This window comes from Miscanthus floridulus, chromosome 5, assembly GCF_019320115.1.
Source record: "Miscanthus floridulus cultivar M001 chromosome 5, ASM1932011v1, whole genome shotgun sequence".
Classification (NCBI taxonomy): domain Eukaryota; kingdom Viridiplantae; phylum Streptophyta; class Magnoliopsida; order Poales; family Poaceae; genus Miscanthus; species Miscanthus floridulus.
Genome location: NC_089584.1, coordinates 132,892,604 through 132,964,446, shown reverse-complemented (window position 1 = coordinate 132,964,446; position 71,843 = coordinate 132,892,604). Strand labels below are relative to the sequence as shown.

Sequence of the window (71,843 nt, the reverse complement as noted above, 5' to 3'; positions counted from 1 at the left end):
CCTGAGGAGGTGCCGAACCAGCTTAAAAGCCTGAGCCTGGGAGGGAATTAACTCCGGTTCGAACCTTTTGCGCTAAGCGAGGACGAAAGCGCAAGAGAGTTAATTAGCAGGTGTGGTCTATTCAATGTGTAGAGTGGATCTTAGCCGTCTCTCCGGGCTGGGATGTTACATGTATGCCAACTTCATGAAGCACTGTCGTGGAGATGTGTTCACTGATCACTTGTACCTAGCTGCAAGAAGTTACACTTTGGGTTTGTTCAAGTGGCACATGCAGAAGATCTATGAGTTTGCTCCAGATGCCATACAATACCTAGAGGACCACCACAATAGGGTTTGGTATAGATGTGGATTTTCATAGAATAGTAAATGTGATTATTTGACTAATAATGTTTCTGAGAGTTTCAATGCTCAGATTAGGCACTTGAAAGGTGTTTTGTTGCATGAACTAGTTGATGGGACAAGGGAGTTGACAATGGAAAAGAGACGTTTAAGGAGGCAGATTGGTAGGAATCTGCAAGATGGTATACTCCCTAGTGTTATCAAGGACCTAAACACTGTAAGCAAGAACCTGAAAGTTGTTAAGGTTGTCCAGACTCATTTGGATATAGCAGAAGTGACATTGCTTGATGACTGGAACAACCAGAAGAGGCACACTGTGGACTTGCAGCATCATTCTTGCTCATGCAGAGAGTGGCAAGTCACCGGCAAGCCATGCAAACATGTGTTGGTATGGATACTATCACAAAGGGGAATAAAAATTGCAGACTTTGCGCATGAGTAATCATTTGTTCAGAGATTCAGGGCTGCATATGCTAAGAGAGTTGAACCAATGCCAGACAGATCACAGTGCCCAGAGGTTGACCTTGGGTTCAAAGTTTGGCCACCTCTACTAGGAAGAGCGGCTGGTAGGCCCAGAGTAGTAAGAATCAGAGGAAGTAATGAGAACAATGCTACTAAGAAGAAGGTGAGGTGCAAAAGGTGTGGTGAATTGGACCACTTTGCCAAGACTTGTAAGAAGCCAGAGTTAGGGGAAGATGGAGAGGTTGGGTTGAATTCAAAAGCAAAAAGGCAAGTTTTTTTTACTACAGGTCTCTTTCCAATTGTAACACAATTTAGTAATTATTTCCTAACAATATTGTGACATTTACAGAAAAAAGCAACTAGAAGAAGTAGAAGAAGATGAGGACACTGCTGGATCATCACAAGTCAAGAAGAGGACACCTAAGAAGAAGAAAACATCTAAGAAGAAGAAAACACCTAAGAAGAAGAAGACCCTAGCAAAAAAGGAGAAGAAGGCGGCGGCGGCTCTAGAAACTAGTGTTGTTCATAGCCTCAAGGACTTTTTAAACAACATGGAAGCTTAAAGTTCAAGTTCTACTTGTGTGCATGTGAACAGGCCATGTCTTTTGAAGATGATGTTCTGCCTGTTGTGCCATGTAATCTCTTGAACCTGTAGTTGTGCCTATGTGCCTATGAACTGGATGAGGCGCGACCATGTATTTGTGCCTATGTGCATGTGAACTGGATATTAGGTAGTCTGGTGCATGCTTCTGAACCTTTATGTGTGTTATGGTCAGAAGTGGATCTGCATTAAGCCTGTCAATGTTAACTGCTTGTACTGGTGAACCCATTTATGTGTTCTGATCATATTGATGAGCTTGTGTTGATGAACCTATTTCTGTGAAAGTTGGTGTTTCTCACCACAGATTAAATAAAAATATATGTTGTTCCTTCCTGACATGTGCACAGGAGAGAAATAGCAACGGATAAGTGTTGGCAGAACTGAATGGCCTCTGTACGTGGCCACAAACTGATCATCTGGATGCTTAAAATAGTGGGCTTCTAATGGAAATGGCATCCACCTATAGTCCCATTCCAAACTTTTTATTTTGTCCTGACACTGTCAAAAAATTTATTTGCTAGAAGACACTTGGAAGTGTCCTACAATAAAGAAATTTTAATGTTCTATAACAAGCTTCACATAAGCTTAGGGTCCAGTACCAAAATTATCCAAAAAAAATATAGTCACATAAACACTGAAAAAATATTTATATAACCATGACTAAAACAGAGTCACATACATATTCAGATTAACACTGCTAACACACATGATACTTCCTCTTTGCCTTCCAAAAATGCTCCAACACTACTAACACTGCTAACTAATAGGGTATGCAACTAACATGCTCCTAACCTATAGACTACTTCACTTCCAAATTGTTGCAACTAAGATTGTTACAAATAGGTTCAGCATCACCAAAGCAACTAATGCATCACCTACGTCAAAAGGCTTGCCCAATTCTCCATTCTTCAAATCTTTGATCTCTAGCTTCAAATTGGCAATGTCAACCTTCAAGTCAGCTATCTGAACCTTCATGTCCAGCATCTCCACCATCATGTCGCTATTCTGTTATGTGCCAACAGGAGCATCAAGAACAGCAGGGGCAACAGATGTGGGCTGTACAAAATCCACTTCGACACCCTCAAGCAGGTTTGGATGATTGGCACGTAAATACTCAAGGTACTGGTCCTCGAACCAGTATTCCTTACAAGTATCATCATTCTGCAAATCACAAACAAATCAAAACCCGGCTCGTCGGTAGCCGTTCGGTGCCCGAGTTCCAACTCCAGGTGAGCTATCCCACTTTCACCTACTCATTGTCGAGGTCGTTTGAGACATTGTTTGGTTCGCGAAAAGTTTTTCTAAAAAATGCTACAGTACCTATCACATCGAATCTTGTGATACGTGCATGGAGAATTAAATGTAGACGAAAAAAAAACTAATTGCACAGTTTGGTTGGAAATTGCGAGACGAACGTTTTAAGCCTAATTAGTCCATGATTGAACACTAATTGCTAAATAAAAACGAAATTGCTACAGTAGCTAAATTTCTAACTTTTCACCAACTAAACACGGGCTGAAGCCAGTGATTTCTACACACTGTCGAGATTGACTGCTTCCATTGGACATGCATTGCATCCCCATGCGGCCATGCCTTCCCTTTCGGACCACAAACGCAATCTGCCTCTAAGGCCCTCCACAATGTGAGCTGTGTCTGGTACTGTTCACACATGCCAGTCCACAGTGATGCTGGATTGACTTTCGAGCTGTAGCGTGTAAAAGTGACGCTCGAAAAAGTAACATATTCTTTATCGTTTGTCCGTAGTCTTACAGCAACAGTACGATACTAGTTTTTTATTATTTTGTTTGGAGCATCGGCGCAACTACTTTCTCCTCTCCCAGTTTTCATGGCATCGCTTCAAATTGGCATTGCCTACCACAGCGTGTGAAGTGAAGCCTGAATGCTCTCTCCTCTTTTGGCACCACTCAAGCACAACATTGTGGAAGGCCTAACATGGTTCTTAACTGTTTGTTACAAGATCTCCAAGCGAATCGAAGAACGTTTCGGTTGGTTTTTCTCCTTCGACGAGGATTCTGAGAGCTATCACGACTCCAGTAGGATTAAACTGGTGCTGTACTGTGGTTCTATTTTCGTTATCGCTCCATCGTTACCTGCTCTAAATGCTATTTCACTGAATGGTATATCACCACATCATTGGATTTCTTTTCCCTGGACCATGCGGACAGTGAGGATATATCACTGGATGAGTTGGAAAAGGAACTTGAGGAGCACAAGGACTACGATGTGAGTCAAGGGCCATTGATATTTCTATTTCTAAATCACACATCTCTATCATTATATCAAATAATCTAAAGTAACCCCTAAATCTATATCTAAATTATCCATCTCTGTCATTAATAAAATAATCACGGCGATGGCGAGGGAGAAGATATATATATATATATATATATATATATATATATATATATATATATATATATATATATATATATATATATACACACACCAGCGTATTTAATTGGAGCGCTTCTATTATTCGGTGTAATAAATCACCAGCGTAATTAAATTCCCGCTGACCATCCGTATTAGCACCCCCAATCCACGCTGATAGGTCTACGACCGTAAATATCGCAGGTCCAAAATTTACATACTCCGTATATAAATAACCCCAAACGGCGCTACCGGCGGCCCTTCCCCGTCCTGGAGGCGGCCGCTGCGGCCCTTCCCCCCTCCCGTCGGCGGCGCCCTCTCCCTCCCACCGGCCGGCGGCGCTCCCTCCCCTCCACCGCAGCGGCCGACGGCCTTCCTCTGCTCCCATGCCGACTGATCCCGCGGATCCATTGGGGAGGCAGCGGATGGTGGCGCGTGGTGGCTTACCCACCCTCCTGGATGTGACCGCGGCGGCCCCGATCCTCCCGGCTGCGACGGCGGCGGCGCGGCCATCCCTGCACGGATGGCGCCTGTCGTAGATTTCCTGACCTGTCCTGCATCTCTGTGGTCTGCGTATTGGTTGCTCTCTCATTTTGTCCCTTCTTTTTTCTGTTTCAATCCTCACTTCGGGCTACGTGCTTCGCTGGGCCAGGGCGGCGGCGGATCCTCGGTGATGTGCATTCCGCGCACGTGCTTCGCTGGCGCCCCCGGCGGTTGAACCAGGCGGGATTTGGACGGCGCCGTGGATCCAGGCGGCATTCCGCGCACGTGCGCTCGCGTCCTGGGAGCTCGTCTTCCTCGCCGCCGCCGTCGTGCGTGTCATCCTCGGCGCACACCCACGGCAAGCAGCGACCCCGTGCGGATCCAGTGCCTCATCGATGGTGGCATGGTGCGTCCCTCTGACAAATAGCGTCTTCGGCACGGGCAGCACCACCATTGGATCCGAACCAGAGGTCTCCGCGCCACCCCTCCATGCTCGTGGCAGATCTGGTCTGGTGAGTGGGGGATTGGGAGAGCAACTTCAGGCTCCTGCCGATCTGATGGGGATTAGCAACTCGTAATCACAGTCAAGTCGACTTTGCGTGCAGCAGCGACATCCTCTCCTCCCCTGCCTTTGGCGGTTCCGATCAGGCGGCACCTCACGCGGTTCATGTTCACATGCCTCTCAAGAGCAACTAGTACTAGATTGATTGATGATTGTTTGCGTTTGTTCAAAGAAGGTGCCGCCATTGTGCTGGATGCCTGGAGGCCTGGATCGTTCTGCAGCTGTAGCGGTTAATTTTGTACAAATGTTTTTTTTTTAATTTCTAGGGACCCGATCCCATATACAATGTACGAATCAGATATGGTGTGTGAATCTAAAAACCATTTTAATGAATTTGGAAGCGCAAGAGAGTTAATTAGCAGGTGTGGTCTATTCAATGTGTAGAGTGGATCTTAGCCGTCTCTCCGGGCTGGGATGTTACATGTATGCCAACTTCATGAAGCACTGTCGTGGAGATGTGTTCACTGATCACTTGTACCTAGCTGCAAGAAGTTACACTTTGGGTTTGTTCAAGTGGCACATGCAGAAGATCTATGAGTTTGCTCCAGATGCCATACAATACCTAGAGGACCACCACAATAGGGTTTGGTATAGATGTGGATTTTCATAGAATAGTAAATGTGATTATTTGACTAATAATGTTTCTGAGAGTTTCAATGCTCAGATTAGGCACTTGAAAGGTGTTTTGTTGCATGAACTAGTTGATGGGACAAGGGAGTTGACAATGGAAAAGAGACGTTTAAGGAGGCAGATTGGTAGGAATCTGCAAGATGGTATACTCCCTAGTGTTATCAAGGACCTAAACACTGTAAGCAAGAACCTGAAAGTTGTTAAGGTTGTCCAGACTCATTTGGATATAGCAGAAGTGACATTGCTTGATGACTGGAACAACCAGAAGAGGCACACTGTGGACTTGCAGCATCATTCTTGCTCATGCAGAGAGTGGCAAGTCACCGGCAAGCCATGCAAACATGTGTTGGTATGGATACTATCACAAAGGGGAATAAAAATTGCAGACTTTGCGCATGAGTAATCATTTGTTCAGAGATTCAGGGCTGCATATGCTAAGAGAGTTGAACCAATGCCAGACAGATCACAGTGCCCAGAGGTTGACCTTGGGTTCAAAGTTTGGCCACCTCTACTAGGAAGAGCGGCTGGTAGGCCCAGAGTAGTAAGAATCAGAGGAAGTAATGAGAACAATGCTACTAAGAAGAAGGTGAGGTGCAAAAGGTGTGGTGAATTGGACCACTTTGCCAAGACTTGTAAGAAGCCAGAGTTAGGGGAAGATGGAGAGGTTGGGTTGAATTCAAAAGCAAAAAGGCAAGTTTTTTTTACTACAGGTCTCTTTCCAATTGTAACACAATTTAGTAATTATTTCCTAACAATATTGTGACATTTACAGAAAAAAGCAACTAGAAGAAGTAGAAGAAGATGAGGACACTGCTGGATCATCACAAGTCAAGAAGAGGACACCTAAGAAGAAGAAAACATCTAAGAAGAAGAAAACACCTAAGAAGAAGAAGACCCTAGCAAAAAAGGAGAAGAAGGCGGCGGCGGCTCTAGAAACTAGTGTTGTTCATAGCCTCAAGGACTTTTTAAACAACATGGAAGCTTAAAGTTCAAGTTCTACTTGTGTGCATGTGAACAGGCCATGTCTTTTGAAGATGATGTTCTGCCTGTTGTGCCATGTAATCTCTTGAACCTGTAGTTGTGCCTATGTGCCTATGAACTGGATGAGGCGCGACCATGTATTTGTGCCTATGTGCATGTGAACTGGATATTAGGTAGTCTGGTGCATGCTTCTGAACCTTTATGTGTGTTATGGTCAGAAGTGGATCTGCATTAAGCCTGTCAATGTTAACTGCTTGTACTGGTGAACCCATTTATGTGTTCTGATCATATTGATGAGCTTGTGTTGATGAACCTATTTCTGTGAAAGTTGGTGTTTCTCACCACAGATTAAATAAAAATATATGTTGTTCCTTCCTGACATGTGCACAGGAGAGAAATAGCAACGGATAAGTGTTGGCAGAACTGAATGGCCTCTGTACGTGGCCACAAACTGATCATCTGGATGCTTAAAATAGTGGGCTTCTAATGGAAATGGCATCCACCTATAGTCCCATTCCAAACTTTTTATTTTGTCCTGACACTGTCAAAAAATTTATTTGCTAGAAGACACTTGGAAGTGTCCTACAATAAAGAAATTTTAATGTTCTATAACAAGCTTCACATAAGCTTAGGGTCCAGTACCAAAATTATCCAAAAAAAATATAGTCACATAAACACTGAAAAAATATTTATATAACCATGACTAAAACAGAGTCACATACATATTCAGATTAACACTGCTAACACACATGATACTTCCTCTTTGCCTTCCAAAAATGCTCCAACACTACTAACACTGCTAACTAATAGGGTATGCAACTAACATGCTCCTAACCTATAGACTACTTCACTTCCAAATTGTTGCAACTAAGATTGTTACAAATAGGTTCAGCATCACCAAAGCAACTAATGCATCACCTACGTCAAAAGGCTTGCCCAATTCTCCATTCTTCAAATCTTTGATCTCTAGCTTCAAATTGGCAATGTCAACCTTCAAGTCAGCTATCTGAACCTTCATGTCCAGCATCTCCACCATCATGTCGCTATTCTGTTATGTGCCAACAGGAGCATCAAGAACAGCAGGGGCAACAGATGTGGGCTGTACAAAATCCACTTCGACACCCTCAAGCAGGTTTGGATGATTGGCACGTAAATACTCAAGGTACTGGTCCTCGAACCAGTATTCCTTACAAGTATCATCATTCTGCAAATCACAAACAAATCAAAACCCGGCTCGTCGGTAGCCGTTCGGTGCCCGAGTTCCAACTCCAGGTGAGCTATCCCACTTTCACCTACTCATTGTCGAGGTCGTTTGAGACATTGTTTGGTTCGCGAAAAGTTTTTCTAAAAAATGCTACAGTACCTATCACATCGAATCTTGTGATACGTGCATGGAGAATTAAATGTAGACGAAAAAAAAACTAATTGCACAGTTTGGTTGGAAATTGCGAGACGAACGTTTTAAGCCTAATTAGTCCATGATTGAACACTAATTGCTAAATAAAAACGAAATTGCTACAGTAGCTAAATTTCTAACTTTTCACCAACTAAACACGGGCTGAAGCCAGTGATTTCTACACACTGTCGAGATTGACTGCTTCCATTGGACATGCATTGCATCCCCATGCGGCCATGCCTTCCCTTTCGGACCACAAACGCAATCTGCCTCTAAGGCCCTCCACAATGTGAGCTGTGTCTGGTACTGTTCACACATGCCAGTCCACAGTGATGCTGGATTGACTTTCGAGCTGTAGCGTGTAAAAGTGACGCTCGAAAAAGTAACATATTCTTTATCGTTTGTCCGTAGTCTTACAGCAACAGTACGATACTAGTTTTTTATTATTTTGTTTGGAGCATCGGCGCAACTACTTTCTCCTCTCCCAGTTTTCATGGCATCGCTTCAAATTGGCATTGCCTACCACAGCGTGTGAAGTGAAGCCTGAATGCTCTCTCCTCTTTTGGCACCACTCAAGCACAACATTGTGGAAGGCCTAACATGGTTCTTAACTGTTTGTTACAAGATCTCCAAGCGAATCGAAGAACGTTTCGGTTGGTTTTTCTCCTTCGACGAGGATTCTGAGAGCTATCACGACTCCAGTAGGATTAAACTGGTGCTGTACTGTGGTTCTATTTTCGTTATCGCTCCATCGTTACCTGCTCTAAATGCTATTTCACTGAATGGTATATCACCACATCATTGGATTTCTTTTCCCTGGACCATGCGGACAGTGAGGATATATCACTGGATGAGTTGGAAAAGGAACTTGAGGAGCACAAGGACTACGATGTGAGTCAAGGGCCATTGATATTTCTATTTCTAAATCACACATCTCTATCATTATATCAAATAATCTAAAGTAACCCCTAAATCTATATCTAAATTATCCATCTCTGTCATTAATAAAATAATCACGGCGATGGCGAGGGAGAAGATATATATATATATATATATATATATATATATATATATATATATATATATATATATATATATATATATATACACACACCAGCGTATTTAATTGGAGCGCTTCTATTATTCGGTGTAATAAATCACCAGCGTAATTAAATTCCCGCTGACCATCCGTATTAGCACCCCCAATCCACGCTGATAGGTCTACGACCGTAAATATCGCAGGTCCAAAATTTACATACTCCGTATATAAATAACCCCAAACGGCGCTACCGGCGGCCCTTCCCCGTCCTGGAGGCGGCCGCTGCGGCCCTTCCCCCCTCCCGTCGGCGGCGCCCTCTCCCTCCCACCGGCCGGCGGCGCTCCCTCCCCTCCACCGCAGCGGCCGACGGCCTTCCTCTGCTCCCATGCCGACTGATCCCGCGGATCCATTGGGGAGGCAGCGGATGGTGGCGCGTGGTGGCTTACCCACCCTCCTGGATGTGACCGCGGCGGCCCCGATCCTCCCGGCTGCGACGGCGGCGGCGCGGCCATCCCTGCACGGATGGCGCCTGTCGTAGATTTCCTGACCTGTCCTGCATCTCTGTGGTCTGCGTATTGGTTGCTCTCTCATTTTGTCCCTTCTTTTTTCTGTTTCAATCCTCACTTCGGGCTACGTGCTTCGCTGGGCCAGGGCGGCGGCGGATCCTCGGTGATGTGCATTCCGCGCACGTGCTTCGCTGGCGCCCCCGGCGGTTGAACCAGGCGGGATTTGGACGGCGCCGTGGATCCAGGCGGCATTCCGCGCACGTGCGCTCGCGTCCTGGGAGCTCGTCTTCCTCGCCGCCGCCGTCGTGCGTGTCATCCTCGGCGCACACCCACGGCAAGCAGCGACCCCGTGCGGATCCAGTGCCTCATCGATGGTGGCATGGTGCGTCCCTCTGACAAATAGCGTCTTCGGCACGGGCAGCACCACCATTGGATCCGAACCAGAGGTCTCCGCGCCACCCCTCCATGCTCGTGGCAGATCTGGTCTGGTGAGTGGGGGATTGGGAGAGCAACTTCAGGCTCCTGCCGATCTGATGGGGATTAGCAACTCGTAATCACAGTCAAGTCGACTTTGCGTGCAGCAGCGACATCCTCTCCTCCCCTGCCTTTGGCGGTTCCGATCAGGCGGCACCTCACGCGGTTCATGTTCACATGCCTCTCAAGAGCAACTAGTACTAGATTGATTGATGATTGTTTGCGTTTGTTCAAAGAAGGTGCCGCCATTGTGCTGGATGCCTGGAGGCCTGGATCGTTCTGCAGCTGTAGCGGTTAATTTTGTACAAATGTTTTTTTTTTAATTTCTAGGGACCCGATCCCATATACAATGTACGAATCAGATATGGTGTGTGAATCTAAAAACCATTTTAATGAATTTGGTTTGAATCGATACTACGAATCTTTGGCTTATGAATTTCTGCTTCTACTCACTATTTATTTACATGTTTTGTCTTGTGAATTCTTCGGTTCTTCCCATGACATGTGTGTTGCTGCCCGCGATTGTCACGGATCATGCAGGCACAGGTGTGGATCCTTGCGTGATGAATTCCGATGGACATCCGTGTGGTTCAAATGACTTGCTTATTTACTTGTAATGTGGTCATCAAGAATAATTTATTTACTCAGGGATAATTTATTTACTTGTACGAGAGTGACTATTACAACAAATTTAATTATGCACAGGTCCGGACAGAATTATTTTCTTAACAAAATCATACTATCAGTAATAAAAAAAATCAAATCCGAACGGTGACTGGATGTCCTGGCGATTAGCACAAACGAATTTACCGCTCACGGAACATGATGGAATTATTTTATTAACAAAATAATACTATCAGTAATAAAAAAAAGTCAAAACGGTGACGAGATGCTCCGGTGATTAGCGCATGCGAATTTACTGCTCACGGGACATGACGGAATTATTTTCTTAACAAATTGGTACTATCAGTAATAAAAAAAAGTTAGAGCGGTGACCGGAGTGATTAGCACATGCGAATTTACCGCTCAAGGGACATAACAGAATTATTTTCTTAACAAAATGATACTATCAGTAATAAAAAAAATATGAACGATGATCGGACGGCCCGGTGCTTAGCACTGACGAATTTTCCTCTCACGTGACAAGACGGAATTATTTTCATAACAAAATGATACGGAGTACTACCAGTAATAAAAAAAGTCTGAACGTGAACGGATGCCCCAACGATTACCACAATCGAATTTACCGCTCACAGGCCAGGATAGAAGTATTTTTTTAACAAAATGATACTATCAGTAATAAAAAGTTAGTCCGAACGGTGATCGGACGTCCCGGTGATTAGCTCAGGAGAATTTATCTCTTACAGGACATGATGGAATTATTTTCTTAACAAAAATATAGTATCAGTAATAAAAAAATCCGAACAATGACAGGACATGATGGAATTATTTTCTTAACAAAAAGATAGTATCAGTAATAAAAAAAATCCGAACAATGACCGGACACCCGGTGACTAGCACAGGAGAATTTACCTCTTACGAGACATGATGGAATGTTTTTCTTAACAAAATGATACTATCAGTAATAAAAAATAATAGTCCGAATGTGACCGGACGCCCGGACGATTACCCCAGTCGAATTTACCGCTCACAGACCAGGATAGAATTATTTTCTTAACAGAATGGTACTATCAGTAATAAAAATAGTCTGAACGGTGATCGGACGCCCAGTGATTAGCCCAGGAGAATTTACCTCTCACGGGACATGATGGAATTATTTTCTTAACAGATAGTATCAGTAATAAAAAAATCCGAACGGTGACCGGACGCCTCGGTGACTACCGCAGGAAAATTTACCTCTCATAGGACATGATGGAATTTTTTCTTAAGAAAAAGATAGTATCTGTCGGGTTCATAAACTCAGGGTCCTTCGTGGACTGGCTTTCCCGCAAAGACTCGGTCCAAACAGACAACGCGTAACTCATGGGTTGGCCCAAGAGTCTAAAACAACATGTAGAAGGGCGGTCCAGTCATCGACCGGAAGGTCTGGGCGAGGAAGAACAGCGCCCGCTTGTCGACTCCGGCCCACCTCTCCGGCCGGAGCGCTCACTTCGGTCTCCCACCGCCTCCGGACGGTCTCTCCGACCGCAAGGCCTGGCAAAGCACTACCTCCGACTCCGACCCCACGTCTCCGACCGTGGTATGCAGAGACCCTGCTCACCGCTCTTCTCCAACTGGCGCAACCAGAGCCGACTGGAACCAACCGACCGGGGACGCCCGCTCGAAAAGGACCAAGGAACGAACAAAGAAAACAAGGCAAGGCACTCAAGTCAAACCATGATACCAGGGTCCGTACCCTGTTACCTGCAGGAACAGTACTCTGCAACCGTCCTGACACAAACAGTATTGTAGGCGCCGATATTTTCCTCTACAGTATTGTAGGCGCCGTTAACTCCCATACGGTAAGGCCCCCCACATGCCTCTGGGTATCGACAGTGTTGTGGGCGCCGGGATTTACCGTACCGAGTGAACATGGTGAAACTCCTCACATGCCCCTGGGCATCAACAGTATATGCAGGTGCCGACATCTACCATACCCGAAACAAGACGACGTAACCTCCCACATACAACCGACATCCAACAGTGTTGTGGGCGCCTACCATCCTCCTGTATCCGTCAGCGTGGGCAACAAGACTTAGAAGCATACGAATTCTCTCCCTCTCACTTGTAAGGCCAAACCGCTAGGTTCGGACCTTAAGCACACGATTGAACACTTAGCTCATAGAGAAGCTCCCGTCGCTCTCGGCCCTTCCGACCGGAGCCGACTGGACCTCTCGTGCACCCCATCTTTCTCATTCTCGTTTGTAACATCACTGCAAAATTCGAGCACCTGGGCTCAGGAATAAAGTCACCGACCGACTCAAACTGAACGTATGGCACATTGCCGAACCAGTATAAACTCTGTGTCATTGAGTGTTAGACCACCTTCGATCACAACGTACGACAAAACTATAAATATTTACTCGTTGGTCATTTTCTGCACCTGACACTGTCAGTAGTAAAAAAAGTAAGAACGGTGGCCGAACGTCCTGGTGATTAGCATAGGCGAATTTACCGCTCGCTGGCCAGAACGGAATTATTTTTTTAACAAAATGATACTATCAGTAATAAAAAATAGTCCAAACGTGACCGAACGCCCCGATGATTGCCACAGTCGAATTTACCGTACTAATTACACATGAGTCCGGATAATGGCCAAAGTAATTAGCACAGACAAATTTACTGCACACGGACTCAATGGAATTATTAATAGACTTAAATGATAATAATAGTAATAAAAAAACTTCTTCAGAGATTTCTATGGTAATTAGCTCAGCCAACTTTACTACGCACTTGTCCATCCGGAATTATTTGCAGACTCAAATGAGAATAGTACTGATAAAAAACCAAATTATTTATTTCAATTAAATCACCAATCGAGAAAAGTCTTGAACGTCTCCGCTGATTATGCTCTCCGTGCATTTATGACGTGTCAATGCATGTGATAGCCGTCTCCTTTTTAGGCCTCGTTCCTCCCTAGAGTGTACTTCTTATCTCATCGAATATTTAGTATTAAATATAGACTAAAAATAATTAATTACACAGTTTGCGACTAATTTACGAGACGAATCTTTTAAGCCTAATTAGTCCATAATCTGACAGTGTGGTGCTACAGTAACACATGTGTTAATCATGAATTAATTAGACTTAATAAATTCGTCTCACGTATTACTGACGAATTCTATAATTTATTTTTTATTAGTATCCGAACACCCTATGCGATATTTCCATTTGACACTCAATGTGACATCAAAACTTTACACCTAAATTTAAACACGGCCTTACTACTAGTCGGTCATGCATGTGACAGCCAAAGAAAATTTTATTTTGATTCCGTACATGGCGTTAGCAATTCTTTGACCGTACACGGCCTTACTACTAGCGGGTCTTATTAGTCAGCTTATTCGCTGGCTTATAAGTTATGGTATAGTATTTTCTCTTTTGAAAAATTAGCCATACAAATTAACGCAAACAGCTTTACAGCCAGCCGAACGAGCCCCAATGTTCTTATGTTAATGCTCTGCCGCGGACACCAGGCCGCTCAGTTGGACATCAATGCTTATAGTTAAGTGTGTAGTAATAATCCGCCACATGCATTGACAACTCGCCGGACTTGCCATCTTCTTGTTAAAAAAATCTCATATATTGGAGGTCACATGCTAAAAGCAAGTTCAGAAAGGATTATCAGTAAACAGGGCCAGAGTACAGCCTTTTTGTTTTGAAAACGCAGGCCCGTTCGCTGGTCTGAAACTTAGCTGAAATTGACTGAAAACACTGTTCCGGCTGAATTGTTGTGAGAGAAAAACACTGTTCCGGCTAAACAAAGAAGCCGAACAAACCATTTTCAAGACAAGCGAACGGGGCCAGGAGAGCTGCATTTCATTGCATTAAAGAGAAAGCAGAGTACAGCCTAATACAAGTCTGATACATGCAAAAAGGATTGTTAAGTTATATCATCTCAACATATATGAACTACCACACATTGTATATGAAGAAGCAACTACCATCAGTAAAAGCTAAAAACAGTGTTCTGCCACCAGTAAAAGCATTTTGAAGCTACTCAGATAAATAGTTGTAGCCTTTAGGATTTAGGTAATAATAAAATTGAAAGATAAATACAGGAAACTAGTATAGACATTCAGCTAAAACCACATGTTACTGAAACCACAAAGATAATATAGTGTGATTAGCTTATGCAGTATGTATTTGGATTCAGTAGCTGACTGTTGGATTAGCTGATCGGGCTGCAACAAGCCTAGGGTGCAAGCTCTCTTCCGCACATTTACATACATATGTAGCCATATTTATTCCCCAGAACAGGCCCTACTACCAGAAGATAAAAATCAATAAAAGCTGAAATTCACTTCAAGCTACAATCTTGCTTTCCAATTGTGTCCTTGCAAATCTTTAGAACTACCAAACAAAAGTATCCAGAATTGCATATCAATGAAACCACCCAGAACTGCCAAACAACAGTGATAATGCATGAGGTGTATCTTTATTTCAAAAGAATGTATTAATTCAACAATGAAAGGTTCATTTCTAACAGAACAAAATTATCTAGGAAATCATACAATGTCTAGATATTGTTCTGTAACGAGCATAAAAATACCAGTGCATTTTGAGCAGTACATCATCATTATCAGCATCAACTAGATATACGCATGGCATAAAAAACACTAAGTTTGGCATTTCAAAAGATAAGTTATGAGACACAAACTTTTTGGCTTCAGAACGAGAATAATTTAGAGAGGCATAAAATGTACTATTAGCAAGATGCATGTAACCAGCAGGATGCATGTAACCCTGTGGTGATGCTCCAGGTTGACTATTATACATGACAGGCTGGATGCCATATGGTGGTGGGAACTGCAATTGAATTATGCAAATGCAGTGACTATAATGTATTGCTCATTTAAAATTAAAGTGTCGGTGCAGAAAGTGACCAACAAATAAATATTTATAGTTTTATCGTACGTTGTGATCGGAGGTGGCCTATCACTCAATGACACATGGTTTATACTGGTTCAGGCAACGTGCCCTACGTCCAGTTTGAGTCGGTCGGTGACTTTATTCCTGAGCCCAGGTGCTCGAAGTTTACAGTGGGGTTACAAACGAGAAGGAGAAAGATAGGGTGTACAAGAGGTCCAGTTGGAAGGGCCGAGAGCGACAGGAACTCCGCTATGAACTAAATGATCAAGCGTGTACTTGAGGTCCAAACCTGGCGGTTCTGTGGTTGTGAACTAGTAAACTTGGTCGATCTAATGAATCTGGAATTCCCTTTGGATTAACTGAGTTTCTTGGGAGAGAGTGCATCCCCTTTTATAGATGAAGGAAATGACCTTACAAGTGAGATGGAGGGAATACATATGCTTCTAAGTCTTGCTGCCCACGCCGGCGGGTACAAGATGATGGTAGGCACCCACAACACTGTTGGATGTCAGATGCACGTGGGAGGTTATGTCGCCTTGTTCGGGTATGGCAGATGTCGATACCTGCATATACTGTTGATGCCCAGAGGCATGTGAGGAGTTTCACCATGTTCGCTCGGTACGGTAAATCCCGACGCCCACAACACTGTTGATGCCCAGAGACATGTGGGGGGGGCTTCCGTATGGGAGTTAACGGCACCCATAATACTGTAGAGAAAAATATCGGCGCCTACAACACTGTTTGTCAGGGCGGTTGCAGAGTACTGTTCCTGCAGGTGTACAGGGTACGGTCCCTGGTATCGTGGTTTGACTTGAGCGCCTTGCCTTGCTTTCTCCGTTCGTTCCCTGGTCCTTTCCGGCGGGCATCCCTGGTCGGTTGGTCACAGTCGGCTCTGGTTGCGCCAGTCGGAGAAGAGCGGTGAGCAGGGCTTCTACGTACCCCGGTCGGAGACGCGGGGTCGGAGTCGAAAGTAGTGCTTTGGCCAAGCCTTTTGGTTGGAGAGGCTGTCCGAAGGCGGCTAGAGTCGGAGCGAGCGCTCCGGTCGGTGAGGTGGGCCGGAGTCGAAAAACGGGTGCCGCTCCTCCTTGGCCAGACCTTCCGGTCGGTGATTGGATCGCCCTTCTGGCCTGTTTGTTCAGATACTTGGGCCGGCCCATGAGTTGCTCACTGTTTGCTTGAGCCGAGCTTTTTGTTGGAAAGCTGGTCTGCGAGGGACCCCGGGTTTATAAACCCGACACAAAGTTTGATTAATGAAGTACAACCTTCTGAAAAGAATGACTCAAAACAGTTACACTTTATTAATGCTCAAACAATTAAATGGCACAAATATATCATGAGAAGCCCTTTCAGAGAAAAAAAAATAGATGCAAGTCTGCTCGTTTCATGGAATACTGTATATCTGTCTGTAAAATCATCATCTTACAGATATAACTACTGTTCACAAAACTTTCTGTTCTACTTAATATTGTAATCAATTCAGAAAACAAGAGAGACCAATTCAGAAATCTTAGATTGGAGGGAAAAATAACAATAGCTCTTAATGGCAAAATTATTTTTGTCAGCAAACTAGTGCTCTCTTCGGTGATGTTTACTGAGAAAACTAATTCATATCTGATACCAGTATTTTTTTACCTGCATTTAGTTCAAAATCATGTTCTACAGATGATGAAAAAACATGTAGCAGTAGTACACCTACAAATCAAAGATTAATTTATCTTGCAGTTCACTAAACATTTATCGATCTCGAGTCCAGACTTAGCAGCCGGTCATAAACACACACGAGATGACGAGATCAAACCATAATTGTATTTACACAAGCAGATAAATTACACAAGGGGAGATGGAGGGTTGTCTCACATTGTAGTGACGTCAGGAGCGCGCGTCGTCGTGGGTAGTGGTGGCTGCCGCCACTGTGGCCTCGTCCTCCTCAGAGCTCGAACCACCAGCTCCTCCCAGAGTGCCGCCTGATGGGGGTGCGCCGCCACATCCCACGCCGCTGCTGCCTCCTTGGCCCTCATGGAAACTACAGCCGCCGCATCATGGACCTACATCGGCTGCCGCTGCTCGGATCTGCGCCACTGCCGCATCTCGAGCCCACGCCTCCGCATCCCAAGCCTGTCCATGGCCGCCTCTTAGACCCGAGCCGAATCCGAGACCTCCTCACCGGATCGAGATCTTCCTTGTAGAATCGAGCTCCTCCATGAGGAAGAGAGCACCGGGTGGGAGAGCTGCGGAGAGGGAGCAGGAGAGAGCGAACAGAAGAGGGGGTGCGGAGGGAGCGGCGGCTCGATAGATAGGCTATGTCCGTGTGTGTTATGACCTAGGGTTGGGTGGGAGGGATAGATGGGCCAACTGTGGGCTTGGAGGCCGCACGTGAAAGGTTCATCTTTATTAAATATTTTTCCCTCAAAAAATTAATTATTTTATTATTTTAACTAATTAAGACAGGTGAATATTCTAATCAAAATAGTACTTGTAACTAAAATATTTTTACTTGAAATAGACTGCATATATGTTGTTGCGTAAAAGTACAAAAAATTTTGAAAATCATTTACGGTTTTCTATAGTTTAAATAAATTTCTACATGTATATATTACGTTTCAAATAAAAGTACGTGTTTCAAAATTTACGTGCTTATATTAAATTTTGGTCCATGATCATTTCATAAATATTTCGAACATTTTTAAGAAAGTGGGACTACATGTTCACAAATAAATACTAAAAAAAACTGAATCCAAGCACATTCAACAAAAAAACTTATTTTTTTTGTGAGATGAACTTATTTGTGCTTAGTCATGAACTCATTTGTAGTCATGAACTTAGTCATGGAAGCTCGGCCGCACCTCCATCGTGCTCTTCCGGTCCTGCCGCGTCCGCGGGAAGTCCACGTACCCGAACCGCTCGCCGCCGTAGAGCGCTACGGCGTCCAGGCGCCGGTACAGCACGGCCTGCTTCCGGTTCGGGTTGCGGATGCAGGATGCTGACGCCCACGGTGAGGTTGTAGCGCAGCAGCTGGGTGCCGTTATTGGCGTTGGCGTTGGCGAGGTCGAAGCGGGTGAGCTGCGCGGAGTCCACGGACGCCCTGAGGCTGCTGGGCTGGTAGATGAGCCAGAGCACCAGCGCCACGACGCCGAGCGCGATGAGCACGAGCGTCAGCACGCGGAAGGCGTGGCAGAAGAGCGCGTACGCGTCACGGCTGCGCGCCGGCGGGCGGACGCCGGCACCGGCGGCCGTCGGTGCTGCGGGAGGGATGGGCGGGCCGTAGTAGGGCTGGTCGAGGTGGTGGATCTTGTGCTCGTGGCTGGCCATTGCCTTCTGCAACTTCTGATCCACGAACAAGTGTTGCTGATGAGATTATCAGCTACATATATCCATGGACACGTCTATGTACACAGCACAGGCCGTACGTTGTGGCGATTTCTGAGGATCTCACGGGACTTTTACTGGCTTACGGCCGTTGTAATGTTTGGGAAAGTGGCGCAGGCGTCCTTGACTCACAGGAATGTTCATCAGTTCAAGCAAGGATCGGACTGCGACTGGAACTTGGAAAAGGCAGGCGGGCAACGAACGAGGAGGTGAATTATAGCGTCTGCCCGTTGAAAAGCGAAGTCCCAGAAGAATTGGCATTTTATGAGTGGGTGTAACTGTCTTCATATTTTTGGTGAGTACCAAATGGCGGTGTTTGGTTTCCCTGAGTCATGTCATATCGGATATTTAACACTAATTTAAAGTATTAAATATAGACTAATTACAAACTAATTGCATAGATAGAAACTAATTTGCAAGACGAATCTATTAAGCCTAATTAGTCCATGATTTGACAATGTTGTGTTACAGTAAACATGTGCTAATGATGGATTAATTAGGCTCAATAGATCCGTCTCGCGAATTAGTCATGTCTTCTGTAATTTATTTTATAATTAGTATCCGAACATCCGATGTGAGACCTCATGTGACACCCGATGTGACACCTCCTAAACTTTACTCCCGGCGTGTGAAAGGGCCTCGGGTTTGGTGGCAGGATAAGACGCGGCCCATCAGTGTTTGAACATGGCCGCACAATATTTTTGTTCTATATTAAGATCGAGAAATAGTGAAAGGTACAACTAAGCGCCACAAATAGCACACTAGGGGATATTGTTATACAATCGGCTCTGCCCTCCCTAGCAGAAGGAGATCATGAGCCATTACTCGCTAATCATGCTACCTAGCCATCACCGGCGATTAGACGCGCTTACGTGCGTGGCGCCTCGGTCGCTCTCCCTGTGGTTCCGGAAAGAGTTGTCACATTGCCTCAGCCTGCGAGGGATTGAGCTGGTCGACGAAGATGCTGTCGTAGACGTTCTTGGCTGTCATGTGGAAGGCGGCCTCGTCTGCCCGTCAATGAATTCCATTTCATTCATCATCAGCACCTCTCCCGCTTAGAAACCGGAACGCGGGAGAGTGGCTGTGCAGCGATCCCCCTGCTGCGGGTCAGCAACCTTGGTTGTGCCTCCACAGTCGGCAACAACAGCGGTAGCGATGGCGATGGCGCCTTACGCAGGAACTTGTCGGTGAATCGCCTGAGCCTCTGGGCGGCGGAGTCAGCTGATCTAGGAGGGGTGGCCACATTCGTGCCTATGGGGGTGGTGTCGGGGCTTTGTGCACACGCCTTGGCATCCACAATGTTGTGGTGGCCTCCTCGAGGTGGCAATAGGAATGCTTCGGAATCCACGGTGCCAGGTTGTCCCTCTCGCGGTGGTGTGACGTGTGGCTGCCCCTGCACAGGCGACAGCGTAGGTGAGCCCGTCACCCACTGAGCTGCCTTTGTTGGCGAACTGGTGTCTGCCAGCGATGCTTCCACTTCCTAAGGGCCAGTCGCCCCTGCTGGTCGGCTGACAGCGAGCGAAGCGGTGAGCTCCTCCAGCATTAGGTTGACCCATGCGGGAGGTCCCGCACGCGCGCACTCCAACAACTCCAACGGATCTGGCTCGTGGAGGTGTGCATCACCCGAAGTAGCGGTGTTGTCACCGTAGTCAGTAGGCGCGTCCGTGCTGGTGTCCCTTGCCGGCTTACTCTGGCGTCGCCTGCGTCATCGTCGGGTACCATCAGCGCCCCCCGTGGCATCCAACACAGCGATGGGCTGCCATGGGGCACGTGCTGGGAGGCTGATGGGTCGCTGCCACGAGCAGCGTTCCATGATAGGTCGTCGCCCTTCGCCTTCGTCGTCGAAGCAGACCTGAGCCACTTGCAATCCTTGGCGAGGTGGCGGAAGCCATGGCAGCGCAGGCAACGCCGAGGCAATCGACAAGTTGCTACTCCGTGCGAGTAGGAGAGGCAGTTGAAGCGTCTGCTGTGAAGCTCTATGGGAATCTTCTGGGCCTGCGAAAGCTGCATTGGACCACGGTGAGGCTCAACCTAGGCAGCCGCAGAAATCTGTCTCCTGCCATGGAAGGATTTCACTCCACCCATCGGCGTTGGGGTGGATACCTGTCCACGACGGCCAAGGCATTGGCCAGCAGGGACGCGGACATCCATAGGCCGAGCAGGCATGCCGCACAATAGCTATGGGTGTGGACGGCTGCGTCTCCTCTGTCTTCGTCGAGATCCCTGTCGTCTGGTGTCCGCTCCACCATGGCCCCCGCCCACGACTGGGCGAGTCTGAGCACGTGGCGGGGATGGAGATACCGGTTTCACCGGGCGACGAAGGGCATCAAGGTAGGATGTGGGGTGGTTGTCGTCGCACTCGCCGTCGTCGTCCTCCCATCGACGTCGCTTCGAGCGCCCTCCGACGAAGCAACCTGGGTAGAACGGGGCTGCACCCGGAGAGAGGGAGGAGGAGCGGGTGGTGTCCGGCGTCACCACGTTGGGTCCCAAAGGTTCGGATGTGGCCACGGTGGCGGCGGCATCCAGACCCACCGGTAGACAGTGCGGGGACATGCCGGACACGTCCATCTCGCCTTGCCTCCGCGCTGGCCGTGGCGGCGTCACCTTCTGAAAGGATCAAGATGCCCAAGAGGGGGGTGAATTGGGCTAATTCTAAATTTCTTTGTAATAATTAAGTTCTATGGTTAGCCCAATTAACCCCTTGTGCCTAGAAAGTGTGTCTATTGATCTACTGCATAAAAGTTTAGCAACCTGTGTTCCAATCCTACTCTAGCATGACAATTCTATGAATGTAAATGACAAGAATTGAATTACTCAAAGTAAATGCTCAAAGTAAATAGAGAAGGAGGAACCCGGTGATGTTTTGCTGAGGTATCGGAGAGTTGCCACTCCCCACTAGTCATCGTTGGAGCACCCACGCAAGGGTGTAGCCCCCCTTGATCCGCGCAAGGATCAAGTGCTCTCTACGGGTTGATTCTTTGACACTCTGTCATGGTGAATCACCCAAAACCACTCACAACTTGAGTTGGGTCATCCACAAGCTCCGCCGAATGATCACCAAACTCCCAATCATCACCAAGCCGTCTAGGTGATGGCGATCACCAAGAGTAACAAGCACGAACTCTCACTTGACCATGACAAGCCTAATGAGAAGGGTGGATGCACACTTTGCTACTCTTCATCTCACTAATGAGGGCTCTCTTTAGAATTCTCAAATCCCAATCACCTCACTAGGACCTTGCTCTTCTTGGCACTCTCAAAGGTGTTTCTCAGCTGTTGGAATGAGCAAAAGTACCCCCACACACGAATGGTGAAAGTATTTATAACCATGGCTGAAAAATGAACCGTTATGTGCTTCTGCGGGGTGACCGGACGCTCTGGTCATGTTAACCAGACGCTCCGGTTAGTTCTCCCCGAACTCCAGTGTTTAAAAAGTGGCCGGACACGTCCGGTCATGATTTTCCCTCTCTGGAACCTTACTGTAGTTGACCGGACGCTGAGACTCAGCATCCGATCACTTCACCTCTCAGCGTCCGGTCGCACCAGACGATTTCACCTTAATCAAATGAACTGACCGGACTCTGCGCCAGCGTACAGTCACCCCGTAGCCAGCATAGGTCTATAGGGGCTTGATACCTTGCGATCACCCTTGGCCATAAGGCATAGGTGTGTAGGGGATGATGGCGGTGGTGGCAGTGAAGATGATGAAGAGTCAATAACAATGTCGGCCACCTTCTCGTTGTCACTATCATCATCGGATGAGCCACTAGATGAATCAATGTCCATGAGCCAATCACCGACGATGTATGCCTTTCCACTTTTTTCTTCTTGTGGAAGTCCTTCTTCTTGCCATCTCTCTTCTTGTATGGCTTGTTTTTCTTCTTCTTCATTGCTTGAGTCATCTTTCTTGCCCTTGTACTTGTTCTTGTACTTATCTTTCTTGGGCTTTGTGCATTGATGTGCTAGATGACCAAGTTCTCCACAATTGTAGCAATCCATCTCAGAGATTGGCTTCCTTCTTGAGCTTGTGAAGAACTTTTTCTTCTTGCCATCGAACTTGATGCCACTCTTGTTGAGCTTCTTTAGCATCTTGGCGGTTCTTTTCACCATGAGAGCAAGGCTTGCATCATCAACTTCATCATCACTTAAGCTCTCATACTCAAGCCTTGCTTTGCTCTTCTCTTGGCTAGCTTTGAATGCTAAGTCTTTTTCTTTCTTCTTAGTAGAGTATGAGCCATCTTGTGGTGTGATGTGCATGTATATCTCATGAGCATTGATCTTTCCCAAGATTTGTGTTGGTGTAGCGGTGAAAAGATCACCTTGATGAAGCACGGTCATAATATGCCCGTATTTGTCAATGGGGAGGACACTCAAGATCTTTCTTACAACATCGGATGGTTGCATTTGAGTGAGTCTAAGCCCATTGACTTCATCTACAAGAACATTCAAGCGTGAATACATTTTATTAGCACATTCTTTGGGAAGTATCTCAAAAGAGTTAAGCTTTTCCATGACAAGATGATAGCGTTTCTCACGCTCACTCTTTGTTCCCTTATAGAGCGCACAAACGTCCGACCATAGTGCATGGGCGTCTTTGTGGTTCCTCACCTGGTTGAACACATCTTTGCAAAGGCCTCTAAAGATGGTGTTTCGAGCCTTTGCATTCCATTTTTCATAATTCACCTCATCGCCTTGTAGGTGTGTAGCATCCTAAGGTTTTGGGAAGCCTTGTGAGGCGGCTCTAAGTATTCCAACATCTAGAGCTTCTAAATACGCCTCCAAGTGGATTTTCCAATATGGAACATCGCCCCCCTCAAAGATAGGAGGAGGTCCATCCCCGTGAGACGTCTTTCTCTAGGCGGTAAAGCCTAAATACGTGAGCACGAGGCTCCGATACCAATTGAAAGGATCAAGATGCCCAAGTGGGGGGTGAATTATGCTAATTCTAAATTTCTTTGCAATAATTAAGTTCTATGGTTAGCCCAATTAACCACTTATGCCTAGAAAATGTTTCTATTGATCTACCACACAAAAGTTTAGCAACCTATGTTCCAATCCTACTCTAACATGGCAATTCTATGAATGTAAATGACAAGAATTGAATTACTCAAAGTAAATGCTCAAAGTAAATAGAGAAGGAGGAACACGGCGATGTTTTGCCGAGGTATCGGAGAGTCGCCACTCCCCACTAGTCCTCGTTGGAGCACCCGCACAAGGGTGTAGCTCCCCCTTAATCTGCGCAAGGATCAAGTCCTCTCTACGGGTTGATTCTTTGACACTCCATCGCGGTGAATCACCCACAACCGCTCACAACTTGAGTTGTGTCATCCACAAGCTCCGCCGGATGATCACCAAACTTCTAATCACCACCAAGCCGTCTAGGTGATGGCGATCACCAAGAGTAACAAGCACAAACTCTCACTTGACCACGATAAGCCTAATGAGAAGGGTGGATGCACACTTTGCTACTCTTGATCTCACTAATGAGGGCTCTCTTTGGGATTCTCAAATCTCAATCACCTCACTAGGACCTTGCTCTTCTTGGCACTCTCAAAGGTGTTTCTCAGCTGTTGGAATGAGTAAAAGTACCACCACACACGAATGGAGGAAGTATTTATAACCATGGCTAAAAAACGAACCGTTATGTGCTTCTGCGGGGTGATCAGATGCTCCGGTCATGTTAACCGGACGCTCCGGTCAGTTTTCCCCGAACTCCAGTGTTTAAAATGTGACCGGACGTTGGATAGTGTCCGTTCAACACTGACCAGACGCGTCTGGTCGTGATTTTCCTTCTCTAGAACCTTACTGTAGTTGACCGGACGCTGGGACTCAGCGCCCGATCACTTCACCTCTCAGCGTCCGGTCGCACCAGACGATTTCACCTTGATCAAATGAACTGACCGGACTCTACGCCAGCATCCGGTCACCCTAGAGCCAGCGTCCGGTCAGTATTTGACCCTCCATTCACTTTCAACTCTCGATCATATGTGAATGAAGTTTACTCCAATGGATCTAAAGGCATTTTGGGAGCTACCTAGTGCTAGGTTTAGCAAGTGTGCCACACACCTAACCCACTAGACTTACCTAGGTCAAGCTACCCATCCATACCCCCTTAATAGTATGGCCAAAGGAAAAACAAAGTCCTAAACTACTCTAAGTGTCTCTTCAACTCCAATCAACACTTTGAACTAGTCCATCCTTTGAAAACCGAAATGATTTCCATCGTAGGGGCATGACCACCATGATAGCCCAATCGATCTCCATTACCATGACCTAACTTAATTACCTCTATAAAACACATGTTAGTCATAGTAATCACGTATTATCAATAATCCCCGAAACCCAACTAGGGGCCTAGATGCTTTCAATCTCCCCCTTTTTGGTGATTGATGACAATACCACCTCGAGTATGTGAAAGAGTTGGGGTTTTTAACATGCTTGGTTCATATAAGCTTTTGACAATAAGAACAAAAGAGTTAGGCAAGCTTATATGACCCAAGTCAACATGATGTACTCAAAAGATATGAAATAAGCATGAGTACAAGTAATAAAGCTCATTTGCATCAGAGTAAAACGCGGAAGCAAAGCAAATGAGCATAACACTAGTGATATGACATATAAAAGATTCAAAGTAGAGAGCACACATGTCACATATCACAATCACGTAGATATCACTATCACATAAATATAGTTTGATGCATAAAAGTAAACTCTCGAATGCATAATAGTGTATCACACATAAAAACCAAATATAATAGATAAACTAAGCTTCCCCTAAGTTGCTCCCCCTAGGTCTAACATACTCGATCCCTCTCCCCCTTTAGCATCAAACACCAAAACCTAAGGGTTGATCGGTGAGGCTGCAGCGGATGAGTCAGGCGCTGAGGTACAAGGAGCGAGCTAGAACTATGTGCCATCATCATCTGACCTTGAGCTCTGAGTTGTCTGACCCTATGTAGCTGGAAGTGACGCTGAAGCGGTCTGGGTTGGATAAGAGACTGGAGCGGCCGTAGACTATGCAGGTATCACTGAAGCAGGCGGCTCTGATGATGCAATAGAAGAAGGGAGCATCTCTGTAGTCCTGGTAATAGGTGCAACTGTAGAAGGACCTGGGACATGTAAATATGACAGAGTAGGCTGCCCTATCAAGTCACTAAAAGTCGCTCCAAGGCTCCTAGAGACTGAGGTATCTGGCACTAGCAGCGAGGAAGTCTGAGCCGGTGTGAAGCTTGTCTGAAGAGGTGTGAACTGCGGGGCTAACACTAGCGAGGCAAACCACTGGGACACCTGCTCTATAGGTGACGCAAACTATGCTGGTGGTTGTCCCTGACTCTGAAGCCCACTAGGCTGTAATGCTAGAGTCATAGAAGTGGTGGCAGGCTGACTAAGCTGGGGTGAAGGCTATGGCGGTGGAGCCCCAATAGCTGTCACAACATGCTGCATAAACACCAGTAGCTGCTGCTGCATGAGAAGCTGCTGCTAATGCATGGCCTGCTGCTGCTGCTGTATAGCCTGCTGCTACTGCTGGATTGCCTGCTGCTGTCGCTAGAACTCATCCTGCCTAGTCTGAACCTGAGCAAAAGTGGTAGCTGTCTCCTAAGCCTGGCGAGCCTGATCCTGCCTCATCCGCTCAAGTATGGCAAGTAGAGCGGGGTCTATCTATGGTGCGGGTGGAGCTGAACTGGAACTACCGGCCTCATGGTCATGTTGATGTGAAGGCATCTGAGGAATAGGCTGGTAGTCATCATCTGAGCTATCACTAGGGTCGCTCACGACAATCCCCTCCTACTGAGCATCAAGCTCCTCCTCCTCTATAGCTGCTATGCTCCTGATGTTCTCATCCTGCTAAGCTACAGTCTCTGGCACCTCTGGCCGTTGGCTCGGCTGGCTAGGTGTCCTCACTGCACTATGATGAATCATTTGAGTCATGTTGTATGCAGAGAACTCTGTAGTAGCACCACTATACTCTGCCAGCATCTCTGGTGGCCTTATAGTAACTGCCCTGTGGATCAGGAATGTAATCTAGTGAGCATATGGCAGCTGCCTGTGACCCCTAAACCCCTCTGCAATAGTATCCTCCATCTCTGATAGGAGGAGATCCCAAATATCAAACACTGTTTGCTGCATCAAAGTGTTTAGTAACCATAACTGTATGCAAGTCAAGCCCTCATGATACTCCATCCTCGAAAGCAGTGTCCTCCTCATAATGGCATCAATCACTCTAGCAGTCGGAGTGAGATCACTGGGTGTCCTGCTCGACCCCTCGCCGAAAGGCTCTGTGAAGCAATGGTGGACTAGATCTGTAGGGGGCACCATACCGCCATGAGGGCGTCTAGGGGGCGCTATCTATCCATAGCAAACCTCATGTAGCCAGACAGGTTGCTCTTGAAGCCTGAGTATCTCTCTGACCCTAGTGCTTGTCAGCCTGTAATATCTATCTCTGAATGCAAAGTGTATAAATCTGTGCTGCGGGTCAATCCAAAGTGTAGCATAGAACTGACGGACCCAAGATGGAATATATAAGCCTATCCGTCCAAGTAAATCTGTGAGCCCTGGCAGGTAAGCTAGGTAAGGGCGAATATGATCTCCAGCTAATGCTACAATGGTCTCAATGTTGCACACCCTCTGAGATTTGAATACTGCCCCACTGTTAAGATATGCATTATAAAAATCTTCCTACAGAGGTGTGTAGAAACCCTCTGAAGCACGCTCATCTCGCCTCGGCGGGAACCACTGCTCAAAGTCAACAAATCTAAGCTGTTGAACCTGCTTGGCCGTGGCGGCCCTCAAATTCAAGTGAGTCACTGGAGGCAGACCTTGTGGTCTAGGCGGTGGGCGAGAACCCCTCTGCTGTGTCTCTGACCTCGGTCTGACTAGAGCACGGATATGACCAGAGTGGCAAAGCTGTGGCTGAGGTGCCTGCTCTGTCTCCTTGGCTTGTTCTCCCTCCTGAGTCTGCTCTGCTAGTTGTGGCTGCTGCTGAGGCTTCCCCTGAGACTGACTCTCATCAATAGCGACACACCGTCCTCCAACCATGAGAGTCCCAGTTGGACCACACTAACGGTGCTCTACCTGCTCAAGCGCAGCCCTCGTAGATGGAGAAAGCTAATTTGCGATAACAACACCACTCTGAGCTCCTCCTCTCTCTGCGCGCTCTACGGCTTTTGCAACTGCGGCTGCTCTCGCTGTATCTACATCAGGGTACTTGCGCTTCCTCATCGCTAGCTTCTTTGTCGCCTTGCCTTTTGCATCTGTAGGCTGGCGAGGCGGGGCCTCGGATCCTCATCACCAGGACCACCTTCGATATTCTTGACGGGAGCCATCTGATGGATCTGAAAAGAATAACTATCGCTAACGAAGATCAACAACCAACTGTCACTTCCGAGGCTTGGCCCTGAGTTAACTGACAATTGCCAATGGAACCACAACGGCACCGACTCGCTGCACGATAGAATAGATATGATATATGAATAATTACGATATATCTAGAGATATAAAACCCTAAGAAGCAAGCAATTAGATGCGAAATTGGAAACAAGGGCTTGCTACCTGACGAACCGGTGAATCGACGAGAAAAGGAACGAATCGGAGAACCACCGGGTCGGTACTTCAAGGCTAGGGTTAGGGTTGTGGCGAGATTCGACGGTCGAGCAATACAATGAGGGCACGAGCGTGGGCGGCGGCGCTGGAGCTAGGGCACGGGAGGCGACGCTGGTGCAGTGGTGTGGCTTGCTGCGGGTGGACGGATGAACTCTGGCACGGCGGCGTGGGAGCAAGGCGCGCGGGGCGAGCAGCGACGCGAGTGCGGCTACGGGCAGGCAGCATGGAGCAGAGGCACGGGCAGCGGCGGCATGGCTGCGGCGGCTTGACTGCGGCCGAACACGGCATGAATGCAGCCTTAGGTCATGGCGGATGGATTATTTGGGTGGCCCCTGATGAGATAGAAGAGGAAACGGAGAAGAAGTCCTAAAACCGCATGTTTCCTATTGATCGAACGCTCCGGTCGATTCTAGAGAGGTCCAAAATCCCTGGAATCGTGACCAGACGCGTCCGATGAACCCAGACCGGACGCAGCCAGAGTCCGGTGCAAGCAATCTCCTTTGTCTTCGATCGACCGGACGCTAGATCACCATCTGACCGAACGCTGGAAAAACACTATTTCAGTGTCCGGTCACTCCTTCTTGGCAGTAGTTCACCTCCTATGAACTGACCGGACGCTAGACACCAGAGTCCGGTGCAGCGTCCGGTCACCCATTTTCCAGCAAATCTTCAAAGTCCTTCGTGCTGCCTGTTCTCAATCAAGTCCCAACTTCAGTAAGATCCAAATAAACACCAATTGGGACTGATGTGAGTGACCTCTCTCAAACCCTCAAAATTTTCAAAATATTTTGCCTTAGGCTATAATTCTTTTTAAGAAAATATCCGCCAATTGGTGTAGCGGCGATGTTTTGCCGAGGTATCGGAGAGTCGCCACTCCCCACTAGTCCTCGTTGGAGCACCCGCGTAAGGGTGTAGCTCTCCCTTGATCCGCGCAAGGATCAAGTGCTCTCTATGGGTTGATTCTTTGACACTCCGTCGTGGTGAATCACCCACAACCGCTCACAACTTGAGTTGGGTCATCCACAAGCTCCGCCGAATGATCACCAAACTCTCAATCACCACCAAGCCGTCTAGGTGATGGCGATCACCAAGAGTAACAAGCACGAACTCTCACTTGACCACGACAAGCCTAATAAGAAGGGTGGATGCACACTTTGCTACTCTTGATCTCACTAATGAGGGCTCTCTTTGGGATTCTCAAATCTCAATCACCTCACTAGGACCTTGCTCTTCTTGGCACTCTCAAAGGTGTTTCTCAGTTGTTGGAATGAGCAAAAGTACCCCCACACACGAATGGAGAAAGTATTTATAACCATGGCTAAAAAACGAACCGTTATGTGCTTCTACGGGGTGACCGGACGCTCTGGTCATGTTGACCGGACGCTCCGGTCATGATGACCAGACGCTCCAGTTGGTTCTCCCCAAACTCCAGTGTTTAAAATATGACCAGACGCGTCCGGTCGTGATTTTCCCTCTCTGGAACCTTACCGTAGTTGACCGGACGCTGGGACTCAGCGTCCGGTCACTTCACCTCTCAGCGTCCGATCGCACCAAATGATTTGACCTAGATCAAATGAACTGACTGAACTCTGCGCCAGCGTCCGGTCACCCCGGAGCCAGCGTCTGGTCAGTATTTGACCCTCCATTCACTTCCAACTCTCGATCATATGTGAATGAAGTTTGCTCCAATGGATCTAAGGGCTTTTTAGGAGCTACCTAGTGCTAGGTTTAGCAAGTGTGCACCACACCTAACCCACTAGACTCACCTAGGTCAAGCTACCCGTCCATACCCCCTTAATAGTACGGCCAAAGGAAAAACAAAGTCCTAAACTACTCTAAGCGTCTCTTCAACTCTAATCAACACTTAGAACTAGTCCATCCTTAACCTTGTCGTCCATCCTTTGAAAACCGAAACGATTTCCATCGTAGGGGCATGACCACCATGATATCCCAATCGATCTCCATTACCATGACCTAACTTAATTGCCTCTACAAAACACACGTTAGTCATAGTAATCACGTATTATCATTAATCCCTGAAACCCATCTAGGGGCCTAGATGCTTTCACCTTCCCCTGACGGTGGGTGAGCCAGAGGGTGGTCATGGCCGTCCTTGGTGACTCTGGCGACGAGATTCGGTGGCAACACTTCGGGGCCGTCAGCGTCAACGTCGGTGGCGCTGCACGACACTACCGGCGGTGGGGAGTCGACCGTCGGTGATGGCTGCTAGGCAGACGCGGTTGGTGGTGGTGGGGAGGCGGCCTCTAGTGGTGGCTGCGAGGTCACCCCGTGTGGTGTCGGCGGTCGCGGCGCCGAGGCGGTTGCGCCTGCACACGCCCTATGGGGTGGGGGAGGGGAGGGAAGACGTGGGTAGCATATCTAGGTGAGGAAGGCGAGGGGAGGCGTTGGCGCCTATCGGGGCGGCGACCGGCGATGGCGGCGGCGGGGAGGAAGCCTGGTGGAGATAGGCTAGGGTTGGCCTGTTGTTTGTAGAAAAATAAGGTACATACGCATGTGTGTTCGGTCCTGCACATTTCCCCTGCACTCGAGGCTAAAACCTCCTAATCTCTTTCTTTGTATGTACATGTATGGTGTGAGTGTAAAGGACGTGGGTTATATACATCTTTGTAACTTCTCAAAAAAATGGTAAACAAGCGTGGTGTAAAACTAGAAGAGGACCTGACTAAGTACTAATTCTGGTAGGAAACCTTTAAGGCTTTAAACACAAGTCAAAAACTGAAACACCTTATAGTCTTTAAAAACAATTAGAAAGTTATAATTTTGTTTTGAACAATTGTCCCTTTTGCGTGTGTTTGTTTATGAGACGAGGGATGGCCTGATGAACAGTTGTCCCATCCCATTGTTCCATCCCATTTTTTGATGTTTCATTTAGTAGATGATGAGGGAGGGATTGCCTCGCACGTGAGAATATTTTTGTTAGCCATTGCATAAAGAGATTATAAATAAGATAGCAGCAATCACAGTTGGGAGGTGAGAATGACATTGGGCATGAGGTACTGAGGTCTTTGGAAGTTTTGTCTTCTCAAATTCTTTTCTCTAAGTTTTCTAGAGTTAGTATGTCTAAAATCACAAAAGATTTATAGATGACATGCACCTCCAACTGCCATTGTTAGGGAGAAGGTTATTTTAGGGTGTTCCAAACGTGCCACTTGCTAGGCTTGAAGGAGGTCATTGGACAAATCATGGCCGCTGAGGACAGGAACACCAAGGCAAGTGTAGAGAAGCAGTGGTGGTGGCAGTGTTCAGGAGACATTATTATAAGTGTATTTGAGCATTTATTGAGTTTTGGTGGTTGAATGACAAAGCAATTCAAGGACTAATGAGTTTGATGAGTTTTGGATCGATTTTATTATAACTAACCATATGAAACTGATTTCATATCTTGAGTACAAGAAAAGTCAAGCAAATTGGTAAAGTAAACTGAGACTAAGAGAAATGGATATGGTTTGGTCTCAATGATGATTGGCTTGCATTTATAAGAAGTATTGGTAGTTTATTAGTATAGTTCAAAATGTGTGATCAAGAGCAATGGTGAATCAAAAGAAAGTGCAATGGTAGGTTGTTTGGTCACATGGAAACAAATTAGTATATCAACACATGGAACTTTGATTGATCCTAATATTGAATTAAAAGCAAACGGTTAATTTTAAGCAAGGACCATGATATTGATGATGTGGAACAATGAATGCATATTATCTCTGTGAAGTAACCCTTGACTTGAGGATTGTAAGATAGGATGAATGGTTAAGCAAGGATTTGGCTTTTAGGAACTAAGTGAAGGTGAAGGGCAAGCAACTGGCTTTGTGTCAACCAAGTCTAGGGAAAAGATTCAAGCGCTAAGGTTAGCACCGAGGGACTAATCAAGACAAGAGAAGCCATGCAATGTCAATTATCAAATAATTACTTAATCAAGAGTTAAAGTGACTTAAAGCTATGAATTAAACTCTTATGTGTTGAAATAGTTCAAGTCACATGCTCAAGGAGGATTTGCTCAAGGACTGAGACAAAGTTGGTCGCAACTCCCCTGTGAAGAGATAGTGTCAATACAATGGCATATGAACAATAATGTTATCTTAAGAGGTTGAAATACTCGCTTGCCCTTCACCTTCGCTTAGTTTATCAAAGCCTTTTCCATACTACCTTCATCCTATCTTGCCATCCTCACATCACACCATGTCTTGAATCAACATTAATCATCCATTGAGATCCATCTCTCCAATACCATGATTCTTGCTTGCATATCTCATTTATATCAGTTTTGAGACAATAAAGCTTCCAATTGATTCACCATTGCTTTTGATCAATATAAAATCCACCATCAACATACTCGATTTGATTTGGCAAGTTTTCCTTGAGAGACCAATCCATATACAATCACTCATGTCTCATTCATTCTTCAACTCTTATGATTGCCTTCCATTGATCATGAAATTCCAAATTTTAATATTATTCATTATAAACAACTTTCATGTTTAAGAAAAATTGCAACCATCAAACCATGCCTCTTTTACCATTTTCAACATATGCTTATCATTTCTCCATTTCACAAACCAAAATTGGACTCAATTCTCATTTGTATGTCATTTGCTTCACTTAGACCAATCATAGACATTAACATGTGATTAAACAAATGCATATAATCTCATCAAATATGTTAGTCCTTTAATCACGTCGATATTCAATCGACCAAAATCAACTTAGGATCTAGATGCACTTTCACTTCCTGACCTGAGAAACTCACCTGGGTCAGGCGTCCATCCGGATAACATGTGATTAAACAAATGCATATAATCTCATCAAATATGTTAGTCCTTTAATCACGTCGATATTCAATCGACCAAAATCAACTTAGGATCTAGATGCACTTTCACTTCCTGACCTGAGAAACTCACCTGGGTCAGGCGTCCATCTGGATGTTCGTTGGGTTGGATCGATTTGCCGTGTGTAGCCCCCCCCCCCCCCCCCCCCCCCCACACACACAAAGTCAGGGTGCCAACCAAACAACCCCTTACTACATGAAGGATTTGCCGTTTTTGATTTTTGTTTTCTTGTATCAGGCATGTTGCTAGTTGCACCAAAATGCTAATGTACCAAGGGGTATATCAGGTGCCTGGATAAAAACATACAAGACCTCAGATCTGGAGGTGCCTAGATCAAATTGTACAAGGCCTCGACATCCTCTTTACGTGGGTCTATCTTCAAGTATCTTGTCAAGAGTGTGGCAAGCTCACCAAGCTGAATGCTTATTTTTGCTTGTTATATCTAACATGTTGGGTTATTAGTAGTGCTCAGTGTTGCTCTCCGAGGGTGTTTATATGGCCTATTCCTCTTACTCTAGATTTTTTGTGGAAGGTGATTCTTTGATTGAAATTGATTTTCTATAATAAACTCTATCATATACTCCATCCATTCCAAATTATAAGACGTTTTGGCTTTTCTAGATTCATATTTTTTTCTATGCACTTAGATATACATTATGCCTAGGTGCATACTAAAAGCAATGTATCTAGAAAAAGCAAAACATCTTATAATTTAGAACGGAGGGAATAGTAATTCTGTGCGTGGAGTAAATCAGGAGAAGTTACTTTTTTTCAGCTCCTAAGCCCTTAGTTCATTTCATAGAATCACTTTATTTTTTTCAAAGGTGCGGCAAGTGCTTTGCCGTTCAATATATATTAGACGAAAAAGAGAGAAAAAAGGTACAAGAATACAAGATCAGTCACCCTGTTTCAGCCCTTGAAAACAGCAACTAAACTAGTGTAAAAGGCAACTAAAGCACCTAAGGAGCCAGGCGAAACTAGGGCGATCTCAGGAAACAACTACAGAGCAAAAAAACAACTAAAGGAACCACCGAGAGAATCATTTTATAGAATCAGCAGAGAATCATTTCTTAGTAAAAAACTATTTGTCAGAATTTCTCCCGGATTCAACCCGTAAGCTGCTCTCGGAGGTCTGGCAAACAAGCCCGTAGTGGGTAGATGATGTTGTAGTGTATCCGTAGTAGGTTTTTCTATTTTCAGCTTGTTTGTCTTGTCTAGTTGTGCTAATGCTACTTTCTAAAGCAAGTTGGATAGTCTGGTCAGGAAGCGTTTTGGCTCACCTAGTTGTATACACTAAAGAAGTAGTTTTTTTTTCTGTGTATAAACTAGGTTATTTACCTTTCTTTTCTAATAAATCTACGGTTACCATCCTTTGGAAAGAAAGACTACGTGTGTTTTCCTGCATTTGGCATAGCATGGAGATGGAGTATATACAAGGTCGAATAAATAATCTGTAAAGACACCAAGATATGGAATCAACGAACGCAAAATTCAGGTTTATTCATTCATATACATAGAAAAGAAGAAAAGAATGGTCGTGAGAATCAAACGACATTAACAGACTACAGTTCAAAATCAAACATAGATATTGTCGACAGCTAGCGTTATCCCCCCCGGCCGGCCAAATAATACAAACTGTCAAAGGATGGCCTTTGGACAACCGGCAAGGATCAGAAGTCGACGTCGCACCTCGTCCCCAGCGTTGTCAGCGCCGTGGTGTTGACGTTGCCACCGGCAGCGGGCACGGGCAACCGCAGCACGCAGGTGATCTTGCTCTTGAATTCATGCCGGCGGATGACCCTAACCCTGAAGCTAAGGTCCGAGTACACCTTCACCTTGACGTAGTAGAACCCCTCCCCGTTCTCCCTCCTGTACGTGCGCCGCGCGTCGTCGTCGTCTACCACCGTCGAGCCGCCGAACGTGGCCGTGATCCTGGCGTCGCTCTTGCTGTCCAGGTAGAACGGCTGCAGCGGGGCGAACCCGAAGCGGTCGCCGTCGTAGAACGCCTGCGCCTCGGCGTAGTCGTAGCGGATCCCGAAGCGGTTGGGGTTCCGCACGCGGATGACCACGGTGAGGTTGTACTGGAGGAGGTCACCGCCGCCGTTGACGTTGCCGTTGCCGTTGCCGTTGCCGAGGTCGAAGCGGGACAGCGCGGCGGAGTCGGCGTAGGCCTTGAGGTTGTCCGGGCGGAAGATGAGCCATAGCACCAGGACGGCCACGCCGAGCGCGACGACAAGGGCCACGAGGGAGCCGAGCAGGCAGCGCGCGCAGCCGCCACGGCGTGGGGCGGGTCGTGGTGGTGGCGGCGGCGGCGGTGGGTAGTACGCCGGCTGCGGCGGAGGGATCGGCTGGCCGTAGTACGCCGCGTTCAGCGGAGCCTCCGGCTGGTGCTTCTCGTAGGCCGCCATTTCGCTCGTTCGCTGTTGCAGACACAAGTGTGTGCGTGGTGAATTTGCTTGAGATTGTGATCGATTGCCACCGAGTACGTACTTTGTGACGGATACAAGACCTATATGCAGTAGTATTTATATGCAGCGATCGAGATGAGGAACGCGGAGAAATGAGAGACTCGACTTTGGAATGGAACCGCGTTTCGTTATTCAGAGTTGGAGACGCGTCTGGTTTTTTCCGTTGGTAGAATGGTAGGACCGGATCGTTGTTTTTTATTATCCTGCACGGCAAACTTGCAGCTGTTTCTTACGTTTTGTGTGTGGAAAAATCGGGTTAAGGAACTACGGAAAGGAGCTAGAGATGTCAACTTCGCGGAAAGGTCTTATACCGTATCAATCAAAGTAGTTCTTATATAAGTGGCTGTGTTTTGGGCTGTTTTAGCCGAAATTTCGTGGGGGAGTTCGCCTGGAGTCTGAACACGACTATTCGCCCTCTGGTATTGGTACACGGTACGCCGTACGCCGTACGCCGTGGTAGATTTGAGATTTTCTAAGGAAAAGCCTGTCCGGCATGACCGCAACATAGCTAGGGTGCGAAACCATAATTCGCGCAGATCGCTGTTACATACACGCCGCACATCGCAGAATTCTGTGTTCGCACAGTTCTCTTCGTCCTCGCTCAGCAAGAGTTCCGGTTCCTTCGCGTTCTCTGCTTCCTCTCTAGTCTGCTCTCCTAACCTCTTATCTACCCTTACGCGCAGGAGATGCCTGATTCTCTCTTCTTCCTCGTTCAGCATCTTCCTCCGTGGACTATGGATCGTCTTCCGGACCGAAAGTTTGGTAGGTTGCGTGGGCAACTTGATAGCTTGATCAAACAACCTGCTCCACGCCTGAACTACAGCTTTGTCCTTGGCATCGGCACTCCATTGCATAGCTTCAGCTTTGCAAGATATCAGTAATTGTCTTATGGGCAGAGCTTCATCTCGGAAGATAGCGGCGTTTCTCCGCTTCCAAATTTGCGAGGAGCATAGAGCATAGGGCGATGAATGTACTGTGCTGGGCGAGTGGGCGTCAGGGATGCCACCGATATTGGAGATACATTGTAGGCTCCTGGTTGAGTTACCTGGACTCTGCTGCATCCCAATTGCTGACCAGAAGGGGACCACAAGTATTGTTGTCGTCGTAGCTCTGCTCGAGGGGAAGAGATCTGGCACGCGGTGAACTGATAATATGAACTTGACGCGTGTAAGCGTGCTGTGTGCAGCGGACAAATCAAGGGGTGCTGAACAGTCTGCATTATCAAACGCATCGGTCACCCTCTAAACAGTCGTTCCAATTCCTATCTGGGCCCATACATTCTTTCCTGTTTGGGCCTCTGAGTCTAAACCTGGCTAAAGCAGCCTCGGGAACGGCTGTCCCAGCCCAGTTCCTACATGTACTCCTAGCCGGCCCCCAGCCTATAAAAACTAGAAAACCATTGGCGCGGCGTTGTCGCGCCAGCTAGGGCTGTTCCAGTAGAGAACCTGCGAGTAGTATTGACGGTGGCCATGTATCGAGATGAAAAATATAACACATGACTTATTGGTAGTGGCTTTATCTCCGATTGATAGGTCACCGTTTGAGAGTCAAATGCCGACTGAAAGGGTGGATTGCCGATCGTGCTGCAAAGAGACCAACAGTTCCTACTTGATCGTTCGGGAGCCAAATTGCTTGATGTTTAATTTTGGAGTACTTATTCATTTGGTTTTGTCCCTTTTCAGATTATGTAGTGAAATAGAATCGATAATCGCTAATAAGTGATCTGCTGAGATCATGGCACAACCTAAATTGATATTTTCTATTTCGAATTGGATGCTTTGCTGAAATATGCATTTTTCGATCTTGCAAAAATAAAATTGGCTACAGGAACACCAATCACCATGAGAGATGAATTTTGTGAAGCACTGAAGCTATGCTACCCTAATGAAGTAGCATCAAAATCAAAGAACATTTCGATTTTCACCTAGCTGATGGTAAGGATAATGTCTATTTCTGAATAAGCACTTCACTCCTTCCTTCAAACTGAATCGAGGCAGCAACAATTTATAATTCTGAGCTGAAATAGGTACCAAAAAAAAAAGAAATTGAATGAACATGTCTATGAGTATGTTGTTTACAATGTTAACCATTGTGATATTGTTAATATCGAACGTAATTAATAGCTATTTTAAATGAAACTTACATATAAAAGTAACAACAGGACTGCAATGATTATTATTGCATATGCCAAATGGCCTCAGTTCATTCAGAATAGAAAAAGAGACCATATACATCTAATGGTTCTCATCACTGCATGTGCCAAATGCCTCAATTCAAAAAACAGTACAATAGAAAGATCATAAAAGAGTGATAATCATCATTGCATATTCCCATATACCTTAGTTCAGAAAAGAAAATAGACAGATGGACGGTAATCATCACAGCATATTCCCAAATGTCATAGCTCAATGAAAAATTATAGTCATTATATAAATTGGAGCCATTGTAAGCTTACCAAATAGGTATGCATACATAGCTACAACAAACAGCTATGATAAGCTTTGATTCCAACGTCATTGGAACTAAACAGTATTGAGTTCAATAGCAGAAAAAACAGGCATGGACATATATATTTCTTATCTTGTAGGTCATCCATGAGAGGTGAAGTGAATGATGTCTGATGCCTTACTTCAATAGTAGCTCGCACCTAAAGAGATATGGAACTATTTTAGACTAAAAAATCTATCACGACCCGTAAGCTATCTGGAAACAAACGTATAACTAATCAACATGTAGAAGTGTGAGTATTTTTTGAAGGATGAAATATAGTAATCGGAGACGTAATAGCATGTTAAAATGTTGTAAACTATTAGTTTGTTTAATAGTACATGAAAACAATTTGATTGTCTTACAGCTCTTTGAATTTGTAATTTGAAAACAATTTGACTGTACAATTTCTAGCCTGCGAAAAAACATGATAAATTCAGCAGCAAGAAAGTCTATATACTTGTATAACGAATTAAAATTAGCTAGCGTATCTCATCTTGTTTCCTAATCCTATTTGCATTTGCTAATCAAATTGAAAAGCAGAAGGGCTAGGAAGATTCTGACTATATTAGATTACAGCACACAAAGGAAAGGGAATAGCAAGGTTCTTAGTAATGGATATATAGCATGTTGTATGATCCTCAGAACATTAGAGAGGAAAATAATTTTTACCTGAACTGCAAGAATTGCAACCGTAATATCACATGAAGAGGAGGTGGCAGTTGCAGGCTTGCACGACGCTGGGGCAGTGCAAGAGGCAGCCATGGCGGGGTGCAGTGGGGCAAGGTGCCAGTGGCACCGGCCCAGCGACTAGGCCCCCGGCCATGTCAGCTGGGCGAGGCGGCCTCGACTACCAGCGCCGAGGCGAGGTGGCACCTACGCGGCTGCTACCCAACGCGGGCGCGGCCGGTTCCTCGACGCGGTATGAGGCCGGTTCCACGGCGCGTGCGCGGCCGGCCCCGGATGCACGCGGCTCCGTCGTCGTGAGCCCGGTCTCGCCGCCCCTAGAGCCCGCTGCCGCGCCGGGAGCCCCCATGGTGTCTGGAGCCCGCTGCCTCGCCAGCTCGTCGGTGGCAGGGACCCGCGCGGTGGCTTGCACGCCGCCGCTTGCCGTCGACCCTCGGACAGCAGCACCGACGGGCTGGGAGCCGCCGCCAGATCCCCGCCTCGCCGCCTGTCGCGAGGGGCCAGCTCACCATCGTGCCAGTGCATCATGCCAGCTCATCGGCGACCGCGATTCAAGCCCGCTCTAGTGACCCTGCAAGCGAAGGGTGGAGTGGAGAGCAGGGGTGGGGGGTGGCGGTCCGGCGGAGGAGGCGGAGGGGAGAGGGGACGAGCGTCGCCCACGAAGCTTCGTGATGGCTCCGGTAAAGGCATGGATTGATGGTTGATTTCTGTAAAGTTCGAGGGTTTTTTTGAAAAAAAACTAAGAGGCGGCCTGAACTGCGGGTTGATTCGACTAAAGTTCGAGGTTTGTTTTGCAAAACGACCAGGGCTCGCACATATGGGCCGTCCGCGTGGCCGATCCGATGGCCGGAAAAAGCGAGCGATGTGGCCACGCTGCCTGGCCCTCTTTTAGTAGCAGGATTCATACGGTAAGATTCCGAAAGGAGAGGGTTTGGGTCCTTTGGGCCGACCCATAGGCCCGATCGGCGACCTCGCCCTTCTTGGCTTCTTCCTTGAGACCTGGATCATTAGGAGTCGATCACAGTACATTCGACCCAACCCGACGCCACCATGAGCTTCAGAGCCAGATGGCACTTGACCGTCAGCGTGCTCGCCGTGGTGGTCATCAGCTCGCCGAACTTGTACCGCACGACCCCGTCCACCCAAAGGTCGACGGGGAACACCCCAGCGCGCCTGTAATCGTTGAACGCAGCAGCGCCGGAGTCCCCGAACTCCATGGACGTGTTGCCCACGAGCAGGGCCGGCACCGCATCGGCGTGCCTCGTGCCCTGGAACGACACCGGCAGCGCGGCGCGGCCGAAGCGCTCCTCCTGGTAGAGCCCCGCCGCCTGGAGCTGGTCGTAGTAGATGGACACGCGCCTGTTGGGGTTCGAGACGGAGAGCATCGCGGTGAGGTTGTAGGACAGCACCGGGGTGATCGACGTGGTGTTGACGAGGTCGAAGCGGGCGAGCGTCGCGGTGGCGACGGTGTTGGAACCGGTGGTGACCACCGAGTTCACGATCTTGGAGCTGGCTTACAGCCGGCCCGGCTCGTTACCACGAGCCTGCACTCCCACAGGTCCCAGGTCCACCGGAGCTACAACATATAAGGCTTTTGAGCCTTACTCAACCCAAAAGACTAGCCTGATAGGTGGGGGTTCTCCCGCCTTATATGTTGTGCTCCCCCACCATCGCTACACGATGTGGGACTAAACCCCAACAATCTCCCCCTTAGTCACACATCGGGGTGCCCCCGTCATATGTGACGCTCGAGATTTTTTATTGGGTTTAGCTTTTCTGACCATGGGCTATCGATACCAAATGTTGGAACCGGTGGTGACCACCGAGTTCACGATCTTGGAGCTGGCTTACAGCCGGCCTGGCTCGTTACCACGAGCCTGCGCTCCCACAGGTCCCAGGTCCACCGAAGCTGACAACATATAAGGCCTTTGGGCCTTCTCAACCCAAAAGACTAGTCTTATGGGTTGAGAAGGCCCAAAGGCCTTATATGTTGTCAGCTTCAGTGGACCTGGGACCTGTGGGAGCGCAGACTCGTGGTAACGAGCCGGGCCGGCTGCAAGCCAGCTCCAAGATCGTGAACTCGGTGATCACCACCGGTTCCAACAATTGGTATCAGAGACTATGGTCAGAAAAGCTAAACTCAATAAAAAAAATCTCGAGCGTCACACATATGGTGGGGGCACCCCGATGTGTGACTAAGGGGGACATTGTTGGGGTTTAGTCCCACATCGTGTAGCGATGGTGGGGGAGCACAACATATAAGGTGGGAGAACCCTCACCTATAAGGCTAGTCTTTTGGGTTGAGAAGGCCCAAAGGCCTTATATGTTGTCAGCTTCGGTGGACCTGGGACCTGTGGGAGCGCAGGCTCGTGGTAACGAGCCAGGCCGGCTGTAAGCCAGCTCCAAGATCGTGAACTCGGTGGTCACCACCGGTTCCAACAGACGGCGACCTGGATCGTCCGGGGCCGGTAGATGAGCCAGATGAGCAGCGCGAGGACGCCGATGAAGATGCACGCGCCGATGAAGGCTCTTACAAGGATGCGGAACGGGCTCATGCGGCGGCGTGGTGGCGGCGGTGGAGGCGGGTACGGAGGAGGACCGGCGCTGGTCACGTAGATGGCCTAGCTGTAGCCATAGACAACTCCCTCCTGTTGATGGTTCATAGCTGCAGACGTCGTGATAATGAGATGAGACCAGGGAACCGAGTGATGATATAGAGGCCGGCGTTCTACTAGGCTGATGATTTGCGTGAAATTGTGGTGGCATCTGAAGACAAAATGGACGATACGTTCCAGACGCTCTTCGGATCTCCCGTAGGCCATTCGGCTTGTTCGACTTCTTTTTTTTATCAGAACAGTATTTTTCTCTCACACCCCAGTCAGAACAGTGTTGTAGTGTATCCGTTGATGCCGATTGCCTGTCAGGAATACTAAAATTTGGGCAGTTGGCCGTTGCTCTCTGGCTTTTCTTTTAGAGAACGTATTGGTCAGGGCACGCATTGCACTAGAAATACAACTTGAGAGCGGCCTTCACAAGAAGCCAGGTAGGCAGGGCCCAGGGCTACGGGGATGAGAATCTGAGATGAGACTATAAAACGACAACGCCCAACAGCATGAAAACTGGCAATAGGAAACGACACTGTAATGCGACAATGTGCAATTGCCGGCTAAGCTCCAGTTCTCACTGTGCATGGATAAGCTCCAGTTCTCACTGTGCACTCTGATATTGGCTCCTGTGCACTCGTCGAGCCGTTTTCTGACTGTTGTTCTCACTGTTGTTCCTCTGCCATTTTTTTTAACGCAATGGCAGGAGGTCTGTCTTTCAATTAAGATAGAGAAATATAGTTTATGTATAAGCAGGACACTCCAGATGAGGGTTTCAAGCCCCCCGAAACAGGTAAAGAAGGAAAACACACACCCCAATGGGGGAACAACAACTAAGCATAAGCGAGTGCTCTCTTCCTTTGCTCTATGTCTTCCTTTATCCTTACGGCTACTTACGACACCGTTTCTATCTTGTTGTTGAAAATTCTCATATTTCCCTCTTTCCAAATATTCCAAAAGGTGTAGATTACTACCCCGTTAAGTCGTCTACGTTCAGATTTTGGCATTTTCCTTGCCGCCTCTTCCCACCATGCCCTGATATGGATGGGGTCTGCCTGGGGTTGCTGTTGCAGGTGAGTGAAGTTTTCCCAAGAGAGGATTTGATCCCAAACCACCTTAGCAAAAGGGCAACATAGGCATAGGTGGAGGCCGGTTTCTAAGGGACCGTTGCACAGCACACAGTGCTGTTGGTGTGGCCACCCTCTCTTTTGTAGGTTTTGCGCCGTAAGAATTTTATCTTGCACTAAAATCCAGGCGAAGATCTTGCATCTGTTCTCCACCTGTGCTTTCCAAATGAGTTTCGCTGCCGTGGTCGTACAGCCTTGCCAGACCGAAGTCGCCTAGCCGGCCGCTCATCTCGTGGTCAAGCAGCACGTTGCTCGCCTTGACATCTCGGTGGATGACGACCTGCTCCCAGTCCTCGTGCAGGTACAGGAGGCTTGCCGCGACGCCCTTGATGATCCAGTACCTCTCGTGCCACGAGAGCACCGGCACGTGCTGGTCGTGCAGGTACTTGTCAAGGCTCCCGTTCGCCATGTAGTCGTACACCAAGATGAGCTCGCCTTTGCGCCTGCAGTAGCCTAGCAGCTGCACGAGGTTCCGGTGCCGGAGGCGGCCGATGCTCACCACCTCCGCGACGAACTCCCTGACGCCCTGCCTGGAATCATGCGACACCCTCTTCACTGCGATCTCTAGGCCAGTGGATGATGGGAGCACTCCTCCTTTGTACACTCTCCCAAACCCCCCGACGCCGAGCAAGTTCCTGTCGCTGAACCCGTTGGTGGCGTGGAACAGGTCCTTGTACGAGAAGCGGTGCGGGCCGAACTCGTCCTCCCAGTCTTCCCGCACCTCGGAGAACCGGCGCCGCCTCCACACGGCGAAGAAGACGGCTGCGAGCGCTGCGGCCACGAGCAGCGCGGTGCCGAGTGGCAGCAGGACGTCCAGCACCTTGGACCGAGGCTTGGGACCCACGCGTGGCAGGACGGGGAGCTTCGACACGTCGAGAGGTGGGGCCGGTCCGTCCAGGCTGAAGCTCCACCCGAGCACGTAGTGGTGCGTGACCATGACCCCAGTCGCCGAGGAGAAGCCGACGTACATCGGGCCCCGCGCGACGATCGTGGAGAGGTCGACGGCCGTGGTGATCAGAGGCCTGCTGGGCTTCGGCACTTGCACTGGCGCTAGCGTCACGTCGAGCTGCCCGGCCTGGCCGTCGTAGTCGACCCACACCTGCATCGGCTTCCGGCTGTTCAGCTGCAGCTCCCGCAAGGCGCCGCCGGCCGCGTCGTCGTAGTAGCCGGCCGGCGTGGCTTGCTCCGACACGAGGCTGTTGACGTCGACGCCGACGTGGTTGCTGTTGATGTCGCGGAGCTCCGGGTTCATGATGGTGTCCAGCTCCACCGCTAGGACGGGGTCGCTCGCCGTGCCGTTGATCGCGCCGAATACGCCCAGGTACTGCCCGGCTTTTGCCGCGGAGAAGTTGGTGGTCGGGGCGACCACGAAGGCGAGGCCGTGGTCGCTCAGACCCTCGTAATCGCACACGATGGCGAAGACGAAGCACGTCGAGAAGGACCGTGCCCGCCCCGTGGTGGCGTTCGACGCCGCGGCGGAGGACGCGTTGAGGAAGTGGACGGGGGCTGGGCGGAACGCGTGCGCTTTCGCCTGGAACGTGGCGTTGGTCAGCGCGAGGAGGCCGCCGGGCGTCACGGCGGCGAGCCCGTCCAGTGCGAGGTCCGACGCGGCGAAGCCTTGGTAAATGAACTGGTGGCCGTCGTCGTCCGCAGACGACGAGGGGACATGGATCACAAGGAGCAGGACGACCAAGGATGCCAGCTTAGCAGACATAACTCTGTTCGCCTTGATAAGCCCTTAGCAGGTTCAATGCTCGCTTCGCCTTGATAAGCCCTGGAAAAGCTTTCAGGCTCTATACTCTCTTTGAGATTTTCGGTTGGCTGGATGCTGAACTGGTGGCCGAGTGAGAGTTTTGCGGCACTAGGGCTTAGAGAGAGACACAAAGAGGAATGTGCAACGAACATACGGACTACTGTCAGGTATAACCATACGCGTCAATAATTGTTGTCAACATACGAACATATGCGTTGATTTAAATGTTGTCATTGTCAACATAAAACCTGTCCCACGCGACAATGTGATGTGTACACCCTGACTGTTCTGCGAGCACAGCCTTGGTAGTCGCCGTGCGCTGGCGGGCGCACTCGTTGTCGTTGTGACTGTTCTGAATGAGGTCACTAGCCTTGATGCGGTCGCCACACACCAGCCACCAGCAAGAAAACGAGTTCTGTGAGGACGAGAGGCGCTGAAAAACCTGACTCTTCCACGCAGTTGAAACAATCAGCAGCCTTTTCAGACTGACTGACACTGGAGTGACCCAAATGATCAAATGGACTGTTCTTTAGGAAGCTTTTGGTCTTATGGTACAGTGTTTTTCTCTCACAACAAATCAACGAACGGTACTTTATTTCAAGCGAAACAAACAGGGATCATCCGGCCATCCTCGACTCGCCCTCACCGGATATGCCTGATTGATCACTATTGTCGTCACATGCCCATTTTATTTTCCTTTCGAAGGAAGACAAAATATTTTTCATAACATGACAAAAGGAAGCTGTTAAAGCTTCTGTTCAGACAACTGTTATTATATATATTTTATATTAACAATGCGAGCTTTGTTACGGTGCTCGTGAGGAACCGGCAGTTCCTCTCATGAAAATTATTTATCACAACTATTAATTAAAAAATAATTAATTGTGATTAAGGACAGTTTAGTACTTTTCCTCTCCTGTCCACAATCTCTAACCCAATTCCACGAACAGGTGGGAGTCGCTGCTCCTGCGTCGCGGGATCTCGCCGCCAATCGCGTTTGTCGATGACACTAATGCACCCCATCCATCCCATTGATCCTGTTGTCTGCTCCTGACGGTGCACGCGCTCCGCTGCTCATGAACTCGCAGCTACGCCAGAAGCGACTAGTCGCCTCCTTTCCTCCGCCGAAAGATGAATGCTACTAGGTAACTCCAAAAGGTTCCAATTTACCTTGGGTTTGCTTGGTGTCGAGTTCGAGGGGTGTGCGATTCCGATTCCTACGGCACATGTGTGCGACGCGACGAGAAGCAACTACAGCCTTGCTACATCGCTGCAACGGGTCCGGAGCCAACGCCTGGTCCGCCGCGGTTCACCGGTGTCGGTGCGATCACGAACCAAACACCGCCCGTTGCGGCCAGTTTCGCTACCGTGTGTCGACGTACTATGTTGTTGAATCGATCTCCGCGGCCGCCGTAGCTCCGCTCGAGGTATAATCTGCAATTTTTAGATCCGAGATTAAAAAATATGTTAGACAAAATCACAAACCTAACACAATTTAATATATTTGGCACAAAGACAATTAGCAATTTATAATTTTTTCTATAGTCAGACAAGGATAAAAAGTTAATATATTATAACACAAAGACAATTAACAAATCATAAACAAATGACAAATGGACAAATACAGGCTATGCCACACGACCAGCACAAAAGTGGCAAAAAAAGAGTGTAAACGTTTGTTAGTTTCGGTTTTGCAAAACAAAAGCAACCGATTAGAACATGTGCTATTTAAGATGAGGCATAGATATTCAGATAGTCTCATGTCCAACTTCTATGTATGCATTTCGGAATCAAGGATAGAAGTTACTAGTTGAATGCTCCATAACAACCAAAGTACTCCTCAAGAGGAAATATCATTATCAGTAGCTCACGAATCAACTCACAATGAATGCTCCATATTAATTTGGAGTATTTTAGAAGCCTTCAGTAAAACACAATAAGATCAATTTCTTATTACAACGACAACAGGATCAACAGTTACACTCCCCAAGTACAAAAGCCTATCATCTTCCTTTAGAGAGATCAGAACTGGCACCCATGCTCATGGACGACGACACGCATGCCATCGTATCCTTGCTGCTATACATCCGCTCCATCACGGTGAAGCCGAAATACTCCGGTGACAAGTCCGGAAGGACCATGTCGCCGTCGAGGTACTGCATGACCTGCCGCATGGTTGGCCTTGCGTTGGGCAACGGATGCGAGCAAAGCAGACCGAGCTTTAGTACCAGAGAGACCTCATCAGGATTGAAACCGTCAGGGATCATCGTGTCTGCCGCGTCAAGGGTCAGTCCCCTGCGCCAACGCTCAGTCACCCAATCCACGAGCACCACCGTGTGATTGTTGTGCTCGTATTGCTCGATTGGCCTTCGTCCACAAGTGACCTCCAGAAGGAATGCCCCAAAAGCAAAGACATCAGTTGCCGGCGTTGCCTTGCCGGTGTGGCCTAATTCAGGGGCCAGGTACCCCATAGTGCCGACCACATGCGTCGTATGCGCATCAGTTCCGTGATCGTACAACCTCGCGAGGCCGAAATCTCCTAATCGTCCGTTCATCTCGCCGTCGAGGAGCACATTGCTTGCCTTGACATCTCGATGGATGACGACCTGCTCCCAATCCTCGTGCAGGTACAGCAGTCCAGACTCCAGACGCCACTCCTCTGATGATGTGAAATCTTTGAGGCCAATCCAGTGCACCCTTGCTTCGGTCGTAGAGGTACTTGTCGAGGCTACCATTCGGCATGTAATCGTAGACCAAGAGAAGTTCACCTTTGCGCCGGCAGTAGCCGAGTAGCTGCACGAGGTTGCGGTGCCGCAGCCGCCCCATGCTCGCGACCTCAGCGATGAACTCCTTCATGCCCTGCTTCGACTCATGGGACACCTTCTTCACAGCGACCACGGTGTTGGACTTGCGGAGGACGCCCTTGTAAAAGCTCCCAAACCCTCCGGCGCCGAGCAGCCGCTTGTCACTGAACCCTCCGGTGGCATGGTACAGGTCCTTGTACGAGAACCGGTGCGGCCCGAACGCGGTCTCCCAGTCCTCGCGGAGCTCGGCGTACTTGATCCGCCGCCGCACCAGGGCGTAGATCAGGACGCCCACGGCGAACACCAGCGTCGCTGTTGCGATGGGAAGCACGATCTCCAGCACCTTCGACCGCGGCTTGGGCCCCGCCGGCGGCAAGACTGGCAGCGCCGAGATGTTTAGCGCTGGGGCCGGCCCGTCGAACGCGAAGCTCCAACCGAGCACGAAGTGGCGCGAGAAGAGGATGCCCGTCGCCGAGGTAAACCCAACGTACGCCGCGTCCTGCACCACGCCAGAGAGGTCGACGGTGGTCTGCAGCAGCGGCTTCTTCGGCCTGGCCAAGCCCAGAGGGGCCATGGTCACCGTGACCTGAGTTGCCCCGCTCCTGTTGATGGTTCATAGCTGCAGACGTCGTGATAATGAGATGAGACCAGGGAACCGAGTGATGATATAGAGGCCGGCGTTCTACTAGGCTGATGATTTGCGTGAAATTGTGGTGGCATCTGAAGACAAAATGGACCATACGTTCCAGACGCTCTTCGGATCTCCGGTAGGCCCTGTTCGGCTTACCCCATATTCGATTTGTTTGTCTTCTTTTTTCAACCGAAATAGTATTTTTCTCTCACACTAACTCAGTCAGAACAGTGTTGTAGTGTATCCGTTGATGCCGATTGCCTGTCAGGAATACTAAAATTTGGGCAGTTGGCCGTTGCTCTCTGGCTTTTTTTTTTAGAGAACGTATTGGTCAGGGCACGCATTGCACTAGAAATACAACTTGAGAGCGGCCTTCACAAGAAGCCAGGTAGGCAGGGCCCAGGGCTACGGGGATGAGAATCTGAGATGAGACTATAACTGAAAAAGAAACGGAAACGACAACGCCCAACAGCATGAAAACTGGCAATAGCAAACGACACTGTAATGCGACAATGTGCAATTGCCGGCTAAGCTCCAGTTCTCACTGTGCATGGATAAGCTCCAGTTCTCACTGTGCACTCTGATATTGGCTCCTGTGCACTCGTCGAGCCGTTTTCTGACTGTTGTTCTCACTGTTGTTCCTCTGCCATTTTTTTTAACGCAATGGCAGGAGGTCTGTCTTTCAATTAAGATAGGGAAAGATAGTTTATGTATAAGCAGGACACTCCAGATGAGGGTTTCAAGCCCCCCCGAAACAGGTAAAGGAGGGAAACACATACCCCAATGGGGGAACAACTAAGCATAAGCGAGTGCTCTCTTCCTTTGCTCTATGTCTTCCTTTATCCTTGCGGCTACTTACGACACCGTTTCTATCTTGTTGTTGAAAATTCTCATATTTTCCTCTTTCCAAATATTCCAAAAGGTGTAGATTACTACCCCGTTAAGTCGTCTACGTTCAGATTTTGGCACTTTCCTTGCCGCCTCTTCCCACCATGCCCTGATATGGATGGGGTCTGCCTGGGGTTGCTGTTGCAGGTGAGTGAAGTTTTCCCAAGAGAGGATTTGATCCCAAACCACCTTAGCAAAAGGGCAACATAGGCATAGGTGGAGGCCGGTTTCTAAGGGACCGTTGCACAGCACGCAGTGTTGTTGGTGTGGCCACCCTCTCTTTTGTAGGTTTTGCGCCGTAAGAATTTTATCTTGCACTAAAATCCAGGCGAAGATCTTGCATCTGTTCTCCACCTGTGCTTTCCAAATGAGTTTCGTACGGAAGGGGACGAGCGAGCCTTTGAATTGAATTATGTAAGCTGAGCGGGTGGAGTAAATCCCATCCTAGGTCCATTGCCAGCTGATGGAGTCCTGAACGCCCTGTTGTAGGTGCACGTACTGTATTCGTATCCAAAGGGACACAAACTCCTCTATGTGGACAGCCGAGGTGATTTTCCTTCCTAGCGAGCGCATCCAATTGTTGTTCCGGAGATATTGTTGCACCGTTCGGTTTCTCCTTGAAACAAGGCGAAACAAATTCGGGGCTAGGTACCTTGGAGCTTGTCCTTCAAGCCAATTATGGTGCCAAAACTTAGTCTTTGCACCATTCCCCAAAGTTATAATGATTGAGGAGTTGAAGAGGAGACGATCAACATCAGTACATGGAAGCTCTGAGCCGCTCTAAGGCTTGGAGTCGTCCACCCATTCTTGCCAAAGCCAGTGCAACCGGAGGGCTCTCCCAAATCTATCAAGGTCAGGAACGCCTAAACCACCAAGGTCTTTCGGTCTAGTAACTGTTGGCCAGTTAACCAGGCAGTGTCCGCCATTGGCATTCTCCTCCCCCTTTCACAAGAAAGATCTCCTGATTTTGTCGATCTTTTTCTTAGCCCATGCCACCAAGGGAAATACTGTGAGGTGGTAGGTTGGCATGGAGGAGAGGACAGAAGTTACTAGAGTGAGGCGTCCCGCTTTGTTTAGCCATCTTCCTTTCCATTTGGGTAACCTTTGTCCAATACGCTCAATGAGAGGTTGCACATGGACCTTTTGCAGTGATCTGATGTGGAGTTGCAGCCCCAAATATTTGTATGGGAAGTCACCTCTACTACCGGTGAAGGGTGATAGGACTTGGTCTACGTCGACATTTCCACAACTGATTGGATGCACTGAGCTCTTTCCTAGATTAATATGGAGTCCCGAGAATGTGCCAAAAGCCTGTAGGATGATTTTGACGGCTTCTGCATTGTCTTTTATTGGATTGATGAAAATAGCCGCATCGTCTGCATACATAGAGGTTCTCCATTTTGCCGCCGTGATGGGTAAGGGGGTGAGTATCCCATGTTGGGTTGCTTGGTCAAGCAATCGTTGAAGCGGGTCCATACCTAGGATGAAGAGCATGGGTGAAAGCGGATCTCCCTGCCGGACGCCTCTGGCATGGCTAAAAGTGGCTCCTTGCCGCCCATTAAGCAAGGCTGTTGAGGTGGATGTATAGAGGAGAATAGAGATCCATTCATGCCAGCGTGGTCCGAAGCCTAGAGCCTGCAGAATCTCTAGCAAGTACCCCCAATTTACAGTGTCAAAAGCTTTGTGGATGTCTAGTTTCATGAACAAAGCCGGTATCTTCTGCCTGTGTAGCCTTTGTACTGCTCCCTGGACGTAAAGAAAATTATCATGGATGCTTCTCTTTTTTATAAATGCGCTCTGGCAGTTGGAGACAAGGGAGTTCAATTGAGGGGCAAGTCTGGTAGCTAACAATTTGGAGAAGATCTATGCAATGCTATGGACGAGGCTGATGGGTCTAAAATCTGTAACTCTCGTTGCATCTGTTTTTTGGGTAGAAGGATGATGCAAACCGAGTTTAGCCATTCAAAACCCTAGGCATTCAATGTGAATAGGTTGTTCATGGCTGCCATAACTGTCGATGCAGGACCCACAGGATACCCCGCAAGGGAGAAAGAAGATCTAGTCCAACTAGGATCCTTCCCATGTAATCTTAGTAGTAGTACTATTCAGTAATCCTACTAGGAACCCTCATTATAAACCGACTAGGACCCTAGCCTCCTGACTATATAAAGGAGGGCAGGGCTCTTGGGAAAAAAATAACAGAACAACAATTGTATGACACTTCATAATCAATCCAACGCAGAGGCTAACGCCGACTGGACGTAGGGCTGTTACTCGACCATAGTCGAGGGTCTGAACCAGGATAAATCGACTGTCTCTTGCGTTCACCATTGAGTTTTGCATACGCTGAAGCCCGAACATACTGCCTCGGGGACCCCCGTGGCAGGCTATCGGTGGTAAAACATCGACAGCTGGCGCGCCAGGTAGGGGCTTTCGGTGAATTTGCATCCGAGAGCTCGATGGACCTCAATAACATGATCTTCCCAACGGGATCAACTTTCATCTTCGGCTCATGCATCTGCGAGGCGGACAACTACGGCAAGCTTCAAGGCCATCTCCTCAAAGATCCGGATCATCATGGAGAATTTCCTATTTCAACAACTACGACGGATTAGCTCACCAGAAGATTCACGTAGCTCATAATATCCGATTCAAATCAGATTTCACGGCTACGCGCATCCGACTCGAATTCAAGTTCCGTGTCCAAGGTGAAGTTTTATCCGAGTCCTTTCATGAAACCGAGTTCTTTTTCGGCAGAATTCCAGAGCACAACCCAAAACAACTTGGATTACATTCAGAGTTCTTTCAAGAAGTCGAGTTCCTTTCCGTTTGGGCTCGACAACATGGCAAAATCCTATCAGGGACAGTTCGAAAGATCCTTCAATCCGATGCTTGGGATACCACTTACAGGAGCCCAGAAGGGTCTTGTGCTAACGATAACATCGCAAGACTGTATCATCCACTGGCCAGGTTCCGTTCCTGAAAATAGCGGAACCCAACTAGCTGGCACAACAACAACAGCTATTCTACCTTACCAAGAAGGAGACTCGATCTGCGACATCGAGGCATCTACTGAAGTCATCAGCAACTCCGACAGTATGAAAACTAACACCAATAACAGAACGACTCACGCACGGGAAGTACTCATGGTTCGACGTCCTCGGTCACCATTAAATCCCCAGAAGCACCCAATGTCAGGTCATCAGATAAATTAGAATCCAACATATCACCCTTTGCCCAGGGCTATGATGGAGAAACCGAGAGTCAGAAACAAGCTAGAGAAAGAAAAAGCAAGTTAAAGCAAGGGCGCCAACACCGTGCTAGGCAGCGCAGGGAAGCCTGGATCAGATATGAGTCAGAGTTGGCTGAATACGACAGAAGAAAATCACAATGAGAAGTCGAAGGAAGACGCATGGCAAATACGCCTTACGATAAGATTCGAGAAGCATTAGAAGAACTCAGGGCAACTTCATATCCCGGTGAGAAGTATGAACAGCTCCAAGACTTGCTCCGGACGACGATCCCGAGAACGCATGAAGAGAGAGCCCAATCAAGACTACCCGCCAGATCAATAACCCATAGGCAAGAAGATCAAAATCAAAGGAAGTCTGCTTTCGAAAGACTTGGGCCAAGTGGAAGCCATAACGGAGAAAGTAGGAAGGAACATAATCAAGGCCACCAATTTGAACAACCAAGAAAGACCAGGAGTAGGGTGCCTACTGTGGCAGAACCACCCGAAATAGCATACTTACGGAGGCGCTCATCTTCCACCAGACACTAAGCACCCCGAAAGCCACTACCGCGAGCGGTATCCGTCGGACACACCCCGAGGGAGAGCCCGAAAGATCCACATTTTCCCCCAAGGATCCAATAATGAAAACGAGTTACAACACAAGTCCATCTCATACATTAGAGTTTCTGAAAAGTACATTATTACAATACCAAATACAGAGTTCGGAACGATAAACAGCGGAATATTAAAAGATAACATCTAGCGATAAGATAACGAGGATTTCGTCTGAGCCCACCAGAAGAATCCTCCACACAAGGTACTCCTCAAGCATCACCTACAACAGGGGTAAATAACCCTGAGTACACAATGTACTCGCAAGACTTATTCAATAGTGGGAATACTCTCCCGACTCCAAGGAATATGCTAGGCTTTATGGTTGCTGGTTTTCTTTTAGTCAAAAGCAATACTAATAGTGAGTCCTTATTGATATATTATTATTATCAGCCGTATTAAGTTTTTATCTAGTCAATATATATAAGCACCTATGCTACTTTCAAGCAAGAGTTGAGCAATCGATACTGTTTCTTCTCCTTTTCCACTTCCAGTTCTTACTACGGTGCTAAACCGCAGACAAGCCATACCGGGTAACCCGGCGATTCGCGAATCAATGTGCCCAGCTGGGTGCCCCGAAGACACACGCCCCGCTTGTACCCCAGGCACAAGCAGGACTAACCCACCACTCTCCTGTCCTGGGTGTCCAGGTCCCCGTCCAAACTTGGACTCCAAGCCCCTGCCTCTGAGTCCCGGACTCAGTGCGGTGCAAGGACCTCCACCACCTCCTCTTCCCATCAGTCGGCCCAGAAAGAGCCGGATCCGCGACAAGAGAGCAGCAAGCCTTCCCTACGCCCATACCCAAGTATGTGCTCGGGACAATAATCTGTGACTTGCCTAGAGTCATATGCAACGACCGGTCCTTAATCGACACAGACAGGGAAAAAGTGTAACCGGGCTATGCCCTGTTGGCCGCAGGACACAACCCCTCACACCTACCAGTACCAAATCCACATCCCTGTCCGGTCACCATTTTCCTTTCCATCATTTCATCATGATATCATAGTTTAATCACCTATTTGCGAGTAACGACAGGTTACTCACGCTACCGACATCCTGAGCATAGCTAGCTACTCGACCTGTACTAGTAGGACTCATGGTGGATATATTTATGCATGTAGCTTCCATAAAATGCATGTAACGTAAATGCATATCATATAAATATATTCAGTGATCATAAAAAAATAGGGGTTATGCATCGGGGCTTGCCTTGGGTAGGGTGCCGAGTCAGCAAAGTCAGTACCAACAGGCTCCTGGTCTCCTTCCTGTGTGAAAAGCTCCTCCTCGTACTCCTCGATCACCTCATCATACTCCGGATCACCGACGGGTACGAAGTCTACCTGTTCGTGATCTACATGAAATGACGATGCAATGATTACACTATGGCAACAAAAATTCTCAATGCAAAAGTACCTCTATTACATTACTAAGCAAGGTCTTCCTACTAAAGTCTAAGCTATCTACCAGTACCACTAACATGTATGACCGCGTCCTATATTCATACGATGACTACGAATATTCATACTCCTAATGCCAGTTTACGATAAAGTAAGGATAATAATTACGGCATTAAACGACTCGTTCTATGGTTACCGTTTTTACAACAAGTATATAAGTGCCTAAAGAACCTACGGTAATGATTTCAAAGCTAAAGTTATCGTCGGTTTACCACAACAAATCTTTGCACTTAAAGATCGATATACCGCTAAGCTTTCTACTTCAAGCTTATGAGCCTACCATCCTAACCACTAATGGGGAACCAACTGTACTAACAGGTAGGCGACATTTTTGCGAACCTAACAAACTTTGTTTCACTATTTTTGGACAACCATGCAATTTACTACAATTTATCAAAGTTGTATTCATAACAGGAAATAATTAAGCAATTCAAATTCTAGGAATTAACTGAAAATCTAATCCTCTTTCGCCGGCCCACCACGCGCAGCCCAGTCCAGCGCGTGATCCCGCCCGTGCGCGACAGCAAGTCCAGCGCGCGGCCCACGCGGAGGCGTGACCCAGGTGGCCAACGGCCCAGCGAAGGGAAGGCCTGCGCGCGTCGGCGAAAATGCATGAACACCCCCGACGAACTCGGTATTAGCTACGAGCTCTACGGTACTAGTTTCGCTAGTCTACCGTTTTACATCTGCACCCTCCCACTTTTTCTTCTTCACCGCGAGGAGGTCCCTGGCCATCCAGAGCACGCACCGACGCGACGGCGCGGCACTGGACGACTACGCCGGCCTCACCTGGACCTCTACGGTCTACCTAAGGGGTCGATAAGTACCTTGACGACAAGCCGAAGCTACCGGAGGCAACACGGCGAGCAGAGGCGCAGAGATGAACCCCCTTCCCGGCGGTGACTCCCGACCTGCAAGGGCGGCCCTGTTCCCGTGAGCAGCAGCGAAAGAGAGGCCAGCACATGAGCGCGCGAGCACCAGGGAGTACTCACCTGACCTCGAAGCACTGACGGTTTGGTTGGGGGTGGTCTGAGTAATTCTGGCCACGTGAGCTCGCGGTGGTGTGGTGGTGCCCGACGGTGGCACTACCGCGGCGGTGGGACTATCCTGCGGCGATGCTACGGCTGCGGGGCGCGGAATGCTAAGGAGGACATGGCGAGTCTGTGGGTGCACTGAATCGCCACGAGGTGCACTGCGGGACTGGCTCGCCGCTGGAGGGCGTCGGCACGGCCTTATGGACCCGGTGGCGCGGTAGTCCAAAATTGAAGCACAGTGAGGCGAGAATGGTAGCGCGGTGGGGTAGGCTAGATGACCGGATGCCTAACGGAGCTGCAAGCAAAGCCAATTGGAAAGCGGTGCACCCACTACGGCGAATTGGAAGAAAAGGTCACGACGGCAAGGGGACAACGGAGACAGAGGAGGTCCCATCGCGGTATGGCTCACCAGCGACGTCAACGCTCGGTACTGACTTGCCTGGCCATGGGGAACCTCAGGGCGTGCTCCCGACAGCCGTTCGCATGGCCACTGTAGCAAACGACGAAATGCGGCATGGCTCGCCTGCGGGTAGTACCAGCCCACGGACACCGCAACGCGACGTCGAGGATGATGGCGAAGCAGGCCGTAGACCAGCGCGCAAGCAGCTAAGGGAGTCCAGTCGTGGTACCAACGTAGCCGTTGGCGACGCGAACGCGGGACCCGGTGGCGACACGGCCACGGTGGCGCAGAGCAAGGCGCGGGCAGAGCATGGCCGGCGGTCCAGGCGCCACGCGTCGGTTGGCGAGGCGAGCAGCAGCGAGGCAGAGCGCAGCAGGCAGGCAGCATCAAGGCAGATGATCAAGACGCGCGGGGCGTGCGAGTGAACGGCGTCGTCAGCACAGCCGAGCGCGGCAGTGGCTCAGGCCTGCGCGACACAGCGCGCTAGCAAGCCGACTGGGGTGGTGACCACGCCCAGCGCTCAGCTAGGTGGTGTGCATGATTTTTAAAGCAGCTAGAAATTGCGTACGCCATGTCCCAAACGCTAAGCTAATTGCTCGATGCGACAAGGGGTACACCGAGCCATCACCCACAGTTGCGACATTTCGCTACTCCTTAAGACAATTGTTCCACAACTAATGCCAAATGTGGCTTCGTCGACCACTTCAAAAACCGCCGCGGAGGGCGTCGTTTTGAAAGGTTTCGCGTCGAAACCCCAAACCCGACCCCCGGGACGTACGCGCTAGCCATCCATGTCATCGACCGCAACTTTTTATCATCATTCCCAAAACGTTTATAACATTTTGTGTTAACAAAATTTTGATTCAGGTAATAAACGCGTTATGTGACACGAAACATAACCTTTTTCTTTACGTTTCGTAAAAATGTTTCCAAGCCAAACATGGATTATAAAGCCTATCATACACCAATGCACATAAATCAGATGCTTACGAATTATTTCAGCAAAATGTTACAATGTAACACCAGGGTGTTACAAATCTACCCCCCTAAAACAAAATCTCGACCCGAGATTTCATGTGCCTAGTGTGCGAAAGGGTATGGAGTACATTTTGCGCAAAACTAACTATCCGGCCCTAGAGAGGAGATGGGGGTAATGCTTTGTTAAGTAGTTCTCTTGCTCCCAGGTGGCTTCGTCCTCTGAATGGTTTTGCCATTGTACCTTGTAAAACTTTATCACCCTGTTCCTGGTCTCTCTCTCCTTCTCATCCAAGATTTTTATAGGATGTTCCACATAGGACAGATCAGGTTGGAGCGGAAGTCCTTCTATTTCCACAGATTCTTCAGGAACTCGTAGGCATTTCTTCAGTTGCGAGACGTGAAATACATTATGAACTGCCTAGAGAATTTCAGGGAGTTGGAGACGATAAGCCACGGGACCACACTGCTGCAACACCTTGTATGGACCCACATACCGAGGGGCTAACTTGCCATGAACACCAAACCGATGTACCCCTCTCATAGGAGATACCTTGAGATACACATAGTCTCCTAGCTGCAAATTCTAAAGGCCTTCTTCGCCTGTCTGCGTAAGCCTTCTGTCGACTCTGAGCTGACTTCAAGTGTTCACGAATTATATTTACTTTCTCTCGAGCCTCCTTTATGAAATCAGGCCTGAAGTACCCACGGTCTCCTACTTCAACCCAGTTTAGTGGCGTTCTACACTTCTGTCCATATAAAGCTTCAAATGGCGCCATGCGGATACTCTCTTGATAGCTGTTATTATAAGAAAATTCGGCCAGTTTCAAACACTGATCCCACTTCTCAGGAAAAGAGATTGTACAAGCCCGCAGCATATCCTCGAGCACCTGGTTCACCCTCTCAGTTTGACCATCCGTCTGTGGGTGGTATGCCGAGCTCCTGAGAAGGCGAGTACCCAAACACTCCTGGAGTTTCTCCTAGAAACGAGAGACGAAAACTGACCCTCTATCAGAGATGATGGTGAGAGGAACTCCATGTAGGGTCACAATCCGATCAAAGTATAACTCCGCATACTTCTTAGCATTGTATCTAGTGTCCACCGGAAGGAAGTGGGCAGACTTGGTGAGACGGTCCACGATGACCCAAATAGAATCAAAACCAGAGGAGGTGCGGGGTAAACCCACAATGAAATCTAGGGAAATATCCTCCCATTTCCAAACAGGAATGGGCAAGGGCTGTAGATATCCAGGAGTACGCATATGATCTGCCTTGATTCTACCACAAGTGTCACATTCTGCAACGAACTGGGTGATATCTTGCTTCATGTAAGACCACCAGTATAGTTGGCGTAGATCATGGTACATTTTGTTGCTACCAGGGTGGATAGACAGCTTGGAATGATGGGCTTCTTTTAGAATCTTTCCTTTCAGCTCCTCATTAGATGGAACCACCAGTCTATTCTTGTATCTCACGACTCCCAGCTCATCAATGCTAAAATGAGGTCCACGCCCTTCCGCTAGCAACTTCTTGATGTGAGGAATCTCTTCGTGATCTCCCTTCTGTTCCTGAATAATTTGCTCCAGCAATTCTGAGGTCAAAGCAATCTGAGCCAACACCTCAGTGTGGTGGAGTGACAAGGGTATTTCCTCAACCTGATGCGACTTACTGACTCAAAGCATCAGCCACCACATTGGCTTTTCCTGGGTGATAGTGAACTTCCAAATCATAATCCTTGATCAACTCTAACCATCTCCTTTGTCTCATGTTTAACTCAGACTGAGTGAAAATATACTTAAGGCTCTTGTGGTCCGTGAAGATATGCACTTTGTTGCCTAACAAATAATGCCTCCAAATCTTCAGAGAGTGAACTACAGCAGCTAGCTCTAAATCATGGGTAGGGTAGTTCACCTCGTGCTTCTTTAGTTGGCGCGAAGCATAAGCTATCACACGCCCTTCTTGCATAAGCACACACCCCAATCCTGTCTTCGAGGCATCACAGTAAACATCAAAGGGCCTCTCAATATCAGGTTGAGCCAACACAGGGGCAGTGGTCAGAAAAGTCTTCAGGGACTGAAAAGCTTCTTCACAAGCTTGACCCCAAACAAACCTAGCTTCTTTCTGGAGTAGCTTAGTCATGGGCTGGGCTATCTTAGAGAAGTCAGGGATGAAACGTCGATAGTATCCAGCTAGCCCAAGGAACTGACGGATTTGGTGCATAGACCTTGGAGACTTCCAATCTACTACATCTTGCACCTTGCTGGGATCCACAGAAATGCCCTGAGGTGTCAACACATGTCCCAAAAACTGCACTCGATCAAGCCAAAACTCGCACTTGCTGAATTTAGCATACAGCTGGTGCTCCCTTAGCCGAGTCAGTATTATCCAGAGGTGACGGGCATGCTCTTCCTCATCCTTGGAATAGATTAAGATGTCGTCAATGAAAACTACCACAAACTTATCTAGCTCCGGCATAAAAACTGAGTTCATCAGGTACATGAAGAAGGCCGGGGCATTGGTGAGGCCGAAAGACATCACTAGGTATTCATAAAGCCCATACCTAGTAGAGAAAGCTGTCCTTGGTATATCCTGTGGCCTGATCTTGATCTGATGATAGCCCGATCGGAGATCTATCTTTGAGAACACCATGGCACCGGCTAACTGATCAAACAAAGTATCAATGCGGGGCAAGGGATACTTGTTCTTAACTGTTACCGCATTGAGGGGGCGGTAATCCACACACATCCGCAGTGTACCATCCTTCTTCTTCACGAAAATCGCTGGGCAACCCCATGGTGAAGAACTTGGGCGGATGAAACCCTTGTCCATCAACTCCTCCAATTGCTTCTTCATTTCTGCTAGTTCTCTTGGGGCCATGCGGTACGGACGCCTAGAGATAGGAGCAGTACCAGGCTCAAGCTCAATGGAGAATTCTACCTCACGGTCCGGTGGCAAACCAGGAAGATCTTCAGGGAAAACATCAGGGAACTCACATACTACTAGAATGGAGGTAAGATCAGGAACGGCTTCAGCATGGGCAGCAACAGGTGAGACCGGTTCTGAGGGTATGATGAGAGACATCCTATCCTCAGAAGACGGAAGCCAGTAACTCTACACTTCTTCTCTTCATATCCAATACTACCCCATACACCCGCAACCAGTTCATTCCAAGAATAACATCAATGCCTTGCCCAGGCATTATCATGAACTGTAGACGGTAAGTGTGGGTGGCTAATACCAAACTTACTGTATCCGTGCGGGTGTTGATGAACATCTGAGAACCCGCAGTACGGATCTTATAGGCATACGGTATAGCCAATAGTGATAAGTTGTGCCGCTCTACAAACCCCATGCTCATAAAGGAATGCGATGCACCAGAATCAAACAACACCAAAGCTAGATGGGATTCGATGGTAAACATACCAGCCATAACTGTCTCCTGATGCACAACCTGCTGAGCATCCATGAAGTGCACCTGACCGGATCTGCTGGGCACCTTCCTCTTGATGAAAGTCCTCTTAACCAGCCTAGAATTTGCAGACGGCTGAGACGGCTGAGCTGTCTGCTGCTGAGGACACTCCCTGGCATAGTGGCCCTCCTTGCCACACTTGAAACAAGCACCAGGCTTGTTCCCGAATCCCTGACGAGGTGGGACCTGCTGTCCCTGAGTCTGCTGGGGCTGCACCTGTTGCTGAGGTGCCTTGTACTGAGTAGCGGAAGTCTGTGAGGTCTGCTGGGGTGACCGGAACGGAGGCCCTGCCGGATGGTTGATAGGACCCCCGCCTCACAATTTGCACCTTCTGAGTATAAGGGTGGCTGGAGGATCCAGCTGCCACCCTCCTCCGCTTCCAATCCGCCTGAGATGCCCGCTGAAAACCCTCAAGAGCAATGGCAGGCATTCATCAGAGCCCCAAAGGTCTGATAGTTTCCCAGGTACAGTTTCTCCTGAAGAACAGGAGTGAGACCACGAAAGAAGCGATCCTTCTTCTTGTCATCCGTGTCCACCTGACTACCAGCATACTGAGCCAAGTGGTTGAACTGATTCACATACTCCATTACCGTCCTGCTCCCCTGACGCAAGCTCCATGAACTCGGTCACCTTCTGGTGGATAACACCAGCAGGTATGAAGAACTCGCGGAAGGCGGTGGAGAACTCCTGCCACATTGCTGGGTGATCCGGCAGCTCCGCGGCCTGGAAAGTCTCCCACCAAGCACCTACGGACCCCAAAAGCTGCTGGGACGCAAAGTGCACCTTCTGCTCGTTGGCCACTCCAAGCAGCCGAAACTTCTGCTCTAGTGTGCGAAGCCAGTGCTCCGCCTCCAAAGGATCATCCGACGGCGTGAACGTGGGCAGGTGGGTCTTGAGGAAGTCCTAGTAAGAGGACTGTCCATCAGGACGGCGAGCACCACCCCCATTCCCACCGTTACCTCCGGGGCCTCCACGGGCGAGACCCGCGATGGCCTGTGCCATAATCTCCATGGCATGAGCTGTCTCCTGACGAGCAGCGGCTGACTCCTGACGAGCAGCCAACAACTCCACCATGACCTCCGCGGCGGACAACGGCGGAGGCGGTGGTGGCGGTGGGAAGGGATGAGGAACCAAAGGTGGAACCTCCCGAGCTCCCTCGTTGTCACGCTCAAAGGCCCGAGCACTGTCACCATGGCCCTCGTTGGCCGCTCCCGAACTGGTACTCCCACGTCCGGACCTCAGATTCATCTGCAAGAGAGACGAACCATCCATTAGGACACCTTCCCGATTAGAATCTAGGGATTAGAGAGATGGCAGCACATTTTATTAAAGTATTCATTAAGTTAGTCCTACCCATTTACTACTTTCATTATACGTGAAGGGGGATTCCTAGTGCAAGTAAGATGCTATTATATGATGCATGCTTCGACCTATACGTTCACTCAAGCCAGAATATAGCGGCGTTCGTAACATGTTCGGCACATCGCACACTCACTTTCCGTCTACTAAGCGATTTCTTACGCAACGTAAGTCAGTGTACCTGCAGAAAACTGATTAGGTAAAACCAGTGCCGCTATCCTAGATACACCATATAGCTAGGGCTTATACTTATATAACTTAACTTGATCGCATCCTACTTTTCGCAAAACTTTTGTTGGTCAAACTTTTAGTTTTGTAAAAGAGTGAGGAACTCGTGACCATTATTAGCTCTGGTACCAACTGTGGCAGAACCACCCGAAATAGCGTACTTACGGAGGTGCTCGTCTTCCACCAGACACTAAGCACCCCGAAAGCCACTACCGCGAGCGGTATCCGTCGGACACACCCCGAGGGAGAGCCCGAAAGATCCACATTTTTCCCCAAGGATCCAATAATGAAAACGAGTTACAACACAAGTCCATCTCATACATTAGAGTTTCTGAAAAGTACATTATTACAATACCAAATACAGAGTTCGGAACGATAAACAGCGGAATATTAAAAGATAACATCTAGCGATAAGATAACGAGGATTTCGTCTGAGCCCACCAGAAGAATCCTCCACACAAGGTACTCCTCAAGCATCACCTGCAACAGGGGTAAATAACCCTGAGTACACAATGTACTCGCAAGACTTATCCGATAGTGGGAATACTCTCCCGACTCCAAGGAATATGCTAGGCTTTATGGTTGCTGGTTTTCTTTTAGCCAAAAGCAATACTAATAGTGAGTCCTTATTGATATATTATTATTATCAGCCGTATTAAGTTTTTATCTAGTCAATCTATATAAGCACCTGTGCTACTTTCAAGCAAGAGTTGAGCAATCGATACTGTTTCTTCTCCTTTTCCACTTCCAGTTCTTACTACAGTGCTAAACCGCAGACAAGCCGTACCGGGTAACCCGGCGATTCGCGAATCAATGTGCCCAGCTGGGTGCCCCAAAGACACACGCCCCGCTTGTACCCCAGGCACAAGCAGGACTAACCCACCACTCTCCTGTCCCGGGTGTCCAGGTCCCCGTCCAAACTTGGACTCCAAGCCCCCACCTCTGAGTCCCGGACTCAGTGCGGTGCAAGGACCTCCACCACCTCCTCTTCCCATCAGTCGGCCCGGAAAGAGCCGGATCCACGACAAGAGAGCAGCAAGCCTTCCCTGCGCCCATACCCAAGTATGTGCTCGGGACAATAATCTGTGACTTGCCTAGAGTCATATGCAACGACCGGTCCTTAATCGACACAGACAGGGAAAAAGTGTAACCGGGCTATGCCCTGTTGGCCGCAGGACACAACCCCTCACACCCACCAGTACCAAATCCACATCCCTGTCCGGTCACCATTTTCCTTTCCATCATTTCATCATGATATCATAGTTTAATCACCTATTTGCGAGTAACGACAGGTTACTCACGCTACCGACATCCTGAGCATAGCAGCTACTCGACCTGTACTAGTAGGACTCATGGTGGATATATTTATGCATGTAGCTTCCATAAAATGCCTGTAACGTAAATGCATATCATATAAATATATTCAGTGATCATAAAAAAATAGGGGTTATGCACCGGGGCTTGCCTTGGGCGGGTGCTGAGTCAGCAAAGTCAGTACCAACAGGCTCCTGGTCTCCTTCCTGTGTGAAAAGCTCCTCCTCGTACTCCTCGATCACCTCGTCGTACTCCGGATCACCGACGGGTACGAAGTCTACCTGTTCGTGATCTACATGAAATGACGATGCAATGATTACACTATGGCAACAAAAATTCTCAATGCAAAAGTACCTCTATTACATTACTAAGCGAGGTCTTCCTACTAAAGTCTAAGCTATCTACCAGTACCACTAACATGTATGACCGCGTCCTATATTCATACGATGACTACGGATATTCATACTCCTAATGCCAGTTTACGATAAAGTAAGGATAATAATTACGGCATTAAACGACTCGTTCTATGGTTACCGTTTTTACAACAAGTATATAAGTGCCTAAAGAACCTACGGTAACGATTTCAAAGCTAAAGTTATCGTCGGTTTACCACAACAAATCTTTGCACTTAAAGATCGATATACCGCTAAGCTTTCTACTTCAAGCTTATGAGCCTACCATCCTAACCACTAATGGGGAACCAACTGTACTAACAGGTAGGCGACATTTTTGCGAACCTAACAAACTTTGTTTCGCTATTTTTGGACAACCATGCAATTTACTACAATTTATCGAAGTTGTATTCATAACAGGAAATAATTAAGCAATTCAAATTCCAGGAATTAATGAAAATCGAATCCTCTTTCGCTGGCCCACCACGCGTAGCCCAGTCCAGCGCGTGATCCCGCCCGTGCGCGACAGCAAGTCCAGCGCGCGGCCCACGCGAAGGCGCGACCCAGGTGGCCAATGGCCCGCGAAGGGAAGGCCTGCGCACGTCGGCGAAAATGCATGAACACCCCCGATGAACTCGGTATTAGCTACGAGCTCTACGGTACTGTTTCGCTAGTCTACTGTTTTACATCTGCACCCTCCCACTTTTTCTTCTTCACCGCGAGGAGGTCCCTGGCCATCCAAAGCACGCACCGGCGCGACGGCGTGGCACTGGACGACTACGCCGGCCTCACCTGGACCTCTACGGTCTACCTAAGGGGTCGATAAGTACCTTGACGATAAGCCGAAGCTACCGGAGGCGACACGGCGAGCAGAGGCGCAGAGATGAACCCCCTTCCCGGCGGTGACTCCCGACCTGCTAGGGTGGCCCTGTTCCCTGTGAGCAGCAGCGAAAGAGAGGCCAGCACATGAGCGCGCGAGCACCAGGGAGTACTCACCGACCTCGAAGCACTGACGATTTGGTTGGGGGTGGTCTGAGTAATTCTGGCCACGTGAGCTCGCGGTGGTGTGGTGGTGCCCGACGGTGGCACTACCGCGGCGGTGGGACTATCCTGCGGCGATGCTACGGCTGCGGGGTGCGGAATGCTAAGGAGGACATGGCGAGTCTGTGGGTGCACTGAATCGCCACGAGGTGCACTGCGGGACTGGCTCGCCGCTGGAGGGCGTCGGCACGGCCTTATGGACCCGGTGGCGCGGTAGTCCAAAATTGAAGCACAGTGAGGCGAGAATGGTAGCGCGGTGGGGTAGGCTAGATGACCGGCTGCCTAACGGAGCTGCAAGCAAAGCCAATTGGAAAGCGGTGCACCCACTACGGCGAATTGGAAGAAAAGGTCACGACGGCAAGGGGACAACGGAGACAGAGGAGGTCCCGTCGCGGTATGGCTCACCAGCGACGTCAACGCTCGGTACTGACCTACCTGGCCATGGGGAACCTCAGGGCATGCTCCCGATAGCCGTTCGCACGGCCACTGCAGCAAACGACGAAACGTGGCATGGCTCGCCTGCGGGTAGTACCAGCCCACGGACACCACAACGCGACGTCGAGGTGATGGCGAAGCAGGCCGTAGACCAGTGCGCAAGCAGCCAAGGGAAGTCCAGGCGTGGTACCAACGTAGCCGCTGGCGACGCGAACGTGGGACCCGGTGGCGACACGGCCACGGTGGCGCAGAGCAAGGCGCGGGCAGAGCACGGCCGGCGGTCTGCGCGCCACGCGTCGGTTGGCGAGGCGAGCAGCAGCGAGGCAGAGCGCGCAGGGCGGGCAGCATCAAGGCAGATGATCAAGACGCGTGGGGCGTGCGAGTGAACGGCGTCGTCAGCACAGCCGAGCACGGCAGTGGCTCAGGCCTGCGCGACACAGCGCGCTGGCAAGCCGACCGGGGTGGTGACCACGCCCAGCGCTCAGCCAGGTGGTGTGCACGATTTTTAAAGCAGCTAGAAATTGCGTACGCCATGTCCCAAACGCTAAGCTAATTGCTCGATGCGACAAGGGGTACACCGAGCCATCACCCACAGTTGCGACATTTCGCTACTCCTTAAGACAATTGTTCCACAACTAATGCCAAAGGTGGCTTCGTCGACCACTTCAAAAACCGCCGCGGAGGGCGTCGTTTTGAAAGGTTTCGCGTCGAAACCCCAAATCCGACCCCCGGGACGTACGCGCTAGCCATCCATGTCATCGACCGCAACTTTTTATCATCATTCCCAAAACGTTTATAACATTTTGTGTTAACAAAATTTTGATTCAGGTAATAAACGCGTTATGTGACATGAAACATAACCTTTTTCTTTACGTTTCGTAAAAATGTTTCCAAGCCAAACATGGATTATAAAGCCTATCATACACCAATGCACATAAATCAGATGCTTACGAATTATTTCAGCAAAACGTTACAATGTAACACCAGGGTGTTACACCTACCCAGATAGCCTCGCAGACTTATTCCCATCAAAACAACAGTTGGCCAGAAGGAGGTGCCGAATCCGAATTCAAAGAAGCCGGAACACACGACAGATTCCCCTGTTTCGCGAACAGGCTTGCATCGGTACGATTACCTCACAAGTTCAAACCGTCTAACCACTCCAAGTATGATGGCAAAACTGAACCAAGGCAATGGCTCAGAATATATTCACAATCAATTGAACTAGCCGGAGGAGACGACAATATCAAAACCCTGTTCTTTCCCATGGCACTAGAAGCCATGCCCCTCCAATGGTTCGACAAATTAAATCCAGGATCTATCAGAAATTGGGAAGACTTGCAAAGAGCTTTTTGTGAAAATTTCGCAGGAATCATTACACACCCAATCACTCATGCAGAACTAAAAGGACTCAAGCAAAAGGGAGGCGAAAGTCTTAGAAATTACTATCGACGATTCGGCGAACTATGGGCTCAAGTGCATGACATCACCGAACGAGAAGTAATTGAAGCTTTCTCTCACGGAATCATGGCTAGGTGGCAATTTTAAGACTTCTACAAAGAAAATCCGAGAAACAATGAAGAATTCAGACGAACGGTGGAAAAGATGATTACTGCAGAAGAAAAAACACGAGAGAGGTTCACGGATAGAAGCAACCAGGACAACCCGGACAAGCAAAATCATCGAAATAGCAGACATCAAGAAAGAAAACGTAGACCAGACAATACCATAGCAATGGCCGACAAATCAAAGAAGTTTTCCAAACCCAGAAGATATGATGACATTGAAAACATACGTTGCCCATTGCACCCCAATGGGAGACACACCATCAGAAATTGCTACACTTTCAATGATCGATACACAAGAAAAGATAGTAAGGAGAACACCAAGGAGGACAATCAGAAAAAAGATGAAGACAACCACGAGGACAAAGGATTCCAAAAACCCAGGGGAACGGTAGCAGTGATCTTCTCAGGGGCTCTAGATTGCAGAAGCAAACATCAAGAAAAACTAGCACTACGAACTATCATGACAGCAGAACCGGCTACACCAAGATATCTCAATTGGTCACAGTATCCTATCCAATTTACCAGAGAAGACCAATGGACTAGCGTGGAAAACGTAGGCCATTATCCACTGGTTCTAGATCCAACTATTACTGGTATGACTGTCACCAAAGTACTAATCGACGGGGGAGCCGGACTCAACATCATCTTTTCAGAAACACTAAGGAAGATGGGACTACAACTCGCCGGGATGATCACACCAACAAGCACACCTTTTTACGGAATAGTACCCGGCAAAGCAGCCAGGCCGCTTAGACAAATTACTTTACCCGTTACTTTTGGAACTCCTTCAAACTACCGAACAGAGTTTATCAAATTTGAGGTCGTAGACTCCGATTCGTCATATCATGCAATCCTCGGACGCCCAGCACTGGCAAAATTCATGGCAATACCACATTATCCGTACTTACTGCTTAAGATGCCAGGACCCAACGGTATCCTTTCTCTTTGAAGTGATTTGAAGCGTGCTTTTGACTGCGACGTTCAGGCAATCCAAATTGCAGCCAAAGCACAGGCCGACAATGGAAGAAAAGAAATAGCCACAATTGCTGTAGAGATGAGCCAAGAAGAATTAGAAATACCGGCTAAAAAGCCCAGCATCATCACACCACCAAAAGAAGCTGACGTCAAGCAAATCGACTTGGGCACTAGCGATACCTCCAAGACAGCAACCATCAGTGCTCACCTCTCGGCAAAATAGGAACTCGCGTTCACCAACTTTCTTCGGGACAACAAAGATATCTTCGCTTGGAAGCCGACTGACATGCCAGGTGTCCCAAGAGAGTTGGCTGAGCACAGAATTGATGTTAATGAAAGCTCCAAGCCTGTAAAGCAACAGCTACGACGATTCTCACCCGACAAAAAGGCAGCGATTAAAAGGAAATCACAAAACTGATGGCAGCCGGATTCATCAGAGAAATCCTTCATCTAGACTGGCTAGCAAACCCGGGTCCTTGTGCAGAAGAAGAACATGGACGAGTGGCGCGTGTGCGTCGACTACACAGATCTCAACAAACATTGCCCAAAAGATCCGTTCGGGCTACCACGCATCGACCAGATAGTCGACTCAACAGCAGGGTCTGCACTATTATCCTTTCTCGATTGCTATTTAGGGTATCACCAGATTGCATTAAAAGAACAAGACCAGAGCAAGACGTCTTTCATTACTCCGTTCGGTGCTTACTGTTACAAGACCATGTCGTTTGGACTAAAGAACGCTGGCGCCACATACCAAAGAGCTATCCAAACTTGACTTGGGGATCAAATCGGTGAAAATGTGGAGGCATACGTGGACGATGTAGTGGTGAAAACAAAGAACCCAGACACTCTGATTGAAGATTTAAAGCAAACCTTCGAAAACTTGAAGAGATGGAGATGGAAGTTGAACCCAAATAAATGTGTATTCGGAGTTCCCTCAGGACAACTACTCGGATTTTTGGTCAGTCAGCGCGGGATTGAAGCCAGCACCAAGCAAATTTGAGCTATAACAGAAATGGGCCCACCTAGAAGTATCAAAGATGTGCAGAAACTAACAGGATGCATGGCGGCCCTCAACCATTTCATATCAAGACTCGGCGAAAAGGGGTTACCTTTCTTTAAACTACTAAAGAAGACAGACAAGTTTGAGTGGACAAAAGAGGCCGACGAAGCTTTCAAGAAACTTAAGGCATACCTCACATCCTCACCGATTCTCACACCCCCAAGGAAAGACGAAGATATGATGCTATACATTGCGGCGACTACTGCTGTGGTCAGCACGGCAATAGTCGTAGAAAGAGAAGAAGAAGGATGCTTGTATAAAGTACAACGACCCGTATACTACATCAGCGAAGTATTATCTGAATCAAAAATACGGTACCCGTATGTACAAAAACTACTCTACGCCCTATTGATCACTTCATGCAAGCTTCGCCACTATTTTGAAAGCCACCAGATCACAGTGGTGACAGACCTCCCGCTCGGAGACATCTTACACAACAGAGATGTGACGGGACGCATATCAAAGTGGGCAGTTGAACTCGGAGCTCTTAACATCGATTTCACCCCGCGGAAAGCAATCAAATCTCAAGCCCTTGTCAATTTTGTGGCCGAGTGGACAGAGATTCAACAGCCTTTATCAGATACAATCCTTGACCACTGGAAGATGTACTTTGATGGGTCACTCAAACTAGGCGGAGCCAGTGCAGGCGTTCTCCTCATTTCTCCAGAAGGAAAACAACTCAAGTACGTCCTTCAGATATTATGGCAAGCTACAAATAACGAAGCAGAATATGAAGCCCTCATCCACGGGCTACGAGTGGCAATTACCCTCGGAATAAAGAGATTACTCGTATACGGCGATTCAGCAGTAGTCATCAACCAAGTCAACAAAGATTGGGATTGCACCAAAGAAAACATGGGTGCTTATTGTGCTGAAATATGGAAACTTGAAAAACATTTCCAAGGATTAGAAATTCTACACGTCCTGCGCGATTCCAACATTGCAGCAGATGTCCTCGCCAAGCTCAGATCAGACAGAGCGAAGGTTCCACCCGGTGTATTCATAGAAGAGCTATCAGTTCCCTCTATCAAACAACCCGGTGAGACAACCCCTGAAATTCAGGCTAAAGGCGTTCAGATCTTGGTAATCAACACTTCATGGAGCCAAGTTTTCATCAACTATATCAAAGAAAATAAATTGCCAGCAGATAAAGCAGAAGCCACCCAAGTTGTTCGTAGAAGCAAAAACTACGTTCTAGTAGGAGATAGACTTTATAGAAGAGCAGCAGCATCAGGAGTACTCCTAAAATGTGTTTCATTTGAAGAAGGCAAAGAGATCCTAGACGAAATACACTCAGGTTGCTGTGGAAATCATGCCGCTTCAAGAACACTGGTTGGCAAAGCATTTCGCACCGGATTCTACTGGCCAACCGCTTTGAAAGATGCAGAAGAACTTGTTAGAAAATGCAAAGGTTGCCAAATGTTTGCAAGACAAGCCCATATACCAGCTCACAATCTTATCTGCATCCCACCCGCTTGGCCTTTTTCCTGCTAGGGGCTGGATCAAGTAGGACCCCTGAAGAAAGCAAAAGGCGGCTTCGAGTACATCTTCGTAGCAATCGACAAGTTCACCAAGTGGATTGAATACAAACCACTCGCGAAATACAGCGCAACCAAAGCAGTCGAGTTCATCCAAGACATTATGCACCGCTTCGGCATGCCCAATCGAATCATCACAGATCTAGGCTCCCCCTTCACAGCTACAGAATTCAAAAGCTAGGCACAAGACTGTGGTTTCAGTATAGACTATGCGTCTGTTCCACATCCAGAAGCAAACGGACAAGTAGAAAGGGCTAATGGACTCATACTAGCCGGATTAAAACCAAGGTTATACGAAGAGCTAGTGGATTATGGGTCCAAATGGATTGAAGAATTACCTAAAGTAGTATGGGGGCTACGAACTCAAATAAGCAGAGCAACAGGCTACTCACCCTTCTTCCTAGTTTACGGGTCAGAGGCCGTACTGCCTGCCGACTTGATCTGGACATCACCAAAGATAGAACAATACGATGAAGGAGAAGCAGAACACACAAGAAGATTAGAACTCGACAGCTCAGAAGAAGTCAGAGTAAACGCTACCCTCCAATCAGCCAGATACCTACAAGGTTTAAGACGACACTACAACAAGAGTACCCATCCTCGATCATTACAAGTCGGAGACTTAGTGCTAAGAAGGATACAAAAGACTGACGGACGACATAAGCTACTCAGTCCATGGGAAGGTCCGTTCATTGTCACAAAAGTCACCGGACCAGGCACATACAAGTTAATAACCGAAGATGGAAGAGAAGTCAGCAATACATGGCACATCAGCCAGCTAAGAAGATTCTACGCGTAAAAATAACTCAAGAAAAAACAGATATGCAAGCCACAAGGGACCAACGTTCACAATCGACAAAGGACAATATTCCTCGACAACATATGTATTAGTTTATATTCATGATCAATAAAGATGATATTCATCCACAGCATGTCTTGTCATGACTTTCAATGAGTTGTTTTCCCGAAACAAAAAGCAAAATGGCTGAAAACATGCCTGAGCATCCCGGCCGAGAGCAAAATAGCTAAAAAGACGCTTGAGCCCGCCGATGAGGGTAGCTAAAAGCTAACACCCAAAACAAAAAGCAAAATGGCTGAAAACATGCCTAAGCATCCCGGCCGAGAGCAAAATAGCTGAAAAGACGCTTGAGCCCACCGATGAGGGTAGCTAAAAGCTAACACCCGAAACAAAAAGCAAAATGGCTGAAAAACATGCCTGAGCATCCCGGCCGAGAGCAAAATAGCTGAAAAGACGCTTGAGCCCGCCGATGAGGGTAGCTAAAAGCTAACACCCAAAACAAAAAGCAAAATGGCTGAAAACATGTCTGAGCATCCCGGCCGAGAGCAAATAGCTGAAAAGACGCTTGAGCCCGCCGATGAGGGTAGCTAAAAGCTAACACCCGAAACAAAAAGCAAATGGCTGAAAACATGCCTGAGCATCCCAGCCAAGAGCAAAATAGCTAAAAAGACGCTTGAGCCCGCCGATGAGGGTAGCTAAAAGCTAACACCCGAAACAAAAAGCAAAATGGCTGAAAACATGCCTGAGCATCCCGGCCGAGAGCAAAATAGCTGAAAAGACGCTTGAGCCCGCCGATGAGGGTAGCTAAAAGCTAACACCCAAAACAAAAAGCAAAATGGCTGAAAACATGCCTGAGCATCCCGGCCGAGAGCAAAATAGCTGAAAAGACGCTTGAGCCCGCCGATGAGGGTAGCTAAAAGCTAACACCTAAAACTAGTCGACCAAAATTAAGCTTAAAAGACCCTCCAGCTCTTCGTTCCGAAAAGCAAGAGGCTCGGGGGCTACATCCAGATAGGAATACTTTTTCCTCAGGAAAGCACAAGCGCCACTCAAGAAAGCACTCGGATGCCGAAGTTTGTCAAGGCAACATTCTATGCCGAGTCGTTTTACATAGCGCGGACCGAAAGGTTGTCAACACAAAGATCTACACCTAACAAGTCATAGCGCGGACAAAGCACTTGATGGATCACAAAAGAGGAAGAAAAGAAAAGCACTCGACAAATCGAGGGATTTCGTCAGGATAACGCACAGAGTTGTTTACAGAGCAGAGACGAAAACGGGACAAAGTACTCAGCAAGTCG

The 71,843-nt window shown here is 48.1% G+C and overlaps 4 protein-coding genes and 2 pseudogenes across 4 annotated transcripts in view; 1 reads left to right on the top strand and 5 right to left on the bottom strand.

Annotated features, from left to right (window-relative positions):
* Positions 1-1,470, top strand: part of LOC136453668 (H/ACA ribonucleoprotein complex subunit cbf5-like) — a 2,979-nt gene extending 1,509 nt beyond the window's left edge. The window contains exon 3 of the mRNA XM_066454229.1: positions 1,151-1,470. Within this exon, the coding sequence (XP_066310326.1) occupies positions 1,151-1,364 (214 nt within the window). The 3' untranslated portion in view covers positions 1,365-1,470. The remainder of the gene's footprint in view (positions 1-1,150) is intronic.
* A 16,745-nt stretch (positions 1,471-18,215) lies between these two features.
* Positions 18,216-18,705, bottom strand: LOC136455377 (NDR1/HIN1-like protein 10; annotated as a pseudogene).
* Positions 18,706-34,684: 15,979 nt separating this feature from the next.
* LOC136450836 (NDR1/HIN1-like protein 10) lies at positions 34,685-35,689 on the bottom strand. Its single transcript, XM_066451468.1, has one exon. It carries the CDS (start codon positions 35,609-35,611, stop codon positions 34,874-34,876), a length of 738 nt encoding a protein of 245 aa, XP_066307565.1. The 5' UTR covers positions 35,612-35,689; the 3' UTR covers positions 34,685-34,873.
* Positions 35,690-39,852: 4,163 nt separating this feature from the next.
* On the bottom strand, positions 39,853-41,667 carry LOC136455376 (NDR1/HIN1-like protein 10). Its single transcript, XM_066455424.1, has 3 exons — positions 41,578-41,667; positions 41,286-41,466; positions 39,853-40,307 (listed from the first exon to the last, which is right to left on the bottom strand). The coding sequence occupies exons 1-3, from the start codon at positions 41,665-41,667 to the stop codon at positions 39,853-39,855; spliced, it is 726 nt and encodes a 241-aa protein (XP_066311521.1).
* A 549-nt stretch (positions 41,668-42,216) lies between these two features.
* Positions 42,217-44,425, bottom strand: LOC136450835 (L-type lectin-domain containing receptor kinase SIT2-like). The gene has a single exon (XM_066451467.1). It carries the CDS (start codon positions 44,287-44,289, stop codon positions 42,682-42,684), a length of 1,608 nt encoding a protein of 535 aa, XP_066307564.1. The 5' UTR covers positions 44,290-44,425; the 3' UTR covers positions 42,217-42,681.
* Positions 44,426-46,157: 1,732 nt separating this feature from the next.
* Positions 46,158-47,745, bottom strand: LOC136453667 (L-type lectin-domain containing receptor kinase SIT2-like; annotated as a pseudogene).
* Positions 47,746-71,843: the final 24,098 nt, after the last annotated feature.

Bases quoted from the DNA above. Each gene is read 5' to 3' on its own strand.
- LOC136455376 (XM_066455424.1), bottom strand. From the start codon at position 41,667: ATGGCCTACGGGAGATCCGAAGAGCGTCTGGAACGTATCGTCCATTTT. The intron at 41,467-41,577 runs GTAGAACGCCGG...GGCTACAGCTAG, and splicing joins TCACGCAAATCATCAGCCTA to GCCATCTACGTGACCAGCGC. The intron at 40,308-41,285 runs GTTGGAACCGGT...CCAACACCGTCG, and splicing joins GACGATCCAGGTCGCCGTCT to CCACCGCGACGCTCGCCCGC.
- LOC136450836 (XM_066451468.1), bottom strand. From the start codon at position 35,611: ATGGCGGCCTACGAGAAGCACCAGCCGGAGGCTCCGCTGAACGCGGCG.
- LOC136450835 (XM_066451467.1), bottom strand. From the start codon at position 44,289: ATGTCTGCTAAGCTGGCATCCTTGGTCGTCCTGCTCCTTGTGATCCAT.